At 35.1% G+C, this 72,089-nt stretch overlaps 1 long non-coding RNA gene across 1 annotated transcript; it reads left to right on the forward strand.

Moving 5' to 3' along the window:
* Positions 1-11,935: 11,935 nt before the first annotated feature.
* Positions 11,936-27,650, forward strand: LOC128625816 (uncharacterized). The gene is made up of 3 exons (XR_008389644.1): positions 11,936-11,978; positions 12,134-12,205; positions 27,504-27,650. It is a non-coding gene; the product is annotated as an uncharacterized LOC128625816 (long non-coding RNA).
* Positions 27,651-72,089: the final 44,439 nt, after the last annotated feature.

The raw sequence follows: 72,089 nt of genomic DNA on the forward strand, positions 1-72,089 counted from the left end.
TCAGCTACTTGAATATAGGCCTCCATCATTTCTGATGAGAAACCAGATATTAATTTTATTCTGATTCTTTTTTGTGTGCCAAGTAGCTTTTAATCTTGTTGTTTTAAAGATTCCTTTTGGATTTCAACAGTTTAACTATGATGTGTCTACATGCAAATCTTTGCATGTGTCCTATGGGGAGTTATATAGATGAACATTTTTCATCAAATTTGACATGTTTTCAGCCATTATTTCTTTAAAAACTCTTTTGTCTCTTTCTTTCTCTTATGTACTTCTGCGTGAGAACATAGACCAAGCACTATGAGGCAAATTTTGCCAGCAGTAATGAAGGAAGATTTTATTTAGAAGGTGATCATAATGTGTATTAATCAAAACTACATTATACTGAATACTTGAGCATACTTGCGAGAGTGATGAAGCTTACTATTAGAAATATAATAATTTATTTAGATGAACAAGTAAATAACACACATATTACAAAAATGCAAGGAAAGAAACAGATTGACAAGATAAATAGAATAAATCTTTAATGAGTCAGACTTTTAATAAGAATACCAATAAAATCCATGACATTAAAAAAATCCATGACACTTTGTGAATGTCAAACTTACTAAGTAAATGTCAATAAATATATATTCAGATTCATCATAAGCTTCACTGATACATTAAAAATGTTAAATCTAATGATAGATGTATAATTCAAACACACTACTTAGTTTCCAAATTGCCTTGTTGTAGATTAGACTATATCATAACCTAAACATTGACTTGCATACTCATGATCTATTTATACATATAAATATATTTTTAAAATTATATGAAATGAGCTCCCAGACTTCAATTGAAACACACAAATTAGGTCCTAAGAAAAGGATTAACATGTCTATTAAAAATAAGGGAGAAATCATTTTTGCACACATTAGAGGCACTTTTGCATAGTTATTTAGGCAACTAGATTCTTAATTTGAATTAAATTTAGCAGAATATTCTTCTTAATTTTTAGTTAGGATGAAATATAATTTGTTGCTTGGTTATTTGAAAAAATAGTTCTATTCATACTATAGAGATAATAAACTTTTCTTATTCTCTCCCAATGTAAATGCCATACTGTCCTATATAGAGACTAGAAAAACTGCCAAAAGAAAGATATTGGTTACAAAACAACAAATCCACTTTTTAAATGAGGTGATTGTCAAATATAGCCTTCAACTCTATGTTTAGTTTCATAAAATCATTATGGCCTCATTTTAACATCTTTCCATGCTTTTGAAACATAAAATAATACTTTCATGACCATGGTTATTCCAAGGTTAACTTGAGGACTTAAGTCAACATATCTTTATAAAATACTGATGATTCAAAATTAAAGTGACAAAGTAAAGATTTGAAATTAGTATCCCCCGTTCCAGCTTTAAATATAATAATCTTCCTAACACACTCTTTCTTTAAAATATATTTATTTTTTTATTTAAGAAATTAAGTAAAAATTCTTGTTGATAATTTTTATGTAGTCCACTGTAGATTTTCAGAATGATAAAATTGGACTCACCTTTGATATGGAATAACTTCACCACAATTATTATGATTAATCTCTGTCTCAAGAAAACAGTGCTGATCATAAATCAAGTTACATCTTAATGAAATAAACAGAGAAAGGGAGGCAGCTTCAGGTATACCATTTGAGCTAAATAACATTCTAGTTGACTAAACAGGAATGAAGGATGGCCTCAAACCTTCCAGAGAAAGATTGTTCAAATAAGGATTGAAAATGCACACAATGACAGTCCTAAGGCAAGTGGATGCTTTGAGCACTAATACTCATCAGTTCTACGGCGCAGATTAATTTGATTAGATGTTTATAGGTGTCAAAAACTTGTTCTTACTCCTAGGTCTTTTATGTATATCTTCAAGAGAAAGTCAGAGAAAGTATGTAGAAAATATTATCAGATCCATAATTTGCCATCAAATTTTTAGTACTTTGGAAGTGTTCCATCACCAATGGTACTGAAAACTACATGTAGTAGAAATTACATGTCTTCAATTAAGTTGATAGCCCTGTTATGAAAATTATGCTATATAATTAATAACCAAGATGTATAAGAGTTTGATGAAACCAAATTAATTATTATCAACAATAAATAAATCATTAGATCTACACTTAATTATAATCAACTCATTTTATAGATCTCATAAAAAATATAGTAGGTTTGCTAATGGGAACAAACTACTACATCTGCTAAGCAATTTTTGTGGCAGATATTCAGACTTAATTTTCCTATTTCTACACTTAATAGATACTCTAGCATATAATGAAACTGATAAACATTTATATAAATAATGAGAAAGTATATTTATTAAAATTTTAAACCACTTTGGTCAGTCGTAAATTAAAAATCCTTTAATAATATCAGAAGATAGGGCTATTACCAGAGACTCATAGAATTTAATTAGAATCATGTTATTAAATCATTTATTCATTCAATCAGATCTTGTTTAATATCTACCATGTGCCAGATTTTATGGTATTTGTGTGGAAATAAATTATGTTTTCCTCCTAAAGGCCATAAGTTGCCTATTTATACATCCCAGTTTAGTCAAATCTACATTATGTATCTATTTCCTGAGGACAAGGGAATTTATAAATTCAATTTTTTAATTTTCTTCTGATTCCAGTGAATAATTTAGCTAATATGATCCTATATTTTTGTGCTATTCAATAGTGGTTGTAAAAGATATAATCATATCAAATACAAAACAGTATCTTAGAAGCACAAAAGCCATACATACGGCCAAAGAAGAATTGCTTTCTGAGAACAATAGTTGCCGAAGTAGGCCAGGATTTCTGTCATACATGAACCTTATCTACAAATTTACATTGAATTTAGAAATGTTGAATCAAATCCAAATAAAGAAAAAGTTTGGTATAGATTTTCTGTATACAGCATTCCTCTATGTAGCGTGCATAATATGTGCCATATCTCACAAAGTCCTCAGTATCTGTTACCATCAGGACTTATTCAAAGCTAACATCTCAGAATTAAAACTATACTTCAGGAACTCTTCTAGGAATTTTACACTTACTATCTCTGAAATCCCATACTAATCCTGAAAAGCTAGATCTCCCCCCCCCCAATTTATAGATGAGAATTAGCATTCATTCATTAAAACTCGAATTCACAATGATCCCAAAGCCTACCTTTCCAAACTTTATGTATAAGGGAACACAGTCCTAACTATAACATGTCACATATTTAAAAAGCAAATAATAGCAACAGAAAAAGAAAAACTCACAAGGTAGCATGTAAAAAGTAACAAAATGAGTAGTAATAACTACTGTGGAAGAAATCAGTAAGGATAAAAATGCTCAGAGAAGGCTTCAAGGAATAAATAACGGAGAAGGTTTAGGTTATAGATAAGTGGTTAGACAGCTAATAAAATCTAAGCAGACATGATAATATGCGTGGCTTATTTGGGACATGATGGAGGCCATTTGGGGAGTTCAAAAGATGTGGGTATATATTTCTGGACAACTTTGCATGACAGGGTGTGGCCCCCCTGTTATACAAAGTTGACATAAGTATGACAGACTTATTCTTGTAGCTCGGGGGTGTCAAACTCATTTTCATGGGGGGCCACATCAGCCTCATGGTTGCCTTCTAAGGGCCGAATGTAATTTTAGGTCTGTATAAATGTAACTACTCCTTAACAATTAAGAAAGAGCTCGGCACTGCTGCCAGGTAGAAAGAAGGTGCAGGGCTGGATAAAACAAGGTGGAGGGCCAGAATTGGCCCCACGGGCCTTGTATCTGCCACCTGTGTTGTAGCTAAATGGATCCAATGGAGGTTATTGCACAGATAACTGCTACAAGTTTTGGAGGCATAACAAAACACTTATTTAAGTTTATAAAAACATGAGTCAGGCAGACCTTTTAGAAGATGATTGGAACATTCTAGGCAAGCAGTCTTGAAGTCATGCTGAGCACAGAGGAATAAGAAGGGGAGAAATATATCTGTGGAAGGGTCAGTGGTTCTTGGGGACTGGAGGTGAGATGGGAGGAGTGTGGTGGGGTTCAGATGAATTCTGATCTTTCAAAAGGATATTAAGTGCTTTTCCTCCCTAAATGGCTATGTTATCCTGCCATTGCTCCCCAGCTAGACAGAAAATCTGCCAAAATCCCTGTCTACTGAAGAAGCAGCCATGAATTTGCTCCAGGTGTTTTGAGAGGTGATTATATTCTTAGATTATATTCTAAGGTACTCAGACTTAGTAGAACAGTCCCCTGTGGGCTTGATGCAAGAGGAAGCTTTCCTCTCACTAGAGATGAAGTGAAATAGGAGATGGGCTTACCATTACATTAGCTAAGTGCAGGCCAAATGAATGTGCATCCGGTTTGTTAAAATATTATATAGCATATGTGCCCATTTATGGATTCTGTTGTTCAGTAGAATGGGTGTAAAAACAAATGAGACTACATATCCTTCTCCATGGTAGTGATAGTTACTCAGCTGTTCAGTTTGATTGATGTCTAAGGGGGAGATGCAAATGGGAACTAGATACACTGCTCATTTGGGTCATACCTTAGGGTACAATTCCCCTTTTCTCTAATCAGGACATAATATCCTGTTATGTGCTTTTAGCTATAAGTGCTCTTTCTCTTTCTGTGTGTGTGTGTGTGTGTGTGTGTGTGTTTGTGTTTAGTTTCTGTGTGTATAGACAGACACACAGAGAGACACTATAGAAAGTCTTAGTATTGTTGAGTCTAATAAAGACAAGATTCATGTTCTACCTAGCACATCATTCAGCATCCACTCTGGACCCAGAAGGTGGCTTGGTAGCTGTCATTACACACGGGATAGGCTACAGCAGGGTTCCTCAAGTTCTGACTACAACTCAGTCAATCACCTTGAATATTGAGATTGGCTATGAGTACCTCGAGAAATTTCTAGTGTTCAACAAAGGAAGGCCCCACCTCAGGTCATCTACACTCTTGTCTAAGAGTGTGGTCCACCGACCACTTATTTTTAAATCATCACATGGAAACTTACACAAATGCAGAATCTCAGGACCCACCCCAGAATTACTGAATTAAAACCTGCATTGGACAAGATCTCTGGTGATTCATGTGCATATTAGAAACTGAGAGGCATGGTATTCCTGAAGTCACTTTGATCATCATTTTTCAGCTCATATTTTCAACAAATACTCAGTGATATAAGTGCTGTTTCTAATTTAGTTCCTTCTCAGTCACTCGAGACACATTTTGAGGCAACGTAGGCACTTATTACAGATTTTATAACACCAGTGCTTGTAGTAATTCTGCTATCAAGGAAAATGCATTAATTGCTTTTCTTCACACCCCAAAAGATAGCTCAAGTCACTATGAAGAGGAGAACTAGACAAATATTGCATATGTTTTTCAAAAGACTTTATTTGCATGTCTTGATCTCATGGATGGTGAAAGTAGAAATTTATTTGACATAACTGCTAGTTTCAGTGAAGTCAGCCCAAAATATTTCCTCAGAAATGCATCTCAAAGGTGAAACATTTCATCTAAAAATATTCATGGAAAATTTATATTTTTGTGGGGCTAGATGGATATTGATTGTGACTAAATTAAGTCTATTAACTGCTGGAGGAAAAATACTTAAACATTGCTTGTGACATCACATTAACAATGAATAATTCAGCTGGATTCAATGTAAGAAAGATGTTAAATTTGAAGCACTTGCCATATGAAATAAAAATATAGTCAAGGAAGTCACTTTCAAAAGACTTTTCAAATACCAACATTATCTTTATCCCTATGTAAAAAAGTAGTGGAACTAGAAGACAATGGAATGAAATATAATCTTTAAATATATCAAATATTTAATTATATATACATCAATTGCACACATTCTCCCCAAATATCTTTTAAAACAAGTTGCATGGAAAATCTATGCTTAAAGAAGTAAGTAGGTCACAGAATGGCTAATTGGAGAGCAAGATTCCAAATCATAATACCCCACATTTCAAAACCGGCTGCTGGTAATTGGACCAGTTTATATTTCTTTGGCATCAGCAGCAGTTCTGCTAAGGCAAAGTAAATGTCATAAAATGTTTTGTTTTCCAGCAGCCACTGGCAAATAATTGGCATCTGTTTTCTGTTGTCTCGCTGAAGTTGTGTTTTTTGCAACAGAAGCTGCCATTCCTCATCTAATAACTTATTGGCTTAGGACCCTCCAGGGACCCCAAAAAATAGTTGAGGAGGAAAAAACCCCTAAAACCATGTGGTCTTCAGAAACTTGGATTGATTCATAAAACATTACATTATAAGACTGTGTGGACTCCTACACATCAGTATTTCCAAAAATAAATAAATAAGAGCAAATAATAAGTAACCTTTAGAAAAACTGAAAACAATGAAGTTTCTGTATTTTCTATATTGTAAAATTGAAAAGAAATAAAATATCCTTTGAAAATAAATTTTCTTCTCATTTGCCTTCAACTAAAGCCAAATGTGTTACTTACTTGTTATAAAGAAAAGGAAGGGTCCAAACCTCCAGAGTGGAGAAATCGGGTTTGCCTTGAATTTAAACATTTTTAAAAGCTTAGTTAAGTGGGGGATGTGATTATTTGTAGAGCAGGAAAGGTACTTACAAACGCAACTGTAGGAGGCTCTCTGTTTTTAATGTTTAAGAGCAGATAAAATGCCACTTTCACTGACTTCAGGCATTCTTCTGGCTGAGGACTAGGCCATTAATAGTCATTAACACTTTTTCAAATGTATTGCTGGAGTGGTAATGAAATCAACACCTTCTAATTTTTATACTGAAGCTCTGCCAAAGCGCATTTGGTCTTGTCACTACACAGCAATGTGTGATGTGCTTGCTACTTAAGATATCAACATAAACACTGAATAAAAACATAAATCTTTCATGACGTTTGGATATGTTGCTATTTTATTGTAAATCAATATAGATCAATTATTTAAACCCAGCCCATTGTTTGCTGGATAGAGAGAGGACGAGCCTGTGACGGAATAAACTGAGGTCTATGCTCCTGGTTTGACTTGACCACCAGTGTAGGTTTTCCAAACAAATTATCAGCTAAAATGCTGTCTTCAGAAATTTGATTCCAAGCCATGTTCCCACCATTTGTCTTTTAGGGAAATGTCAAATAATCAGTTAACACAGTGAGCATCATTTTCTCTTCCATAAAACAAGGCTTAACTTAATCATAATTGTTGATTGTCTGAAGTTTAAAGTGAATGGACAGACTTAGCAGTTGATAACATATTCCACCCTCCTTTATAATTATGTAATATGAATAATATTTGTTGAATGTGTTAGTATAGAACATTCTAACATAAGAGAAAACTATATTGACATGGGAATGGATAAAAGTGGGGAAGGAGGGAGGAAGGGAAGGAAGGAAGGAAGGAAGGAAGGAAGGAAGGAAGGAAGGAAGGAAGGAAGGAAGGAAGGAAGGAAGGAAGGAAGGAAACTTTCTTTTTAACCAACTTTATTTAAAATTTTGTATTTCTTTTTTCCCCCTGACTTTTCTTCATCATGAAACATATTTGTATGGTAGAAATAGACCTTCCCTTCACTCTGTTCCACACACAAGCTATAACTTGTGGAGAAAAGAAACAAGGCAGATTGGGACACCTGTGTCCATGCTGTCCCAACACAGGCCATAGCTGCTTACTCAGTACCATTCTGGGGCACTCCTGACCTTCCTAATCTCATTCCTTTCAGACCTCTTCTTCCTCCCAGCTCCACCAGTGATACTGGTCCACCTTCTTTTAGTAAGAAATGTTGGAGAGACTCAGTGTATTTGCATAGTTCTTGGAAGAGAAAGGGCATCTTATTTCTAATCCCTGTGTTTTCTCTGTGCTTTTAAAGACTAATCATTATGACTCAAAAGACCATTAAATTTCTTAAAAGAGGATGAAAGTTTAAAATAGAGGAGCTCTAGGGACGTGTAATAAGCGCTATCCTCCCATCTATTACCCACTGCAGCTACAAAATGACCTCAAAAGAATTGTTCACTCAATTTATAGGACAGTAAGATTGGAAGCTCTATATATTCATTCTGTTTTGCTTTAGAGAACTTTTCCACATGACACATTATTATTCAATTATTCCTGAGTTCTAAGCAGTATGATAGGCACTGCACACACCAACACTAGCAGGACATGCCCAATCTTTGTCCTGAGAATGCCATATACCAGAAGAAAAAGCAAATATGTTAATAAGCAATGGACTATAATATTTAAAATGAATTAATATGATATGTGGTAAAAATAAAATGTTACAGGAGCAGTAAGACAGAGGTAAAAGGCCACATTTGACCACAGGGCATTTAGCTGTGCTCTCACTGCCGCTCTACAGATCAATGCTTTATTGGCAGAATGAGTGCAGTTAAAGAACAGGCAGTTTAGTGTGGGAAGAACACTGGTGAATTGGAGAGCTAGAGCCAATATTTTAAGAAATGTCATTGAGTAAAGCAAAGAAACTGGTAAAGACTGAATCACAAGCATCACTTTGAAAATGTATACAAAGTCTCTGCCCTTGAAAGTTAGCAGCTGAGCCAAGAAGGAGTCAGAACTGAGAATCCAGGGAAGATGAGTTTTATGAATTACCACCACCTCTTTGGTACCAATTGGAGATGAGTATCAGTACTCACCCTGTTCCCTTACTTCATGGGAAGCCTATAGTCACTACTCTATGCTAAATGTCTTTAGGATTTATCAACTTGGAAACCAAGAGTGATTAAATTTTAAAAGGACTTCAAGATTCATGCTAAAAACTAATTTATTTTCAGATTGCATAAATATCCATAAGATTAATTATTACTATTGTGGCTGGCCAATAATTTTGAAAGATCTCATGGGAAAAAATTGTTCATTTAATAGTTTTCAAAGTATGTGTCCTTCTACCATATATAATATTTTTAACCTATTTTATATTGTCATTTTCAAGGGAAGAGCTCACATTTTCAGAAACTTCTAGTTCTAATACTAAAATATCTTCCATCTTTATTCTGTCTCTTATTAAAGTAAGATTACTTCCCCCTTCCCCCGAATTTTACTTCTTCTGTGTACAAGTGATATTCCATGTTTTGTTATAATTGCCAAAGAAAGAAAGAGGTAATATTAAGGCAAGACCCTGGGAAAAATAATTTAAGGCCTGCTGGGATATGAAATTTATAAGGGATATGCAGAAAAATATATAATGATTTATATTTATAATTTATGCAATTTTTATTGTTCTCCTATTAAATAGAATAGATTTGACCTAATAAGGCGTCCCACACACATTTATCCTGAGTTCATTCTTACCTTTCGATTCAAGTACACGCACTCTACCTTGGAGTTCTTCCGTTTCTTGAGCTAAGTGAACAAATTTCAAAGAAGAGAAGAGTCCTTCAGCATAATCTCAGAGAGTATCTACTTAAGTATGAAAAAAAGAAAAATAGTAAGTTGTATACTTCCTGTAATTATTAAAAAAATACTGAACACTAAAAAATTGGCATAATGATGGTCTCTCCCCAGACACAATAGTCTTGCATGACTATTGGGTAGATTGTACATTTATGTGTGTCTTAGACAGCTGTCTGTGGCAAGGGAGCATGTACATAATCATCATGAACTATGCACATGTCTATTTTTCTTAAACATCGCTTTATGGGTACATTTTTAACTTTATTTTCATTAAAACCTGTATGTTAACTTTACAAACATATCTGTCTTAGAGCTTGTAATCATAGTACAGGGGTCATTTTCAAGAAATACATTCATTTTCCATTTCTTATTCAAAGGAATGGTAGCTTTAGAAAACACACTTGGATTTTTAGTAATTCAATGTGAAAAACATTAAGTATTATTTAATATCTGTATAGCTAAACATGCCAATCACATCCCAGAAATTGATGTTGAATTTAGATATAATAGAATACAAAAAAATAACAATTTTTCTACAGTGTGACTAGGAAAATTATCCCAGTACCTGTGCCCAGGAGAACCCCTACCTTCATTTTGTAGTTGACAAAAATAAAGGACCAGGGAAGGCTACAGGATCCATGGCCTCACATACATTAATACCAAGGTCGTGTATCATTTTTATGTAAAATTATTTTTATTAGTCACTCATATTACAAGTAAAGTTTAAGAACTAGGTTGAGAATAATCTATATTAATAATATTTATCAAGAAAATATATAAATCTGCCCTGGCTGGTGTAGCTCAGTGGATTGAGCACAGGCCTGCGAACCAGAGGATCACGTTTCGATTCCCAGTCAGGGCACATGCCTGGGTTGCAGGCCAGTTCCCAGCAGGGGACTCATGAGAGGCAACCATACATTGATATTTCTCTCCCTCTCCTTCCCTTCCTCTCTAAAGATAAATAAATAAAATCTTTAAAAAAAGAAAATATATAAATATAGTAAAGCCAGTAGATATGATTTTATCCAATGTTTCTTGATTTTTATAGATCATCTAAACTTGAAAATTCTAAATCTTTATAGATTCCTTAAGTTGGTTTTAGTTTTTGTTGCAATTCAGTGACTTTTTTTATCATGGGATACAAGACTATTAGACTATTATGTTATTATAATAGTCTAAATAAAAATTGCAAGTATAATTTTAATAATGCATGAAACAGAAAAATTGTGGATATCTGTCAAATTTTGGTTCAAAAAAACAAAATGAAAGTTTTTATTTTATGGACAATTCACATATTCTATAGAGGTTCTGATAATTCTGCATATAAGTTAGTACTTTACCAAATAAAAAATATCTGCTTTTCAATAGTCGTATTTAAAAAAATTGAAAGGTAAGCCAGGAACTAAGAGAAAGTATTTGTGATTCAGGTATCCAACAAAAGATAATAGGATATATAAAAAACTACTATAATATTAACAATAACAACAACAACAACAACAACAAAGTGATAATAAGCTCAATTAAAAATGTGTAGGTACTTGAACAAAAGGTACAGAAATGACCAATAAGCATATCAAAATGCTCAACAATATCAATAAAAAATACCAGGGAAGTGCAAATTAAAACCACCATGTGATAAATGTTCATTCACTGAAATACCTAAGAAACAAACAAAGAAACAAACAAATAACATCATGAAATTTTGGTGAAAATGTAGAGAAACTGGAACTCTCCTATATTTCTGCTAAGAGAGCGCCGTGGTCCAAGCATTTTGAAAGAAAGGGTTAGCAATTTCTTACATAGTAAAACCTATACCTCTCATATGACTCAGTAATTGCACTCCTTGGTTTTTACCCAAGAAAAGAGTAAACATATTCATGCAAAGACTTGGACACAAATGTTGAAAGCAGTTTTATTTATGATAATCATGACTGAAAACAACCTGTATGTTCATTAATAGGTGAATGGATAGACGATAGAGTACTAATCAGCAATAAAAAGGAATGAACTATTGAAATAAGCAACAGTAGAAGGAATCTCAAAATTATAATGTACAAAAAATCACGCACAAAGAATAGTTCAAAAACATGTATACAAGGTGTGGCAAAAGTAGGTTTACAGTTGTTCATGTGGAAAATAATACAATAATCAAAGAATAATGATATAAGAATAAATTGTTTCACCAACTCACAAGAGTAAGTCTACTCTTGCTGCCCCCTACACCCTAAAAATGGTTTGGCGAGTGAAGACTTTTAAGATGATGCTACATATTCTATGGTCACCTATATTGCCATGTTGACTCCTGTGGACTTTACTCTGAGGCCTTTGGAAAAGTGTCGGTGGGTTCTAGTTTGAGACTAAGACGATTTGATGTGTGCTCAGAAATCTCTCTGCTGTCAGCTGTTGAAAGGAATTTATTGGGTCAAAACTGCAAGCTGACAGTGTGGGTGTAAGTCCAGGCAGCTCTCCAGGCCTACATAACAGTGACTTCAAACTATGACAGTAAGTAGAGTAGGAAGGACAGAAGGAAGATTTCATAAAGATTTTTTAGGTGACTTGTGTTTATCTCAAATACTTTATTTGAAAAAAGAGGATGCTGATATTATAAAGGTTCCTTGGCGTTGGTGATGACCAAGTGTCAATGTATAAACTGTTTCTCAGAAAGTACCCAGACCTCTTACTGGTATTGTTTTTTTTACATTTCAGTGTTGTAGAAAATTTACATACCAAAATTGAAAGATTCAGACTTTCATAGAAGAAAAATCCAGACGCTGAAACGTAAGTATTTTAGTTTTTTTATACCCAATGTTTCAATTTCATATTTTTATTTAATGTTAAATTCAAAGTTTCCATGGATGCTTCCTAAATTTTAGGAGAAAAATCATGAATCATTGGGTACATTGCCTCTGAAAAATAATGTTGCTTTGTTGTACAAGAAATGTTTTAATGTGGTCTTCTCAGTGTTGGAGGAATATATCTCTTCAAATGCAGTCCTGAGTCTACCCAATTTTGTATTTTAGGTTTTTTTGCATTGAAATGTCCCATTATATTTTACATTTTTGTTTCAGATTTTCTTTTACTTCAATATTGTTATTTCCCACATATTTCCAAAGTTTATAAACTTGAGAATTCATAATCTGTTCTTCAATACCAACTGAGCAAACATGCTTTTGCCAATTATGGAATTATTGTTAGTTGAATATAAGATGGACATATTGCTTTCTTAGCATTTTTTTCTTAGATAGGAATTTCAATGTTAATTTTAAATTGAATTTATTGGGGGGACATTCGTTAATAAAATTATATAAATATCAAGTGTACAATTCTGTAATACATCATCTATACATTGTATTAGGTATTCACCAAAGTCAAGTCTCCTCCCATCACCATTTATTCCTTTTTATCCTGTTCTACCTCTCCCCACCCCATTTCCTTCTGACAATCACCGTATTGTAATAAGTATTTTTTTGCTTAATCCCTTCACCTTTTTTTCACCCAGTTCCTCAACCTTTTCTATAACTGCTGTCAGTCTGTTCTCTTTAAGACTCTATTTCTATTTTGTTTTTTTTAGTTTATTTTCTTCATTAGATTCCACATGTAAGTGAAATCATATGGTAGTCTTTCTCTAAATGGCTGGACCTGGAGAATATTATGCTAAGAAAATTCAGTGTTTTATTTTAGCTAATTTATTTAACTAGATTTAAAGATGATTTAGAAATAACCTGTTGACTTTCCAGGGATTCAATAATAATCTATTTCTCAATATGTACATTTTAGTATGGACAATTCTCTATGCCAATACTTTAAAATGTAGATCAAATACTTTTTGCCTTACATTTTCCAAAGTATATACTGAATTATTTCTCATTTTCCTTTTGATTACACATAATTCATTTATGCCTTTGATACAAAACTAATTCACCAATTATTTTGTTTGCTACTCCAACAAATTGCTGGAGATCTATTTGTTAGGCACTGAAATAGGCATTTGATGTATAGTGCCGAGTAAAATAATGCTTCTGCTTTCAGACAGCTTACACTTACCTGTCGCATTACTGATATCTGTCACTGTTTCAGCAAATATTGATTTACTTTTTTGATTGGACTTGAAAGAAATTTCCATCTGCGAATTTGCGAGAGCAAAGTAATCATTGGAGGGTTTACATCCTATATAACAGAGCCTCAGTTTCCCGTTAGCTACGAGAAGGGGACCTACTGGCAACAATGCTCATGGTCCAAACCTCTAGGTATATAACTCAATTCCATTTATGTTTAGCAAAGAAGAATAATACCCTGGAGGAGATCTAACTGCCCTTCACTCCAAACTGGAAGTCTGTCTCTGATTGCCTTCACTTTATGTCTAGTGGTTGACCCAGCTTTGTGTTTAACTCTGACTTCCTCATGAGCTCTTCAACCCCCTGACTCCTTCCTTCATGGCAATACTGCGATTCCTCCCCAAGTCCCTGACATTTCCAGTGACGGTCACTGTATTTATTCAGTGCCAATAACTGAGGAATAAATTCTTACATGTTGGGTAGGATCTTCACTATTGTTTTGCAAATTAGCTGACTAAAACAAAATAGTGATAATGTGTTATTATGGTTAAGGTTAATAAGCTGCTGATTACCTCTAGAGGATACAATTGCAGACACATTATTTAAAAGGCCTATTTTTGTTGAACTAATTGAGGAAAAGCTAAACATGAGTTATGTGTTAACATGAGCATGAGATTTTGAGGCAGATAAAGCTAATTCAATTTCTTTTTCTCTCCTCTCTGCTTCCTCCCTAATGTCAGTTTTTATCTTGAGAGCTGGTCCCTGTGTTGCTATTATCCATGGAATATTCAGCAAGTTATTTTACGTCTTTGAACCTCAGGCAACCTAGTCACACAGTTGGATAGGGTCCACCTTATCACTGACCATAAGAGAGAGAGTTATTTAAAAGGCTTGTTCTCCATCTGGAATCACATGTGATAACCTTGGATACTTTCTCATGTACCATTTACAAAGGGTAATTTTAACTGCTTTTCACTAAAAACAAGGTTTATTAGTCTTAACCAAAATGATATCGTTGCCACCAAAATGCTGGTCCATGTGATTTAATCAAAGCATTCCTTGCAAGGTGTTGACTTCCTTGGAAGACCTATTTCTATGTCACACAGCCAGTCACTTATTTATCCTTAGGAATACAACACCATAATACATAGAGATGTGATCTCTACCAGGTGAAGAACACATTTTTCAGTTTCCCTCCAAAGTAATAACTTCGAATACTTTATAAATCCCATTATGTAGATACTGAAAAACTGACTGGACATATCCCTGTTCAAAATTGCCAGTAAAAAGAGATGTCTAATGAGTCAGAGATTGATGTAACTGTCAATTTGGGCTCCCCAAGGAGTGGGAAGATTCAGTAACCTAGGGAGATACTGGGATAAAATTTTACAACAAACTACTTGAGTTTCTTTCTTTTTTCCTGAGAGCAGATCATTTCTCCCGTGTAATAGATGTTGTTGAATGTCTGTAGAATGTGTTGTAGAATGTCTGTTGAATGTCTGTAGAAGCATCCCATGGCATGCTTCTCCAGGAGGTTTCCACAGGAAGAGAGAGAATGAACACTCCAGAATATTTTACAGCATTTTCTAAATAAATACAGTGATGGTATTCATTCAATAATCACATAATTCTGATAAGCATCTATGACATCAGTAGTTATGATCTTTATTGAAATCCTTATAAAAATAAATGATGACTTCATGGCCCACATTTTTCTAGCTGACCTGTAGCTCCTGATACAGCTGACATATTTTCATTTGCACAGTTTTACTGTTTAAAACAACAGTGGCAACATCTGGTTTAAGGCTTGACCTGGCTGATACACTCTGCAGAAAGATATAGGGATAATAAGATTTAGACAGTAATTTCAGCATAATAATCACCAATTTTGAAATCCTTGGGGGACTTCTCAATAGTATAATTTCCTCTTAGATTTATTATAGCACCATGTGCCCCTCTTTTTTAGTGTATGTGTTTAATTACAGAAATAATTGGTTAATGTCTATTTTGTTAACTAATTTTTTATTCCCCAAAGTTAAAGACCATTGTCTAGAAATACTTTTGACTTCCCAAATCCTAGCACAATGTATGGCATATGGTAGGCTTAACATATATTTGTGTAGAATGAACCAGGAAGAGGGAACACATATAGTGGACTAACAGATAGTCAAATGATAATTAATGCCAAAAAAAGAAAGTCAAGTGATATTTCCATACCCTGGATCCTGAGCCACTTGTGTTTAATAGTCACTGCAATAACTAAAAACATAAGGAAATAAACTTTAATTCACATTCTAGCTACAATTTGAAGGCAGTAAATACATTCTGTTAATGCACTTTAAAAAATTTCAAGCATAATTTCATGTGGATTTTGTTTTTCTTTTTCTAGTTCATGTGTAAATCACTTCAAATATTAGCTCCAGATGGTGTAGTCTCAAAGGTTTCATATTTACACACAGTTCAATATTCTTTTCCAAGTTAAATGTGAAATCAGCATTTCATACAAAAAAAACAGTTATGAAACTGAACAAAGGTATGACAGTCCTCAAACCTAGAGACTACTACGGACTTCTTTGGTTCCTTCAGGATGCAAACGGTCCCCTAATCCATGACTTTCTCATCAGTCCAATGAAAGTGTTCAGGTATTCCTTTCTGGCTCCTCTCCTCTCCCTCCCCATCACAAATCAAACTACATAATAGGTTAATTGGGAAACATTCTCTTATTCTAATTATTTATTCACCACATCCACTCTCACCTATACACATATTCTAAGAGGGAGAAAAGAGAGGAAAAGGTACAATGAGTTTTGACATGCAATTAGCAGTAATTGAAAAGTATTTCATTTCTCTCTGAATGAAAACTCGTTGCTTTTTCTTTGTATACTGAAAAATATTCTCATGGCGATGACTATCTGTGAGAGTGAGCAGCGCCCAGTGCTCACAACATCAGTTACTGCCCAGTGTCCCTAACAACATCAGTTAGTCTGCAGTGTACTAACACCAAAGAAGTTTGCTGTTGGATCAAGTGCAGTAGCTGTTTGCTTTGCCAGATCTTCTTGTGTGCAGCTCTGCTTCTTTAGGAAGTTCACAGATTTTGCTAAAAAAATTGTTGCCAATTCCTTTCAACCTGATGCCAGCTTCTTTCACTACTGCTCTCTGTCTGTCGATGCAGATTATCCTTACACTGCATGATTGGAAGCTGAATTGCAAAACATTCTTGTGGGGCTATATTTCACATTTGCTAGTAACTGTCATTACTATTATGTGAGGATTCTCAGCTCCAAATTCTGGTTTTTATATGAAATGTTGCTGTTACCTTCAATTCAAATGGTTTATTGGCATATTTCATAGGTTTTCCCATTACTCTTATGTTTTTAACTTTTTATTTCCATTTTTATGCTTCATTGTTGTTTCTTCTCTGTTCCCTCTATTTTAGTTTAAATTGAAAGAAACAGAGTCATTTTCTTCAAATAATGGAGAAACTTTATTAACACAAGATAAGAAAATCTGATATATTAAAGCTATAAAAAGAGTGTCAAGGTAAAAAAACATCCAAGCTATAGAGAATTTTTATGTGTGTATTTGAACCAAACTGATAACAGTGCTAGGAAGCAAAATGTCAAATGTTCGAGAGAATGACAGTTATTTAGCTTCTTTTATTCATGTGGAATTAAGGAGAGAATGTATGGAAGACTCCATGAAGGTGAGAGAAAGCAAATATTACAGAATAGTTGACAAGATTCTGTGCCCCCCTTGCTGCCTCCAAGGGGTCTGGAAAAGAGAGGTACTCTGGCATTTCAAAGGTGCGTTAGCCTAGATGCACAAGAGCAATGTACAGGGCTTTGCTAAAAACCTTCTACTAAAGAGGTTATAGGTCTGGGGCATGACTACTCACCCAGACCTGCTCCCGTTAGGACTGTGGGAGCAGATCACCCTGTGAGGTGACTTCCTGTGAGATTTATTACAGCGCCCCTTTATCCTTCGCAACAGGGTCCCTGCAGAGGGTCATTCCACACAGGTCAATCCTCAGAGTTCAGAATTGTGTGACTTTTCACTTTAGAGTTCCAATACCTATATAGTTAAATAAAATAATTTTTCACCTTTACCTTATATCTCCATAATAATCTCTTTATGTGTCAGTTTTTCTATTTCTACTTATCTTTTTACTTCCTGTGGGACTGACACCTTTTACTCTTAAAATAGGGATTTCGATTGACTCAACTAATTATTACTTGATCTGTGGATTGGCATTTTTTGGTCACAAATCATCATCCCTCAGCCCAAGTGCATAGGAAGGTCAGGGTCACATGTTTTTTTAGGTTGATTTCTCAGAGAGAATTGTAAAAATGGCTGTTTTCCCTGTTTCTCTTAGAATGAACTTTGGTATGATTGACAGATCTAGTACAATGGCGTTTTGACTCCTAGCATTGAACCCTGATATCCATGTATGCAATTGCCATCTGAAATAATCCAATTAACAAATGAAAACCCACAAATGTGAATATTCTGATTTGTTAAAGTTATAGGTTCAGTGGCTCTGACCCAAACTATTAGTGGCTTTAAAAAGTCGAAAGTTTACATCCCACTTAGGTAAACCTAATTTGCTACTGTTTCTCTTCTTGTATGTTCTTCCTTCATTTTCTCTTTTCTTTTATTGTACAGCATGATTGTTATTCATAGCCAATTTTAAGAAAATTCTGTGCTAGAAATATGACATTTAATTAAATCCAGGGATGATGATATTGACAGGGACAGGATTTTACAAAGAAGAAACATGCAGATTCACAACGATTCCCGATGACTGGGGGCCCAATATTATTGTGCTACTTCTATTAAACAGTAACACCATAGTGGGGACTAAGATTGATCAATATTTTCTGAAAAATATATGTTTTGGCTTTTTAAAATATTTATACAGAAACTTGAATGACTACATATGGTTTCTAAAAGTGTTTTTCTTTATGTTTAAAAATCATACTCTATTTGTTGAATTACAAATACCATGATGATTTTGTATTTACTGATTCTCTCTTATGCAAAAGCTGGAAAATAGTATTTTTTTATATCCTCCCACCTCTCATGCACTTTCTAGTTCTTTGTGATATTATGATATTATGGGTTAATAGAAGTATTATAAATGTTACTTTTTATTATGTGCTCTTAAAGATTTATTAAAAAGAAGAGAAGGCTATTGGAAACACAGTAGCCTGTTTAGAATGTATCTTCTGTTCCCATGTCTGATTGCTCATCTCCAATGAATGAGGTAGATCTGGTCAGTTGGGATATGGGATCATCCTGGGAAGTACCAGTGTGAGTACAGGGATTGCGAGACTTTTGTCTTTTAGGGGAAAGTTGAGAAATATGGTTATATAGAATAAGTTTCGTGATAGGACCTAAATATAGTATGAGAAGAGCTAGGTGCTGAAAGATTTGAGGACCATCAAATGTGAATGACCTTCTATCTCTCTCACACACAATGCATACCTTGGATGTATAATGGCTCTCCTTGAAAATGCATAGGCTCTCAAGAACTTAGGAGACTGAACAGGAGCTGGGTTTGTATGCTAAATCTCTCTATTCTGGATACTAGGAGAGCAGAAGAACATAGGGACCAAGCATGTTTTCTCTAGTTAGGGCGGACCGGGGAACAATGAAGATAAGCAGCTGCCAAAGGTACTTATCTTCCACCTCTGTCCAACATTCGAGGGATACCCCATCAAAGATATTCCTAGTTAGCAGAAAAAGGCATGGCAATGACAATATGGGAAGCAAATATAAGATAACTAAGGAGCTTAGTAGCTTGAGAGGAAGCTCATCCACAATAGAGGTTCAACTGGAGGGAAACTTGAACAGGGAATAAATAGACTAAAGCACCAAGGAAAACATAAAGCCACCATTCTGAATCTAAATGCTATAACTGTCGACTTTTTAAAAATTAGTGAATAAATTAAAGGAAAAGATGGCCATTCAAGAAGTCGAGTAAGTGTTGTGAGGAGGTACAAGTAGAAGAAATAGCTGAAAGCCTATATATCATTTAGACATTGGTCTCAATGGAAATAATAAATAGAAAAGTAGGAGGCTTAAGAGAAGTCCAAAAATAACTTGGTGTGTCTGTTTCCTTACCAATAAAATAACAATACTAGTAGCATCTTATATCATTATTAAAAAAATTACATAAAGTATTTATTATTTGTAAAGTGCTTAAAACTGTTCTTAGCATAGAATAAATGCTATATAAGTGTTTGTTCAATACATAAGGAACAAATAATGGCTAAATCCAAACACTGGTTATTTGAAAGGACCAATAAAAGAGACAAACACTTCTTGAGAGTGTTTTTTTTAAAAAGAAAAAGAGAGGAAAAACAAATTTTGGAAGGTACAAGGATTATGCTTGAACATTATTTGCAAACCTATGGCAATTTTACAACCACAATAAATACATTATTTTTCATTTAAGTGTAAATTATCAATATTGACCTGACAAGAAATTAAAAAGCTAAGTTGGATCTATTACCATAATACAGAGTGGGAAAGAGCACCAGTGTCATATAAATTCCTGGTTAAGTTTTACTGAAGCTGAAAGACAGACAATTTCAAAGTTATTGTAATTATTTCAGACAAAAACTGGAAAGCCTTCAAATTTATTTCATAAAAGCAACGTAACTTCAAAATCAGGAACTGATTAAAATAGAATAAAACAGAAAATAAAAGCAATCTCACTTTTGTTTTTATTCTTATTGAACTCCTCAAAGTGAAATGCTATCATTTCCAAATATAATTTATATTAGAATGATAATTAAGATATTTCTATCCTTTTCTTCTCTATGAGCCTTATAACACAGTGTGTTTCACAATTCAGAACATCTCAATTAGCCCTGGCTGGTGTAGCTCAGTGGATTGAGCACAGGCCTGCGAACCAGAGGATCACGTTTTGATTCCCAGTCAGGGCACATGCCTGGGTTGCAGGCCAGTTCCCAGCAGGGGACTCATGAGAGGCAACCATACACTGATATTTCTCTCTCTCTCCTTCCCTTCCCCCTAAAGATAAATAAATAAATAAATAAATAAATAAATAATCTTTAAAAAAAGAACATCTCAATTAAAAAGTTAAATTTAATCAGGTATAATTGATCTGTATCAAGAGTTCATAAGATTTATATTGTAAGAGGAGATTAACACAGTCAAGTTGTCAAAACATACCTTAAAATATTCCAGTGACTAAATCAAGTATCAGGTTTTAGAGTTGAATTACACTGGTTTGAAATAAATTTTTAAAGATCCTATTCAGTGTTGAATAGTGTCCCATTATACAGATGGGTCACCCTTTATATATCCACTTACTGTTTTACAAACTTTGGTGTCCATCTGGCTTTCAACAATTATGGTTATGAATAATTGTCTATATTATTCATAACCATATTAACCAATAACCAATTAACCAGATTCCAGATGGTTAATTCCTCTGGAAGGTTTCATCTTCCAGATGAAACTGGAAGAGTTGGCATTTGTGCTGCCTGTTAATATCAGAACCAGTAAGTAGAGATTGAATCTTTATGGCTGCTTTATTGAGATGCTGACAATCTGAGAAGATGGCAGGTCATGTACCTTAAAAATCATCTTTTAACATCTCAAACTGACCCTTTTAATAAGGAGAATAAAGGGGTAGGTAAGGGATTTGGAATTCAGGTAGAAAGGTTCATGAGATAAAGGCCGCAGTCCAGTGATTTGCCTAGCATTCTTTCATCTGCTGACTGGTGATTCTTTACCTGCATCCCAGTCAGTGGACATTTCTCCCTGGAGCACAATGGCTCAGATACCATTTTGATCACTTGCAGTCCTCCTAGGGTACAAAAACGGAATTGCTTACAGGCCTCCTAGAGTTAAGGTAGGACTGGTCATATATCCAGTTCCTGGAATAACTTCCTATATGTACGGTACTAATCACTAATCTTGTTAACTATAAGCTATAGCTAAAAAATGTTTAAGTCTCAATGTCTCCCCTTATTACCCACTGTTAGTCTTAACTATCCTATTCCTATTTCTGTCAAATTAGTTTCACATGGAGCTAATCATTTTGCTGTTGAGCATGTATCTTAGCATTAGAAAGTCTTGTAGGGGTTTTAGGAATACACTTAATTGCAGATCCACACAAGGGGGCACATTGCATGCAACAACAAGCTCTAATTCTGAAAATGATAAAAAGAATCAAAACAACAAATGCCTCTCTCAGATCAGTAATACTAGGCAGCCGGGAAGTTCCTCCTGCAAAACAAAAGTCACAGATATTTGGAACATATTTTGCTAAATATACCCAAATATTTTCATCTTGTGTGAAAGAAATAAGTTCTCCATAACCTGATTGAACAAAAAGTTATGATAAGAATATTATTTATCTTTCATTTCAAAAGATGACTTTAAGGTCTTGCAGTTTGGTGGTCTATTGTTCTCCCGGTTCTTACTTTACTCTGGTGTGATGAATCCAAAGTTTTATTCCTGCCAATTTTATTGTGGTTGAGGTGGTGAGAAGTATGTCCCAAGGTCCAGTCAACTTTTCTTCTTGTTGGCTTTCTGGGGATCCTGTCCTCTAAGTCTTGAGTAGCACCTTATCTCTAGGCTCAAAGGAATGTAGTGAACCTGTGGGAGAGTAATCTCTAATCCAAGTGAGGTAATTAATTATAGCTAAAGTATGAGCTATATGTTGTACATAGCTCTTCACCTTCACTTTCTGATCTATATACATATCTCCCACCCTAATCATAGCCTGAAATGATCACCCATACACAATCTACTATCAGGTACACTTTGAGAGATAAAAGTTATGTTCATTATTCTAATATTTTCAGGTCTAAATAAGTGTATTTTTGATTCGCACCTGACAAATTCTTTCAAGAAACTCAGAGGGGTCTTCTGCGGGCTTTTGTTATGCTGTCTGTGCCATATTTAGATTCTTCTGCTTCAGGACTTCTTTCTTCAGTCCCTCAAGGATGCATATCTTATAATGCTCTAAGAGAGGAAGGCCATGCTCATTAGGGTTCCAGTTGGACTCTGTAAAAATACTGCCCTAGTAAGGGTGGAAGCCTCATCTGCATTTTCTTCATGCAGTCTTTGAACCTCTTCATTTGCCTTATCCAATACCAACCTCCACTCATCCCCTGTAAGCAAAATATTCAGTAAGGCTTGTATGTCTACCCAGTTGGGATGGCGGATGGCAAAAATTGTTGTAATTAAGTCAGTTATTTTAGTAGGATAATCCCTATAAGAAGGATTTGTGTTTTTTTATAGTTTAACAGATCCAATGTAGAAAATTACTATAATATTCAGTGGGCTGGCCCTCTGGACCTACTTCCACTGGAAATCTTCACAAAGAGTATTTCCCTGGCCTGGTAGGGGCTTGTTCTCCACTAAATTTGGTTCCGTGATGGGTTCTGGACAGAGAGATAAATTCAGGGTCTTCTCCTGCAGCTCCCTCAGTGTAATAAGGAAGAAGATCCCCCAGGGCAGGAGGGGCTCTGGGAACCCTGACCCTGCTTGCAGCAGTAGAAACATCCTTATCTACCTGGCATCTGTCTTCTGAGCATCTGCTCTCTGCCACAGGCAAATTCCCTTTTCTCTGGACCATTAATCTATTTCTTTTTGATCCTGCATCTTTATTATGGAAGGTCATAAAGGTCTGTGGATAAGGTATTCCATTCCCCTGATCTTTGACAAAACAACTTTAATATCAGTATAGTACTATGAGTGATTTAAAGACCTGTTCAGTGGTCAGTGCTCTCCTGAATCTGGATTATACAGAAGCTAAGCAGTGTTACAATAAAAATCATTTTCTTTTTAGTCATAGGTCAACCAATTGGCTAAAATTCACCTCCAAAAGCTGTCTCCAAGAATAGATGCTCTCACCGCCGTTGTTCTACCAGATGGAACTCTGTAATACCACACAAACCAGAAGGCAGCTTAGTTCCTGATGACCATTCTAAATTGTAACCCAGGACTGCAACCCTAAACCAGAAAATGCTGCAATTCAGTCGAAAGTGAAGGCAACAGGAAGTGCTGAGAGTCAGAGAGTCCCCAAGTCAAGTCACTTGGCAGCTGCTAGGCAGTGTCTAAGTCTACACCCCAGGGCTCCCCACCAAATACCCAGATTTACCAGAGAGTTCCAAAGCAATCCTGGAAGGAGTCACTGTAATGGATGGTATAAACCTTCCCAGTGGTTGTTTTGTGAATATTAGTTTTGATTTCTCTAGACTAAATTATTTCAGAGGACAACCTCTATTTCGATGAAAATATTCAAAATGAAATGAAACACAATTCAACCAAAACACTGTGGCCAGTAGTTTTACTTCCTTGACTGACTGGGGTGATTCTAAATCAAGATACTAGAGTTACACCAATGTGAAGTAACTTGCTAAGGTTCTCCAGCTAGTGTGAGATTAAACACTTTGTATCCTTTCTAGTTAACTCATAATCATCATCATAAAAATAGTAATAATAATAGTAACAATGAAATGGCATTATTAAATAGCTAATTTTATTGAGAGAATTCTAACTGCTTCATTTTTTATTTTTTAGAAGTTAAAGGTTCATCTTATATTTTTGCCTTTAAACATTATAATGTGTGGACAAACAGAAATTGCCATATGAAAGGTAATACCATTTTTGAAATTAAATTGAAAATAAAATGTTTGCTTTTGATATAAAAAGAGTATGTGAGAAGAAATAGAACAAAAAAAGACAGACTTTAGATTTTAGCTTAACTAAAACTAGGTAGGATACTCATGATCTACTCTTAGCAAAAGTGATAGAGGAAAAAAAAGAACACAGGAAAAGGTTTCCCCAAAAGTCAAGGGCTAGGCTAAAGAGAAGCAGAAGTGGCAATGTTATCACTGTGGAAGATGAATGTAAGTGGCACTTCTCATTTACTTAGTATTCAGGATTTCAACCTTAATTAGGGTTCCTTTGTCACATCATTCATCAAATATACTTGAAGAAATGGAAATTAACCTCAAAGTTTCTGTTGCCTCAGGCATGCTGTTAATACTTTTACTCATTTCAGTGTATTGTGAAGTACTGTGAGCTGACTTGGAAATGTTTTAGTCAGAGTAAGTAACATCCAAATGAAGAAATCGTACATTAGAAGCAATTCTGGCAGAGATACCCCCAAAGCAACCATTTAAATGGTTACTAACTGGCGTTTTTTTCAGCCAATGCTAACAACAGTAAGTTTTTACTGTTCTTGCCAAAATATTCTGTTCTTGCCACCTGCAGGTTTGCAAAGGTCCTTTTAAAAAATCACTTTAAAAATGGTTCTTGCTTATGATATTCATACATTTACTTTGTCAATAATGTGACTGCATTTCCCAAGAAATGTGTCTATTGTGATTATAATTTACCAAGTCGGATATAGAAAACATAGGATTATTACTTCAATAAGCATGTTGCCGTGTGCAGAGCTATGCCAGCACCATGATAATTATTTTTCAACTTTCTCCAGTCTGGTGGAGCTCCCCCATTCCCCATAGAGGATAACGAGGTTTATTGTGCTATATGTAATGTTGTTACCTTGTCTTTGCCAAATGGGATGCCTTCTTTGATAACTGTGACCAGGAAAAAAACAATTACTCTCTTCACCTGTAACCCTTGGCACACATATATGAATCTTCCATGCACATAATGTATTTATTATAGCATACACATAGCATACACATCTCCATATAGAATATAAACATGAAAAAGGCAGGGCACGTGTTATATATATTTGTACCTCTAAAACTTAAATCTCAACAGGCATTTAATATATTAGTCATCTTTTGATTATACAAATTAATAAGTGAATAAATGAATAAAATTAAACTCAAGTTACAGTTCAAAAGTTATTACATATAATAATGCCATATATGTTTTATTGGGTGATTGTACCAGCAAGTGGTTTTTTAAATCTTTTAAAAGGGATATCGTGTGCAGTATTTTGGTGTTGGTTGGTCTCATCATGAAGTTTCTTGAATCCATACCCCAATAGCATGATTAATGCAATGGCTGCATTAGGATTAAAGACTATGTTTACAAATTTGTTTAAGCAAGTTCTCTTACCAGCTGTGGTGTGTGACCTTGGCCATGTTTTTAAACATTTTCTGTACTTGGTTTCCAAAGTATGCTATATTTCCCAGGGTTATTTATTAGCATTAAATAAGTTAAATAAGTAACATTCTTTAAAAAATTATTAGATACATAAGTAGTCAAAACCCACTAGTTAACTATTAGTAAGATTGTTTGGAATTTTAATAAAGAAAGTGGAGTTTTCCAGGAAGATCCCAATTTTTCACTTATATTTTAAAATAAGAGGTTATATTCTCTTTTTTCTTTGAAGATTTTAGTTATTTTTTTAGAGAAAGGGCAAGGGAGGGAGGAAGAGAGGGAGACAAAATTGATCGGCTCTCACATGCCCCCACCCAGGTAACTGGCTCACAACCCATACAGGTGCCTTGACTGGGAATCAAACCTGCAAATTTTTGGTTCACAGGCTGGCGCTCAACCCACTGATGACACCAGCCAGCTCAAGAGACTGTATCCTCAATGCCTGAATTATGCGAGTTTTTCATATTATTTTAGGTAGTGTTATGAACTCCTTTTCCAGAGCAAATCCTTGCATTTTACTCCAAAATACTAACATAATAATAAAGACAAGGAATTCCATTAATTTTTTGAAGGAGCCTAAGATTCTACACGGTACCTTCTAAATCAGAATAAAAGCTTCCTATATATGAATATCCACTGGGGAAATGCTTTGTGGTATGCATAAACCAGTTTTGAGTGTTGACTTAAGAAACCCTGGTAACACTCCTCTGAGAACCTTCTCCGTTTTATACTTCAGAGCTGTCACTCAGTATTTTTGATCATTAGCCATCTGTGATTATTTTAATTTTTGCCAGCAGGAGAAGGAACTCTTTTCCACCCAGGAGCTCTGCTATTACAATATAATTTATATGTAAAGAGCTCATTTCATCAGTGAGAGAAACTTTTACACAGTTTTTTTAAGGTTTGAAAGAAACTCATGGTATCATGTTTTTTTTGTTTTTTTTTTATTCTCCACCACTGTTTCTCTGTCATACTTCACATTTATCCTAGTATCTTTCCATACAAAAATCCTCAGCACCTACTCAACAATTTTAAGAACAGGATGCCGTTAAGCTGATTTCCATATGTTTTAAGTATAAAATCTCATATTTCTTTTAGCTGCTATTTTAAAATGTAAAACTCCTAGAGAAAAATGCTACTTTACTTTGCAATAATGTTTAGTACTGAAGAGGAAGTCTCTAGTGGAAATTTCCTTAATAGTTTATTAAAATGGCAAGATGACATTTGAGCTATAATTATGTAATAAGAGCAAGTTTTGAAGGAGGTAAAAAAAGAATTTAGAGGTAAAAACGTTGACATTTTCTAAGTAATATTGTGAGTTAGGGTTTAGGGTCATGGAATCATATTCATACCTCATCCACTTCTGACTCCGATTTCAGTTTGACCTTAAGCAAGTCAAAGACTCCCCTCAATCACTTTACCTATAATGTGGGATAATAATGTTTAACTGAATGTGATTATTGAGAAGATTAATGAATTATTGGTTCTAAAATGTAATCCATGTGTCAAAAGTCTCTGCATGGGGAGAAGACCGAATCCCAGGGTCATCACTGCGGAGTGGGTTTGTGAAATGAAGTGAATTACTGACCAACCACACACAGTTTTAGGTCTTGAACTTTATAAAGCAAGTTTCAAATCTCAGGATAGATGCCACTGGAAATTAGTACTTTTCGAGGTCCCACGTCATTTCTTGTAGAATCAGAAAATATATCGTTTCCTTTCCTGGTGAAAGGGCACATTACCTTCTCAGCAAAGTTGACTCCCGAGGAAACTACTAGTGATCCGAGCACACTCCTATATTTTTCTTCTTTCTTTTCCATTTACTTGCTTCTCCCCCATTTTCTAAACCTCATTCTATTTCTTTACTTCTCTTTCTCTGCTTCCTTTGAGAGAATGAACTTGGAGTCTGACTCACATGACTTGAATCGAGGAAGCAGACAATTTCAAGGAGCCAGGAAGAAAAACGAAGCAAAAGCAACAACACAGCACTTCCACTCTGGTCACTTAGATGCCAGGTTTTTTTAAAAAAAATAATTGAAAAGTGGCATCGTGTGTTCATTCAAACAATATTTAATTTTGAACTGATGTCAAGATTAAATGTCAAGATTTCCTTTGTCATTCACTTGTTTTTAGCTGGAACTGGGAGATGCGGGACAGAGAGGCTGGTGCGTAACACGTGCGCACGACGCACAAGGTGTGGGGACAGTCACTTCCTGAAACAGTGATCGGCTTGGTGAGGAAGCAGCAGTGTCTTCTGAGAAATAGCAGGGAAGGTAGCCAAGTACTCAAATAACCCTGAGTCACTAGGTCTGGTCCCACTGAAAACTAGCGTCATCTGTATCCAATTTAACATCTGAACTTAATATTCTTGGCTCTAATCAACCCAGAGCATCTCCCCATAGAAGCCTTGGGATTAATCATGATATCCAGAAATGTCAAGAGTAATGACAAATAATTGCTACATATACCTTCATACAACTTGCCTTTTTGAGGTGGTTTCTTAATTTTGAAAAGCTCCAAAACATGGAGGTTTGTAAGGCAGCAGAATCTATTTCTGTGACAGCATCCTTGTATGGACAATTTTGACCCAATAGAAAAACTAAAAGGGGCACTTCGGATTAAAAACAAACTATAGTAAACAATTAAACAAACAAGCAAAATGTAACTAAAGACACTGAAACAGAGAACAGGCTGACAGTGACCAGAGGGGAGAGGGGAGGGAATTTCAGGGGAAAAAGAGGTAGGGTTTACAGGAACAAGTATAAAGGACACATGGACAAGAACAGGGGGGAGGAGTGGAAATTGGGGAGGGAGGTGGGGAGAGCTGGGGTGGGGGGAAAGGCAGAAAACTGTACTTGAACCACAATTAAAATAAAATTAAAAAATAAATTTTAAAAAAGAAAAAAAAACTATAGTTTACACACTGTAGCTGCTGAAAGATTAAGATAGTTTTGCTCATTGTAACATGAGTTTTCATGACCTTGTCTGAGGTCATGCAAAAACTGTGTGACTCTCATATATTCTAGCCCAGGACATAATGTGAAACATCCCTGTCCCATTACAACTTGGGTTTATATGGCCTGGAAAGCAAACCCACCTACTACTGCTCAGAATCATAAGAACAACTCAGTTGGGTCTGCTTTCCTAGCCAGGGTGAGAGACAATCAGATCAAATAACAAATAACTGTAATTAAGCTTTGGGAAATTTAAAAAACAAATGAGTTAATGATTTTATTTCTATGCAAATAACAAATCGTTGGGACAGATCAAATGCATCTTTTACTTCCATATTGCCAAACTTTGATTTGATTGATTCTATATTTATCCCCATGTGGCAGCTGGAGCACTCACTTTAGAGGAAAACTTTCCTAATTCCAGTCTATCAAGGAAAATCTGCAAGTTAAAACTCACTTTTATCAGCAGGTATTCGGAGAATGGCAGGTGGCAAATAAAGCTTTTAGTGGATTATCCTAATTGCATTTTCTTCTACCTTCATAACTTAAAAAGTTGTGAGAAAAGGGAGAGGGCAATTTTCTATGGTATTGAAAGTTGTGTTTACATCTTTCTCTAGTAAAACCTGTGTTTGAAGTTTTCACAGACTTTAAGTGTGAAGCTAGTTTGGGTACCTATACCTTGCACAGTGGAGGTATAGAAAAAGGAACTAAGAATAATTGGATATATTAGATATATTAAAGCACTGATTAATATTATTCCAGATTATTTTATGCCTTTTTCTACTTTTATGATTTTATTTACTGATTTATTACTTTGTACTGCAGACAGAAAAGCAAGATAACATAATAAAACAAAATTAAGTTAAATAATAAAAATGAAGATGAAACAACAATAAGAAGTCTAAACTTTGGTATTAAATCTTCTCTTTAAAACAAAATATGTATCCTTACAAATCAAACTCTTCTAAATCTCAGTTTAAACTGTTACTCTGGGTTTTATGGAATCTATCTGAAATGAATTATCACAGATACATACTGGTTGATGAACATCTGAGTGTTTCTGAGAATGCAGTTTCAAAACAAGAAAATACTAAAAATTTTTAAACAATTAAAAAAATTTTAAGACAAGTGAAGCAAAGAAACTTGGTTCCATCTAGATGTCGGATTTTATCATGATCCTTAAAGTCTTATCTTTAATAAGATCCAGCAAATGTAGATCTTATTAAGGTTTCTGAAGCAAATATGTACATGTGATATATTCGGAAATATGGAAACACCACTATTAGGACAGGAGAAACAAATTAATAAAGTTAATGATTATTTTTTAATTTAGTAATTTGAGGCTAAGGCAGGGCTTCAAACCTGTATGATTTTGTGAACCCATGTCACCCTGATAGACTCAATTAAACAAAATACTGTAAACTAGATATCTTTTCACACTCTAAATTTAAGAAGCCAGAAATACAGTGGTAGTTTATACATGGTGAACCACATGGGCATGGAGAAGTTGAAATGAAAAGACTGACAAGAAGAGAAATAAAGCATTATCTGTGGCCTTGAAAATAGAGATTCAACACCTATTTAGTAAAATTGTTTGGTTAGGAGATCGGACCACACTTCATTAGCAGGATAATAAATTTTGTATCGAGCAAAGACAGAATGAGTTGCCTAAATATTATAACAACCTTAGTTTCTTCAGAAGCCAAATTTTATGTATGAACCAAAATTCTGTTGCTTAGTTTCAGGGGAGGGGAAGGGAAAACAATACAGGTGGTTGTTATTTCCATGCACATGATTTAAAAGATTGGTTTGATTTATGCCCATTCAAACGGACAAGCAATTACTTGAGGAGCACATTTTAAACCAGTATTCAGAAATATGCCGCTCAGAGGCCACTGCTTTCTTCTGAACTCAGAAGACAAACCCTGCCTGTAAATAAAGGCCCCTGAAGGGGGATCTGAAAGTGTTGGAAAACCACAAATGGAAACTAACGGCTGCTGCATATAGGAAGAGCTGCCACAGCAGGATGAAGCGCTGATAGAGAAATAAACTAAAGGAAATGTAGAAAATGGGAATAGTCAGCAGGTACAAAGGACCATATCCCTTCTCCCTGCGCTCGGTACCCAGGCTCTTTCTAGCACTCTGCATTGGCAGAGCCAAGCGAGGAGTCAGGTGCGCCAGGGGAAACGTGGTTTTCAGAGTTCGTCCTCCAGGAGCACACAGCCAAGTGTGGAAGGGTGAGTTTGGAGCTGGCAAATCATAACTTAATAAGTGAATATCTGCCAAAGATATAACTGTCTTCATACAAAGCCTGGAATTTTGACAGGTTTCTTTCAACTGATAATATCACAATGATGTAAGCATAATGTGCAAAAATCAACAGCATTCCGTGCCATAAGTGATATCCAACTAGAAGACAGAAGAAGTCAAGTCGTTTAATAAATGACTATGGACATAATCATAACAGTAATACATAATATAGAATATAAAATAATGGCATACAACACATAGTAGTTATAATATATATTACACATTTATATTTAATATACAATATATTACACACATATATGTAATATATAACCATTTATGTCTATATAAAGAGATATCAATATCATTTTTACATATTCTATGGTAGGAACTATATGTAATTAGAGCCCTATTAAAGGATGTAACTTAAACCTAAAATAGCAGGTCAAAAATTTACTAGCCTAAGAAAAATTTTGTAATTTTGAAGAAAGAAAACAAGATAGAAAAACTTACTCTTCCAAATATCAAAATATGTTTTAAGGCAGAATGATTAAGACATTGTGATATCAACATATGGGTAGACGAATAGACCAGAAATGAAATCTATAGTCAGTCCCATGCATATTTGGAAACTGGATCAAAGTCAGAGGCAGTGTTACAAGTGAATCAGGAAAAACCTACTGGATAGTAAATTCCATTAGGACACGTGGTTGTTCCTATGGAAAAAACCATTGAAATTGGATCACTATTTTATAGCATATACAGTGACTAATTTTAGGTGAAAATAAAAATGCTTTAATCTTTAAGAAGAAAATATAAAATATTTCCAGTGGCATCATATGAAGGGAAAACATAAATATATTTGATTATTTTGAAGTTGCAATTACCACAAATTACCATTAAAAAGAATTTTAGAAAATATTTACAAAACATATAATGGTAAAATGATTAATATCTTAAATATAAAAGAACCACAAAAGAAACTAATCATCCAATAGATAAGTGATTAAAATATACTAACAATAAATTCACAGAGGAAGAAATAAATCTCTAGTAAGCCTACGGAAAGATATTCAATAATTGAAATATAACCTTAAAAAATACAGTATTATATGTTGTTGAGCATGTAGGGTAATAAAAACTCTTATACACTCATAGTGAGTTAATGAATTGGTATATCAATTTTAAAGTAACTTTTAAACAAAAAATCAAATTCAAGATATTCATACCCCACACTCAGAATTTCCACTTTCAAGCATATAAGCTAGATAAAATCTTGCAAATGAGAACAAGGTGACATAATAAAATATTTTTTCCATACTGTTTCTTATCAAATATGTGTAAACAACTTAAATAAATATTTATCAATAGGAGGATGGGTAACTTCCCCTCTTCCTATTAAAAGCAGTAGGTCAGCTTAGATCAGCATGAATAAACCTTACCCGTTGTGTATATTGAATTAAAAGTGCAGAATGACAACATAGAATTGTATATTTTTTGAAATATACTTATGTATAAAATGTTTTTTAAAAATCATCAGATAAAGACAGATTCAGAAAAGTCATTACCTCCCAGGGAATAGGATTGTGGAGGAAAATATTGGCCTCAATTTAATCTGTAAAATGCATATCTTTAGTAAATAAAAACTCTGAAATGATATTTTCCAGTCATGCTGCGGGAGACCTCCTGTACTCTGAGTCCCCATACATAGTGATTTTTCATTAATTGAGGGAGAAAAACTATATTTTGAATGCTTGAAATCTGGTGAAAGTATTAGGGTTATAAGAAAACCTTCAGAAGAAAAACAGAAAGAAAAATTATGTAATACTCCATGTGATTCATTTGTCTTCATTCTACACTGTTTCTAAAGCACAGGTTTCCATGAGCCCTAGCTCCAGTGTTTTTAAGCAACCATCACAAAAGCCTGTATACTTTTGGGAGGTGTGGGTGAAAGCAAAGGAAAGTATGGTACCTAATGAAGGCCTCAAACTAAGCAAGCTGTGTAGCAAATGAACACTAAATGTTAATGAATGAGTGATATATTGCCTCCAGACTTTTCTGTTTATATTATTTGATAAAGTTAATTAAAAGTAGCTATAATATGATAATGAATTTCAAAAAAGAACACTGTGATATTTCTTGGAAACATTACTTTTTATTTATTTTTTTAAACAAACACTGCTTTTGATAGACAGTCAAGCATCTTTCTGAAACGAAAGAGATTATTTCTTCATATGCAAACCTAAGGGGAATTTGGAATAATTTTCTTGCTCTGTAGGAGGATGTTCCTTTGAGAAAGCATTTTTAATAGAGGAAATATGTTGATTTCAGTAATCACAGATGTTTATTCCAGTCTATTTATATTTGATTCTACATTTTTATAATATATAAATAAATTTCATAAAATTTGGTGCTAATGAGAGTATGTGATGCTGGTAATCTTGACTACAGTTAGAAAGTGTGCATATAGATATTCTCTAGATGGTTCACACATTTATATCCATACATCTTCATCCCAAACCTGAAGCACCCCTGCTAGTCAATCTCTGGTGTCCAGTGTGCAGAGACTGCAACCTTACTAAAATTGTATAGTATGCTGGGAAGAAAGACAAATTTTTATCAAGGGATAGGAGTAGCTTGAGATAGCTGTGATTAAAACCTATTACAGAATTGTTTTCTTTCTTTAAGAAGGTAAAATGTGTCAGTAGTAAGCAATGGTTGCATTTCAATATTGATCTGCATCAGATTTATAACAGATAGTATTGCAGATTAGTGGGGAAATGATAGTATTTTTCAGTATAGGTTACTTTGGATATTCATATGGAAAATAAAAAACATGCTATTTATTGTCTTCATATCATAGAAAGTTAATTCTAGTAACTTCATGATAGAGTGAAGGAATAGGAAACCTCTTGAAGAGATAAAAATCTTCACAAGTTTTTGTAATGTTCAAAACCTAACTTCAAAATACTAAATCTAATGATTATAAATTATTTTATTAACATCAGGAATTATTATTCACGAGACACCATTAAAACAATGAAAAGGCAAATAGCAAACAGAGTTATCATATTCTCAAAACATATACCTAAAAAAGGGTTCCTACCAAAAATATATAAAGATCATCTACATATTAATAAGAAAAAGAGATTAGTCAATAGAAAAATGGCAAAGAACTTAATCAAGCACTTCATAAAATGGGACCCCAATATGAACAATAAACATATGAAGAAGGAGACATGACTTTGGGTAGTACACACAATACAATATACAGATGATGTATTATAGAATTATATACTTGAAACCTATATGAGTATTTTAATTTTTGTAACTTTTCCCATTACCATTTATCCCCTTAATACCTCCCCCTCCCACAATCACTATACTGTTGTCCATGATCACGAGTCTTTTTTTCCCTTTTTGCTCAATCCTTTCATTCCCTAACTGACCCCATAGCTGTCTTCCTGCTTTCCATCTATGAGTCTGTCCCCATTTTCCTTATTGAATTTGTTCATTAGATTCCACATATGAGTGAAATCATATGGTATTTGTCTTTCTCTGACTGCCTTATTTCACTTTGCAAACAATCCAATTAAAAAATGGGCAAAGGAACTGAATAGGCACTTCTCCAAAGAGGACATACAGATGGCCTCTTTGTCTATGACCATAGACACATGAAAAGATGCTTAATGTCACTAATATCAGAAAAATTCAAATTAAAACCACAATGAGATGCCATCTCACACCTGTCAGAATGGCCATCATCAATAAATCAACAAACAAGTGCTGGGGGGGGGAATGGGAGGGAGGGGGGAGACCGGGTGGGGGGGGAAGAGAAAAAAAAATGTACTTGAAAAGTAACTAAATAAAATTAAAAAAAAAAACTCACAGACACAGATTACTAGAGGGGAAGGGTTGGAGGAGGTAGAAGAGGGTAAAGAGGAGACACATGGTGATGGAAGGAGACCTGACTTGGGGTGGTGAACACACAATACAATATACAGATCATGTATTATAGAATTGTATACCTGAAACCTATATAATTTGATTAACCAATGTCACCCCAATAAATTCAATTAAAAATTGAAAAAACAAACAAACAAACAAGTGCTGATGAGGATGTGGAGAAGGGGGACACTTGCACACTTTTGGTGAGAATGGAGATTTGTATAGCTACCATGAAAAACAGTATGGAGATACTTCAAAAAATTAAAAATGGATCTACCTTTAGACCCAGTGACCCCACTTCAGGTACTATATCTGAAGGGACCCAAAACACTAATTTGAAAGAACACAAGCACCGCTATATTCACTGCATTATTTACAATCACCAATATATAGAAGCAGTCCAAGTGTCCATCAGAAGAAGGGTGGATAAAACAACTATGGGACATATATACAGTGGAATATGACTCAACTATAAAAAAAAAAGAAAATTTTATCCTTTGTGACAACATGGATAGACCTGGAGAAACCTATATAATTTTATTAACCAGTGTCACCCCAATATATTTAAATTTTAAAAAATCTTATAAATATTATTTGAAAAAAGCCATATGAAAAGGTCTTCGATGCAGGATGAAGGCTATAGTGAAATTTGACAACATAACCAACTGAACAGTTAAATGTTCACAGGCCCACACTCAATCCATTGAACTACACCAGCCAGGGTGAGTACTTATTTCTAAAATAATAAAATTTAGAGGCTAAGAAGTAAAATATAAATTAAAAATACCTTTTGAAAATATGATGAAATAAAATTTTAAATGGCCTCTAAGTGTCAGCTATGAACATTAAAAGAGAATCGCAAAAAATATCTTGTGTTTATTGGAAAGAAAAGAAAGATATAGCATCCAGATAATAACTTCACATACAAATTATAAGAACTAAAAAATAAAACTAATTAGTTTTCATAAGAAAATTATATTAGCTGTTTTCTTCCCAATATATAAATATTGGGATATGTTGAGTGAAATAGTAAATTTTGCAAGTTTAATATAAAACAATGAAGATGTTTCATATTGTACCAATCAGATTCAAAAAGCAAAGTTATATCAATTATTACAAGCATAAATAATTATAAGTTATCAAAGTAGAAAAATATAGTTTTGATTTCTATGTAGCCAAATATTTCATTTCCCACTACTGCCACTACCAGAGGCAGTTAAAAAATCATGATTGATTTACCAACTTTAGTAATTTTGTATGGGACTAGTTGTGGGGGCAACTTTTCCCGCAAGTCCTCTGACCCACCACGGACGAAAGTAAACAATACCAATACATGATCTGCTTAAGGAGGAGAGGTGGCTAATTTCTCAGAATAAAACGGCCTTGAGCCCCTTCCTTCAGGGGCTTTTATTGGGTTGTAATACACAGGAATAGTGGGTGGCAAGGATCAAACAGTAGATAACATTTCAAAGAAATCTGAGGACTAAGTCTGAGTCAGTGTCTGTCAGGAAGGGGATTTTGCAGAAACTTTAGGGTTTCCTGCTGGGACCCTTAGCATATGAATGAAAACACTCTTAGCAGAGCAGGTTTCACAGGTTTTTTAGGAATTCTTTGTGATGACAGATTTTCCCCCAATAATCTGCTCTGGCAAGGCAAGGAGCTGCACCCTGCCCCATCAGGTATTCAGGCTTAAAAGAATTAGAGCCAGGGAGTGCTTCTCCCAGGTGGAAATGGGGACTCTGGCCATGTCACATAGCCGGGGGGCAAGGGTTCATGACTCCCTCTTTGTTGCAGCCCCAGAGTCCTTCCCTGATGGCTTCCCAAGTGATCGAGTCTGACTTAGGTTGCTCCTCACTGTGGGGAGACTTACCTGTCATGGACTTCCGACCACACTTTGGGGGCAGGGAGGAAACTGAAGTAGCGTTTGCTACTAGAGACAAGCTTTGTCTCCTGTGGCTCACATCCCAGAGGTCACTCGCTCATCCTTAGCCACGGGGGGGTAGTTACAATTCCTGAAACCAGCCAGAGTGGTCCACAACAACTAGTTATCCTAAACAATGCTCTTCAATCAGTAGCATGTTTCAAGAGAGTGTCATTCACAAATTGTTATTTGGTACTTACCGCCACTCAATACTGGGTAGTTTCCAGAGAATTCTCTCTGCTACAAACTTGAATTTCCTTTGTTTTAAATCTTAAAACAGAAAATTAACCTGCCATTAAATTATATAATGTAATACCTACAGAGTCTCTGTGGGCCTACCATGTAAATATTAAAGCATGATACTGGGATTAGATGAAGCATAATTATGTACCAATTAGCACTGATATTTTAAGGGAACACTCATCCTCCTGGATGAGTGTCCTCCTTCTTTAGTAAGCCCCGAAGAAAAAATGAAATTGAAATTATTGTTAAAAGAAGATAAAAGAAAACCTTCCTTAAAAAGCAGTACTTAAGAACTTATCTTTAAGGTATTTGTCATATTGTGCAATAGCAAAAATGTTTACAGCATAAACTCTGTCAAATTTCCCTTTATCTTGTGTTCTCAACAAGACAACAGCTCAACAGTGTTTGTGTATTTTTCTGTTTTATTTGTTTTTTGGTTTGTGTTTTGTTTTTTCTCTTAATAGAGTTCTACCTTGCCAGGCTGGACAAATGTCATGTCTCCAGGCCCTTTCCAACACGTAATGAAAATAGACCTATTTCCAGGTTTACCTTGCTCACTACTTCCTACCTGCTGTTCAGGATAATTTGTTCAGTATAAATAAAGACTTCAGCAGTTCTGGGGAAAAAACATACAAAGATACTATTGTGCAGCATCTACACACAGCTGTTGATATAAAAAACAGTTCTGACTGAGCCAATGTATCTGAAGTCTATATGAGATGTTCAGGGTTTCAGAATTCTAATTCAAACAGCCATCATAATAATTGCTACAATCTAGAAAATCAACCATATCTGACAAATTAAAATGAATTTGCCTGATTTTGTGCAAATACATTTTCACGTGCTTCTTTCACTTTATCAAGGAATCTGGGAAAACACTCTTGAAATTTAATGCATGTGTTTTAAAAAATAATTCCTAAAACTAGTCTAACTTAAATGATAAGGGGGATCATTGAGCTGACAAAACCTTGAAAATTTCTGAAAAAGAAGCAAAGTGATTATAAGCTTTTAAAGCAGTAAACAGCATAATATTATTTTGCAGATTTCAGGAGATCCCCTTATCTGAGCAAAATATGTCCCAAGAGCCCCAGCTGATGCTTGAAACCATAGATAGGACCCAAATCTGTATATGCTACAATTTTCTATACACAGATACCTATAAAAAAGTTTAACTTATAAATTAGGCACAGTATAAAATGAACAGCAATAACCTAACAAAATAGGATAATTCTTATACTGCAATAAACGTTATGTGAATGTGGTCTTTCTCTCACAATACCTTATTGTGCTAACTCGCATTTCTTCTTGTGATGATGTGAGATGATAAAATGCCAAACCCATTCCTGAATCCATGCAACCATTCCTTAGTTGGCAGTCAATGGATGGTAGTCATTTGTTTCAGGGATTTTCTTGCAAAAGTTTTTGTATAGGCTTTCTGGCACAACACATTGTCATCAGGTGGGGCATGTTTTCTGTTCAGGTCTTCCACCTGCAAGCTGAATGTCTTGTTCATGCTAACTAAGCACTTGTGCCCTCTGGCTATAGCTCTTATGCTTTGAAGTGTGATGCAAAACTAGCACAATTTTTTCCTTCTTCATTGTACTCTTTAGAGAATATTCGTAATTTCAATCTGGCTTTGATTTTAATAATGATATTATTTACTATATCTGGAAAAATTCAAACCAACTTATTTAGAAAGATCACTTTTAAAAGGTCAAAGTAATCAGAAAGGTCAAAAACAAAGACCATCTGACTTAAGTGAAAGATCTAAAGAGAGAATTTGTAGATTCTATATAAAATGTGCTATAATATTTGTGACCCAGTAATAAGAATTAATGGATCAAAAAACTATGGTACATATACACAATGGAACTCTATGCAGCAGAAAGAAAGAAGGAGCTCCTACCCTTTGCCATGGCATGGATGGAACTGGAGAGCATTATGCTGAGTGAAATAAGCCAGGTGGTGAAAGACAAATACCATATGATCTCACCTTTAACAGCAAGCTAAACAACAAAACAAACAAGCAAGTAAAATATAACCAAAGACACTGAAATAGAGAACAGGCTGACAGGAACCAGAGGAGAGGGGAGGGAATTTCAGGGGAAAAAGAGGAAAGATTCACCGGAACAAGTATAAAGGACACATGGACAACAACTAAGGGGGGTGGAAATGGAAGGGAGGTGGGGAGCACGGGGGGGGGGGGGGGGCTGGGATGGGAGTAAAAAACAGAAAACTGTACTTGAACAATAATTAAATAAATTAAAAGGAAAAAAAAAGACTGACACATTCTTAACCTAAGTCCACTAATACCCATAGTCAGCTTAAAGGTACAGGGGCTTCCCTTTCATTTACACATACTAAGTTTCCTACTTAATTTTCAATGTACATAATTTTATGTGGCTATATATATATATATATATACACACACACATACTTTTTACCAGTGGAATTGAGGACTACATATATTTTTTTACACTAAAATATTTTTCTGATAAGAATTAAACTTTGTCTATGCAATGCATCAATAGGAACATAATTATGTTATTTGTAATAGTCTTTGACTGTATTTTTAAGTCATCATCAAATGACTCATTCCCTCCCAGATTCCTGGTCTGGTCATTCTCCTAATTATTTAGATACATAGCTCAATTTCAAGATAATTAAGAGTTTTTAGAAAAAAGTGTCACCTTGTTGCCTAGCATTACTTGGAATAATGTAAGTCTAATAATATCATAAAACCCAAAATTCACTCAATTTAAAACTAAAAGAAATGGGACCTAGTATTTATCTATTTCTAGGGTAGTAAACTTCATTCCTATTGACAGGAAATTTCTAAAGACCATTTTTTATCTACACACGTTTTTTCATTTATATATGCTTGCTATTGATGGTGTTGTTTTATTGTGATTTTGAATGCCTGCAGGGTTCTCCCCATAACAGGCCTCAGAGATTAAATAAACTGTCCAAAGCCACACAGGTAGTGACAATGGCAGAAAAATGTAGGTGGACTTACTTTCCCATCAATGTATGTGACATATAATAGAGAAGGAAAGAGAGTGGAGGCAGGCACACAGTGTCAGTGGTGAGGGGGGATGAACAAGGGGTTCCTCCTCAAAAGTCACTGCATCACCACTGTCTTCCCAGTGCTCTTGGCTGATTCACTTCAGTCTCTGCATCCATGTCTTCTTTCTCTCCTTCAAAAGAAGAGACCAATTAAGTCTAAATTTACGTTAGGATGATATTAGTTCAACCATTTTTAATTTGGAGAAAATGGGGATGCAAATTTGAAATGGTATTTTAAAGAACTATTGACTAATAGAAAAGTGCTTTTCTAATTCTTGGCACTTTTAATACCATACTGGAGGAAAAGAAAATAAAAAAGGGTAAGTGGTTAACTGGTATGTATGAAAAAGAAAAGGACATGACAAAATATAGAGTTGCCTTATCCCATGGCAAGAATTCACCAATGAGCCTTACTGGGCTGCTCAGTGTGGTAGCCACTGGCCAGCTATATGTGACTTTTTAAATTTTAAATAACAAAAAATTTTAAATATTTAAGGTTTAATTTCTTAAACACACTAGCCACATTTTAAAAACTCAATAGCTACATGTAGCTAGGTGCCATATTAGACAAAGCTTAAATAATGAAACAATGTATTTCAGTGAGAAAAAAAATGTACTTGTTTTTGTTTAGCACTATTAATGCAGTTTACCAACCACTTTCTTAACTTCACATATACTATAAGAGGTTGAAAGTAAACGACTATTAGTAAAGCCTTCTATTAGCCATGGTTTTTTTTGGATTTGTGACATGCACAACATACTCAGATGGAGACAAAGAAAGTAATTCAGATTTCAGAGAGGCTTCCCTTAGGGCTATTCTAAAGTCTTGGGGTATTCTGCAGTGCTGAAAATCAGGGAGACCCTCTGGTGGTCCGTTGTCACTAACTGATGCTGAAATATCTGTTGTCCCAATCCAGTGTTACAGTGACAATGTGCCCTACCTGAGTCGTAGACTCTAACATCATCTAGGGTTTAATGTTCTTGGTTCATCCCAACAAGTGATGCCAATCGTCTGACACTCTGAAAAAGAGTAAGACTTTTTAACCCTTTAACCCCAATAGAACCCAATCTCTGAAAACATTCTCTTGCCTCCTTTTCCAAGGCATATTTTCTCATTACACACTTTCTGAATTCCCATATGCACAACAGGTATATTTTTTTTCAACAAGTTTAAGCTTTTACAAAGTTAATGTATCTCCTTGTGAAACAGGACTTGCAAAAAAAATCCACAAGTCAAAGGAATGCAGGACAAAGCTATCCAGAAAAAAACATATTCAAATCAGTCTGTGTGATATCATCCATGGAGACAAGTGTCAGGAAAGAATGGAGAGTCCCATCCTGCACAGTAGCAACTGACCTTTCTTCCCCAAAGAAAATGTAGCAGCACAGAAATAAGCTATATAATAAAGACATAAAAGTAGAAGTATGAAAAATCACCATGGACAGCTAGAATCAATTCTGTTCCCCAAGTGTATTTAGATTATATTGGCTTTATAGCTTGTCCTGGGAATTTAGGTCCAGAGAAGAGTGCGGCTGTGCATTTCACATAGCTGTTTTACAAACAGATGACTAGAACACATCTAGTTTGTAACAATGGCAGTGCTAGTCTACACATGGGTGGGTGAACAACATGGACACAAAATCTTATTTATTTTTTGTGTTTGTAAAGCTGTTTCAGCTAAGAAATATGTTGTTCAAAATGTCATAATTCCTATGGAGGGTGATACCTTATTTAAATACTTAGATTATGAAGTTTGCTTGTAAACCCAGAACAAGAAAAAGAGAGAGGGAGAGAGGGTAACAAAGGAAGGAAGAAAGAAAGCAACTAAAACACAAATAATTTTTAGAAAAATTTACCAAACTGTTTCTGTAAATATGAGTGACATTTTAACATAATGTCTAAAAAATATCAGAGTTTCAAAAGGAGGATAATAAACTTAGGAAAAAGAGTAATCAAGAAAACCATGTAAAGATAAATTACTAAATTCATTTTGTACTCAATTTAAACAGACTAAATATTGTGATAAATATAATCTGTGATATCAGGATTAGAAGACCATTGAGTAAAAATGTCACTAAAACAAAAAGAAATTAATCATAAGTTAAAAAATAACCATTTACATGTTTTTATAGTTTCTTCCTTTTCAGTGTCCATAGTTTAAAATAAATAGAAATAATAAAATGACACCACAAGTATAAAAACCTAAACCCTCTTTGTCATTTTGTTTCTTTATGAGCTAAATTCTGGTTTTGGATGAGCTTTAAATATTCCACTGAAAGTCAGTAGGGGTGGTGAATGCCCAGCCAAAGACTTTCTTGGCCTTCTGATTCTCGGGGGAAGCAGATGTCCATGTCAGCATTCAAGAAAAATGATTATATTTGTAGAAAATATTGTAAAAGTTACAAAAATCATATGGATAGACATACTGGAAAAATGTGTAGGCATAAAAGTTATGTCTGATGTGTTTATTGTAGAAGCATACTATGCCTATTTATAAATAATGAGAAACAAATAATAGCAGAAAAGAAAAAAAATCTAAGACTCATAGGTTAGTTACATATGTGTAAAATCTTACTGGAAGCCAAGATAATGAAATCAGTTGATATTAAAATACTAACAGCAAATATTTTGTACAATTAAATATTTAGCTACAATTGAAAATATATTTAAAATAATATTTCTAAACATGCATTATTTTATGCCATAAGTTCCTACAAGAGTAAAAATGCTATGTTAATGGTTAGAGAAGCAAATAAACTAAAAAAAAAAGGTTTTAATGATATCTTAAAGATATACAACCCACTTCATAAATTAATCTCTTCCAAAATCTAATTACCATATAGTGAAACATATAGTTCATCCACCCATCTCTCCTTATTCTGTCATTGTCACAAAGAGAGCAATGGATTACTATGCACTGATTTATACTTAAATTAATTTAACATTTAAGTCCTTAAATTTAAGCACTTAAATGTTCAATTATCTTATGTTATACATGTTAAAATATGATTTAATATTATAATTAATGTATAGTAGGAACTTATTAGTGTAACTCAATTTTTCTAAGTATAGAAATATTTCTAAGTATAGAAAAATGGAGGACTTACTTGATATAAAGTCAAATTAGTAAAAAGAATTATTAAATTAATAAAAGACATAAATAGGACATTGATAGAAGAAAAATATAAATAGTGAAAAATATGAAGAAAGTCTTCACAGTTATACAAATCAAGTAAAAGTAAATTAAAGAGTTACCCTTTAGTGTATATCACATGTGTCAAATGCCTTCCCCTTTGTATCAGTCTCAACTGGCCTGTGTCTATTGGAACAAATGCTTCTATAATTTGCTGATAGGAAGAAGAAATTATAAAACTCTTTTTTAATTCAATATAATATAATTTATCAAGATACCAAAATTTTTTCACTACCATTAATCCAATAATTCTTTTTCCAGCACCTATTCAAAAGGAACTATCCTGTGCAGGGGCTCCACCCACAGGGCCCCCTCCCACCCCAACCACCAAGAATAAGTGAAAATAAGTCTACCAAGACATGATCTGCTTGGGGAGGAAAGGTAGCTGATCTGTCAAAGGAGAAGGGCCAAGAGCCTTTTCCTCAATGGGCTTTTATTAGGTTCAGTTTGAACTGGAGTACAGGTAAAGCTCATTAGTCATTGTCAGGCAGTAAGGATCAAGCAATAGATAACATACAAAGAACTCTGAGGGCCTATTCTGAGTCAGGGTCTGTTAACTAAAGGGCAATAAAACTTTGGGAAACAAACTGACTTCCTGCTCAGACCCTTATCATTTAATTGAGAGCATTATAAATAAAGCAGGTTTCACAGGATTTTATATATTCTTTCTTCGGTCTGATTGCCCTGGGGAACCCACCTTTTCCAGCACAAGGCTGAACTGCCCTCTGTCATTGTTTCAGGCTTAAGTCAGGCAGGAGAAGTAAGGCAGCCAAGAGATTAGGAGACTTCTGGCAGACAGAATGAGCACTCAAGCTATGTCAAAGCTGAGGGGTGAGTGTCCATCACCCCCTTTTGCTATAGCCCCACAAGTCTTTTCCTGGAGCCTCCCCATGATTGTGCCTGTCTTAGGTCATTCCCCCCTTGGGGAATCTTACTCATCATTGACTAACCTGATCAAGCATTGTGGGCCAGGCAGGGTAAAGGAAAAGGAGCAGAAGTAGTGCCCCTACCAGGGAGATAAGCTTTGTCTTCTTAGTGGTTTAGGGTCCAAAGGTAGCTCACTCAGCCTTAGCCATGGGGGGGTTTGCCACTTCTGAAACCAGTCAGGGCAGTACCCAACACTATCCTTTAAAAATAAACAAATTAAAAAAAACATTTTGCAGAATTTTTGAGGTCTCACTCCTGGAATCTAATATACAGCTGGCTCTACAGATAATTCAATGAGTAATAGGGGATCTATATCTGCTCCTGTTTCTGTTCTCATGAGTTTCCTCCAGTAAATGCCATTTCCGATGACTAAGGGAGTGTTCTCAAATTATCTGAACCTTGACAGTTGATGCAGCTAGCAGAGCAGCTAGACGATCACTAAACAGGGTCTTATAAAAGGGAACAAAACACAGAACTAAAGTAATGGAAGAAAGAACTCAGTGAATTCTCTCTAAAAGGCAACAATTAAATAAAATGTCACAACAATTTCAAGATTCTAGATATTGATCATATGTAGAACAAGCTGAGAAGCACTTCTTTAAGAACATCTACTCTGTTTTTTGTAACGACAATGGGATGTTAGCACAGGACAGCCCTAATTTTCTCCTATTCATCCTAGCTTTGCTGGGTACAACAAGATGCCCTAACCAGCACTAAGCAAGACATGAAAACTAGACCTCACCTCTGGAGGGGACTGAAATGGCTTTGAGTCCAACATGGAGAAAACCTATATTCTTGGGTGTTGTCAGAAATAGTAGTGATCTCCATGGCAAACCAACAGAGAAGTCCAACATCATAGCTAGCTGACACTGAAAATATAGATAGAGCAAAGAACAAATTGGTAAACTAGCCAGAATTGAACAAGATTATTTGGGAAATAAGACCAATGAAGTGGAACTTGGTAACCTCCCAAATACCTTATTGCTAGTGGTCTGAAAGGCTATATGCCATACCTAGTAGAATAAAGAGTGAACTCTAGATATCCATACATCCCTGGCTAAATGTGAGGTCAGCCTTCATTATGTGCATGAGTTATGAAAAGGTCTGGTAAAAAGTAAAAGCTTGAGAAGACTTGCAAATTTCTTTTATTATGATTGTGTTTCTCAGCTCACACACAGAACCATCAAGAAAGAGTGGATGCCTTAATGGCTCCAGATATTTTAACACAATGTTAGGCCAGTTGTAATCCATAAAGTCAACACTAAGCTATGTTGACAGGAAAAAAAACCTTTGAATATAGGCTTAGAAATTAAAATGAGATTAAAAGGAATATAGCAATGGAGACTTTAGTTGCTGCTCACCACAAGAGATATCGGCTCCACAGAATTAGTTCAGGCAATTTACAATAAACAAACACTAAAGCAAACAAAAACAGCAGCAACAACCCCTATAAGTAATGAGAATTTAGAGTTGCTGCCATGTATTACATAAAATTTCCAGTTTTCAACAAAATATTATGTCTATTACCCATATTAAGAAAAAAACAAACACAAAAACTGACTCTGACTGGACTCTGGCAAAAGATTTCAATATAGCTTTTATAAATAGTTGAAGAACCAAAAAGGTAAATTTAAAGAATTAGATGGATTTATAACAATAATAATTTAAAATCTCAATAAAATTGACATTATAAAAGAGAGTCAAATGGAACATTTGGAGTTGAACAATACTGAAACATAATTTACTATGGAGGGTTAAATATTCTTAAAATGGCAGATGGTATTTAAAGATATTTTAATAGAAATCTCAAGGATGTTTCCATAGACATGATATAATCTGAAGAAAAGAAGGAACAATGAACCAAGCTATAGAGAACTGTGAGGCATCCTCAGCATGCCAATATATGAAAATGAGAATTCTTCCTAGAAAGGAAGAAGAAGGGGAAGAAGTATAGAATATACTTGAAGATATAATATTGAAAATTCACCAAATTTTATGAAAAACATTAACCTATACATTCTAGAAGCAATACATTTTAAGTAGAATAAACATAAAGACATCTACAACTAAATATGTCATAGTCAAACTACTGAAAGAAAAAACAGACAAACTTTCAAAGCAGTAAGAAAGCTTGTCGAACTTCTTGCCTAATGCCGTAACGGCCCAAATGCAAGGGTATTACAAAATCTTCCATTGAGTCACAACCATTTCTTTATAATGTGCATGGTACAATCACAGTCTTGAGGCACAGCCCTTTCCCTTTCATACCTCTCATTTTCCTTTCCTCTCCGCCAACTTGCTTTGGACATCTGAAGGTCCAGAATATACTCTGTCAAGTATGGGGATATAAACCTGGAGTCACTGCTCGCTGTGGCTAAATTTACTTTTTCTAACACTAGTGACAATGAACTTCTGTATCCAGATGACATGACAGAATAGTATTGTAGATCCTAAACTTAAAAGGGGAGGCAATAAATGCACTCAGCTGCCTAGGACCATGGAGGTGGGGAGAGTATAGAGGGATAGAACAACTCCAGAGTCATTGCCAAGAAGATAGATCAGGGCATGGGCCAGGTATTCTGACTATTTCTGTAAGAAGGTAAAGAGGGTCTTTCTTTGTACTCTGGCAACACCTGAAACTACTAGAGGTATAAGATGGGTGTACATTACTGTCTCGATATTAGATCCAGAAAGAAGTCTCATCGCCCATGATTCTCTGAATTTGTCTGAATGTTAACAGACATTCTCTGACTTTCTGTCTAAATGTTACAGACAGAAAGTTGTTAACCATCCGGGTATGTGCTGTGGTACCGCCCTGCTCATGTTGCCTCTGGGCCTTCAGATATACTCTATTGAGCAACCCCTCCATGTACCTGCTGATGAAAATAACTGTCATCAATGGACTTTAGGACTTGTGACTGGGTGAGCCCCATAGGACCTCTCCTCCTCTTTCCCTGGGCTTTCTCATCCTCAGAGTCTCTGGTCACTGAAACACGTTTGAGAACAGTGCTGAATGTTCTGATTAGACTTTACTTCATCCCTGTTCCAGAGTTGTGCTGCCAGTTGTGGTTAACCCCATGTGATGCTTATGTTTACCAGTTCAGAGAATAAACACTGGACAGAATATTCCTCCCAGGCTGCTTTTCCTGCAAGGACAAGACAACTTCCCCTGTTTGCCTCAGATGAACAAGAGCACATCCAGAGTAGGTCACCTGACAACTTATCACTTTGTTCCAGTGCCTTCTGCTTCTTTGTTAGGGATTTCCCTCATACCTAAGGGTACTTTCTAACACGGAGGCATGTGAGATTTTGGAGGCCTTCCTTTGATATAAGAGTCATCAACTAACAAGTAACAATTAACTGTATCTCACTCATCTGCCTCCTAGAAAAGAAGCTAGCCTCCTATGGAATTGGATGACAACCAGCTCCAATCTGGTGTTCACGGCAAATGATCCTGGTAGAATGTTTAGGCAACAATTACATTTATAGATCTGCCGTGTCATATAAATTACAGCTACAAGGCTTGGGCCCCAATCCTCTGGTATTCCCACAAACAAAATGTTGAGGTGGCAGAAAAGACTGTGGCCTGATTTTTGCCACATTCCATTGCTGTATCTGTAGGATCAGATCTCTGTCCCCTAATAAAGCCAGGAGAGGCACTCTTCTCAGAAGTAGACATTGAGGTGGAAAAATAAGTCAGGGGTTAGGACGCAGTGGGACACAAAGGATGTATTTATTCCTCCTCATTTCCCTTCTCCAATGAGAGCAGAATAAGAAGATGTGGTTTGTGTCTTTTTGTGTAAACTTTTTGTATAAATCTTACGTTAAGAAAACAAGGTACAGTATTAGACATGCAGTATTTGTTATCACTGTCCACGTCTCTCTAGCTATTGTGCTTTTGAGGTAGTAAACACTGAATATCAAGACCTTTGTTCATCGGAATCAAAGGACAGTTTATTTATTTGCCACAGGATTCTGGAATATTTCAGACTAAGGCCTTCTCAGAGAATTCACAAAGATTATATAAATTCCCACATTGAAATAGCATCCCAAGTACCTTCTGAGCTGTTTCATTTTAATATACATCAGCCACTTTAACTCACATGAAAAACAGAGGGTTTAGGTAAAGAAACATTGTAAGGACCGTTATCAATATTCCTCTTCTGTTCTTGGGTGTCTCAGACCCCATCTAGTCCTGTGAGTGTTTGGTATTTTACAGTTTTCAAACTGTGCACTTTAATTCTAAATTGAAATAGTCTAAAATTATAGAGGAACCAAAAACAAATTTTCCACTTTTCCATCAATAAGACTTATTTATATGGTGATTTATTGTAGTCTCCTTCTAAAAAGCTGCCAATCAAAAATAATTTTATTCCATTAGAAAAAGTAAAACTATTATCCAAATATACTTCAGCAATAAATGGAGGAGACAGAAAGCTTTTAATTTTATCTGTACCCTCTGAGCTTTCTGCTAAACATAGTTAGGATTTGAGCTCTGTATGATTAAAATAATATAATGATAATAAAATATGACTTTGAGTGGTCACAATATAACTATGTAAATATATTACAAGACAAATACATTTCATTGATAATAATTAAAAGTAATGAATGGATTTAACACAAAAAATGTTAACAGTAATTGCCTTTGGGTGGTCAGAGAATGCACTTTATTTTCTTTGTTGTATGTTTCTGAATTTTCTGGAGCACATATATCATAATATTGATAAATATTTTTTGAACCTTAGAAACTGTATTTTTCAAATTATTATAGACACATATATTGTTCTCTGCAAGCAGAATCAGTCTAGAATGTTTGGCAAATAATAAAAGCTGCAGAAGAGTCACTTTGCAGATCTTAATCTGTATATATGGTTCTCAATACATTTATCATATTTATAAAATAGCATTTGGACTTTTAACTTTTTAATCATTTTACTCTGATCCCAGCATTTTTTCCTTTTCTATTTTAAGTACTTGCTTTTGGCAGACATCTCACACCATGGTATTTTTGGAGTATAGTTACTGTTACCAACCTCTACTTACCCTGCATTTAATTCTATCGTGTTTATGATTTCTCTGGAAGGCATGATTTTATTTTTAGAGGGAAAATAATTCTATTGCAGAGAGATAAGGAGAAAAAGAGAGAAGAGAGATGGAGATAATAAGAATATGTACAGTGACAAAATAAAAAAAAAACAAATAGCTTTTTGGGAGGATACATGAGTTCTGCTCGCTGGAGAATTCCCAGATTACATTAGAGGCAGTATCAGAACAGTAGGGCTGGCACTTCCGACTAGGTTAGTGATATGAGGGTTTTATCCTTATTGTTATAAATAGTTACATTTTACTTTTTCACCTAGAGCAAAGATTCATCATGTGCTTTGGATTTAGAGTGGCAGTGAGCCCAGAATAGTGCCTCGCATGGAAGGAGCTCAGTGAATATTGGGAGTGATGGAATGGGGTCCAGAAGTAAGGTGATAAACCTCAGTGACAGAATTGAGAATTTTGTAATTCGAAAGTAAAGCTCCAATTCTAATTGAGAAGCTCAATAAAAACATTACTGTATGCTAAATGCTATAAAAAGGCACATCAGCTATAATGTGAGAGAAGTATATGTGGAATGCTACAGAAATACATTGAAACTAATTTGGCACCTTCTATAACACCATGCAGCAATGCACCACCAAACCTTAAGGAGAAGCCATGATTACCTTGGGAGCAGGGGGAGAAAGAAGACCAATGCAAAGGGAATAACTGATGCAGACACCAACCTGCAGTGTCTCCAGCATTATGGATGAAACATGAGACAAATCCACAGGGACTACTGAGTCCTGTGGAGGAAAAGGGATGGCAGGGCTACTCCCTCAAGCGGGGAGCACCTCAGAGCACCTGGCAACTCTCTCAAGGGGAGAGCGCACTGACCCTTGCCCAAACAGGCTTTTATTGGGTTTCAATTTGCTCAGGAGTACAAGTAAAGATCATTAATCATTGTCAGGCAGTAAGGGTCAAACAATAGATAGTATACAAAGAACTATGAGGGCTTATTCTAAGTCAGGGTCTATCAGCTAAAGGGCTACAAAACTTTGGGAAACAAACTCATTTCCTGCTGGAACCCTTATCATTTAATTAAGAGCATTCTTAGCAAAGAAGGTTTCACAGGATTTTATACATTCTTTCTCAGGCCTGATGTCTCGGGGAGCCTGCCCTTTCCAGCACAGGGCACCCTCTGCCATTGTTTCAGGCTTAAGTCAGGCAGAGGAAGCAAGATAGCCAAAAAATTAGGAGCCTTCTGGCAGACAGAATGACTCAGACTTTGTCAAAGCCGAGGGGCAAGGGTCCATCACCCACTTTTGCTGTAGCCCCCCAAGTCCTTCCCTGGGGTCTCCACATGATCTTGCCTGTCTTAGGTCGTTCCCCTCTTGGGGAATCTTACCCATTATTGGCTAACTGATCAAGCATGGGGGGCCAGTTATGAAAAAAGGAACAGAAGTGGTGGTCCTGCCAGGGAGATAAGCTTTGTCTCTTTAGTGGTTTATGGTCCAAAGGTCACTCACCCAGCCTTAGCCATGTGGGGGGAGGGGTTACAGCTCCTGAAACCAGGCAGGGCGGTTCCCAACAAATAACATGTAGAAAGAACCCTACTTTGATGTTCAAAACTCCAAAACTCTAATCTTACAATAACAAAATTACATTTATACCAAATTCCATTTCTTCAGGGCCACTGACTCTGCTACAAGGGAACCATTCGAGGTTAGATATGAAATAATGACAATTGAGCTTTACCATCCCCTCCACATCCTGAGGTCAAAATGTTTAATCCAATTTCACAGGTGATGAAACCAAAATTAGAAAAGGTAGGTCACAAGACACTTATTAATATAAGTTCCCTGTTGGAATTTTCCCTAGACCATTGATGTATACTTTTACAATATTTGTACTGACAAAATCTATACTTGTATTTATTTTCAAATTTTAATTTTCTTGAAAATTATTTAAATTTATTTTAAAGAGTATTTCTTATACTCAATTTGATAATTTTAGAATCACATGAAGTAGTAAATTTTAGTCCAAAAATTATTAAATTAAAAGTTTGTAACAAAGGGTGGTATTCAGTCATGCGCTAGATAATGATACTTTGGTCAACCATAGACCACATAGGTGATGGTTGTCTCACAAGGCTGCAATGAAGCTGAAAAATTTTAATTGCTTTGTGACCTCAAAGCCATTCTAACATCATAGTGCAGCATATTACTTGTGTGCCTGGGGTGATTCTGGTGTCCATAAACCTGCTGCACAACCAGCGGTATAAGAGTATAGCACCTACAACTACCGTAGTAGGTTATACCACCTTCTAGGTTTGTGTAAGTTCATATTATGATATTCACAACAAAAATCATCTCATGACATATTTCTCAGAACAATGCTCATTGTTAAGTGGCACACAGGTATACAGTGCTGAGAAGAAACAAGAGAATTTTGAAATGTTTAATATGTATAAAATGAAAAATACATTTTCAACTAGTTTTAGGTACCTCTGTCCAAAAAATACATTCTCACTATAAAGCAGCCGTGCACTGAGACTAACCTACATGTTAGCTGCAGATACTTTATTTTATATATATATAAATATATTATATATATATATATATATACACATACATAAATATATGTATATGTACACACACAGAAAAATTACTATACATATATATATACATAACATTAGGGAGCTATTTAGTCCAGGAGGTAAATGGAAGAGGACTCACCCTTTGGCTCCTGGAAGTTTTTAAGTGTCTTCTAAACTTAATATTAAGTGACTGCTATGGTCAAGGGGAGTAAAAGAGCAACTTTAAAATCTTAGAAAGTAAAACTAATGTGTCCTGGAAATTACCATTAAATACTTTTGAGATCGTGTGCTCTATGTTAAACCTGATGTGACTTTGGCATTTTCTGGTACGGGCTTTGGAGATGGACACAGTGAGGAGGAGCAGGCTCTTCTATTTGAATGTACATTGTCTCAGAAAATATTCAAAATCATAAGTATGTGAGATTAACCCAGATTTTAATTCCTCCTCAAATGAGTCTCCTCTTTGCCCAAGTGACATTTTGGCCCAGTTTCCTCAGTACATTCCTGTTGTCCCCACACAATTATTAACACCCCTTTTAACTCTCCAGTTTGCCACAGTGTGGACAGTCCTCATCCCTGGACTCAGCTGAGGAGGAAGGACTTCTTCTGGGGAAGAAGGTTCAGGGTAGATCTCCAGAACTGTAATGACAAAGTTGTCCTGCTACATTTTCATCACCATCATATAAACACCAAGAGCTCACTGGTTGCTCCAAAGGGATAAAGGTAGATACTCCTCATGGTATCAAGGGAGGTCACACCAAATGCTCAAAGGTCTGGTCATGTCCAAATTCTAATTTTTTCCCCAGGTATTATCAATGTTTCCAGTTTTTCTCTATTTATTTAGTTATTGTTCAAGTACCGTTTTCTGTCTTTTACTCCCATCCCAGCCCACCCACCCAGTGCTCTCTACCTTCCTCCCATTTCCACCCCTGCTTTTGTCCATATACTTGTTCCTGTGAATCCTTCCCCCTTTCCCCTAAAATCCCTTCCCCTCTCCCCTCTTAAAGGTGAGATCATATGGTATATGTCTTTTGCCGTCTGGCTTATTTCAGCACAATGCTTTACAGTTCCATCCATGCTGTTGCAAAAGGTAGGAGCTCCTTCTTTCTTTCTGCTGCACAGAATTCCATCACATAAATGTACTACAGTTTTTGGATCCATTCATTTATTGCTGGGCACCTAGGTTGCTTTCAAATCTTGGCTATTGTAAATTGTGCTGCTATGAACATTGTGGTGCATAGGTTCTTTTGGATTGGTGTTTTAGGGTTCTTAGAATATAATCATAGCAGTGAATTTGCTGGGTCAAAAGGCATATTCATTTTTAGTTTTTTTTAGAAAATTCCATACTGTTATCCATAATGGTTGTACCAGTCTACAACCCCACCAACAGTGAGCTAGGGTCCCCTTTTTCCCACAACCTCTCCAACATTTGTTGTTTGTTGCTTTGTTTATGATAGCCATTCTGACCGGTGTAAAGTAGTATCTCATTGTGGTTTTAATTTGCATCTCTCTGATAGCTAACGATATTGAGCATCTTTTCATGTGTCTCTGGATCCTCTGTATGTGCTCCTTGGAGAAGTGTCTGTTCAAGTCCTTTTCCCACTTTTTAATTTGGTTGCTTGTCTTCTTAGAGTGGAATTGTGTAAGTTCTTTGTATATTTTGGAGATTAAACCCTTGTCTGAGGTATCATTAGCAACTATGTTTTCCCATATGGTTGGCTTTCTTTTTATTTTAATACTATTTTTGTTAGCCATGCAGAAGCTTTTTATTTTGATGAGATCCCATTTGTTTCTTTCCTTTATGTCCCTTGCTCTAGGGGACATATCAGTAAAAAATGTTGCTGCATGAAATATTTGAGATTTTGCTGCCAGTGTTCTCCTCTAGCTGGCTTCTTGGGTTTATGGTGTGAACTTCTGTGGTATAATACCTGTGAGCTTTGGTGGTGTAGTCTCCTCGATCTCCCAAGCTCACTTGTCTTGGGCTATTGTTTAAGTTGTCTCTGTGTTTGTCTTTGGGTTTTGGTTGTTTGGGGGTCTTTCTTTTGGGGGTCCTTCCCACCAGCTGGTCCCTCTGTCTACCACCTGTTTTAATTTGTTTTATTGCTGAGGGCAGGTTGTGTTGAAGCTAGTTCTTCCATTTGTACAAGGTTTTAAGGATTCTCTTTTGCTCTTGTTCAGTTGTTTGTACTGGGTAGGTTTCTCCACTATTTAGTTGTATTTCCAGATAGGTCTTGGATTGAGGTTTGTGTGGTTTTTCCACTCCCTCCTTCACTCTCTTTTGTTGTTATCTGTTGGTGGTTTCTTTGTTGTTGGGTTTCCTCTTCCAGTGGGTATCCTGGTGTTCTCTGCTTCCACCTACTCTTTTTTTATTTTTTGTGATCAGTTGGAGGGGGAGGCAAAATGGCTTATGACAGCAGGAGAGTATTTCATGATATTTACAGTCACAGCCAGTAGAGAAGAAATAGGCGACCTTTAGGCTATGTATAGTGTTAACCGTAATCTTCAACCCAACTAGCCACTTTTAAGAAAGGATGGATAGAAGAAAAGACTTGTTGTGGATGGAAGGCTTGTGAGTTGGATAAGTATGCAACAACTTGTGGCTTCTTTGCTATAGCAAATTGAAATTTGTCTCTCTGTCTCTACTGTTGGGGTGCCCCCTCTTTGGGTCCAACTCTGGTCTTTTCTCCGTTCCAAGTTGTTTGTGTCATTTGTGGGTAAAAGAAAAAAAAAGGCAGGAGAAGGGAGGGAGAAGTGACAAATTTGGAAAGAAAGGAAGAAGGAATAAAACAACAAAGAATAGAGGGAAAAGGTATTGAAAGATAAAACAATAATAAAATTTAAAAGATACAAGATTACTTAAAAAAAAACAGAAAAAAAATCTCTTCTTGGTTTCAAACTGGATAAACTGGTTTTTCTGGTCTCCCTGACTGCAGCAGGCTGAGGAGCGGTTGGTATGGTTTTTCTGCAAGCGCTCTCCCAAGAGCTAACCTGGCGCCTCTCCCTAGCGCCCCATGAAGGGGATCTAGGTTTTTTTCAGAGCACTCTTTCCCCGGGGATCATGGCCCTGGGCTGGGGTGTGGGTGTGCAGGCACCAGCTAGGTTCCCTGGGTCCCTTGGGTTTGGGAGCGGACACTTCTCAGTTCTGTGGGGGAACTCAAGGGCTTCCACCCAATCTCTGGTTTGCTGCCAGGCTGGGTGGGGAGCAGGCCAAGCGGCTGTCACAGGAGAATCCTTCAGTTTACTTTCCAAAAACTTTCTCCTTAAGAAAGCCTGCCTCTCAGCAGAGCCTAATCCCCCCAGCCAGACTGGTGACAATTGGAGTTGGAGCCCAACATTGTGTCTCTCAATTCTCCCAAGCTGGCGACCACAGACACTGTTGTTGATCATGGCCCTTTGTCCTTATTACCCTCTCTGCAAACTCAAGCAAACAGGTCTCTCCCCTACCCAACCTTGCTTGCCTGGGTAGAGTGAGAGCTGTTGACCTAGCTCTCTCCCAAGCATCACGTGGCAGGCCAGGGGCTCCCAAAGAGTCCATGGTAGACCCATTGGGTGCCAGGCGCTGGCTGAGACTGCCGCTGCTCCTGTCTCCATTCTGGTACCTGAGACCCTGCTGTCCTGCAGCTGTCTCCTTACTGTCTGTTTTTTCAGAGTCCGCTAAATTTTTGGTCTCTTATTTTCATATGTGCTGGGGAACTGTTGGCTGTTTGCGCAGTTCCTCCATAGATCTGCCAGGATTTTCTCCCATGTGTACAGGGGAAATGGAATCCACTCCTTCCTACTCCATCACCATCTTCCGAACCCAAAATTCTCATTTCTTAAGAACAACTATAGTTTGAGGTCATATTCACCATATATTTAAATAGAGAAATTAAAAAAAAACAGCATAGAACAGAGTTAGTTTATTATGAATTGACACAGGGCTGTCTCAGCCATGGAGAAAACTTTGATTTTATTGCTTATTTATTATGCATAAATTGAAAACAGGGTGAGGATTTATTTACATGGTGCCTAGTCACAGGGATAAGAATATAGCATTTGATGGTGGTATTTCACTAATCCACTGTAGGCATCATATCTATGGTACTTTTAATACGAAATAGTATTTTAATCATTACCAGGTAACTTACCAATAAATTTCATTTTGTGATATTCCAGGATATACCCCACATTTACACTGTGGAGCTATATATGTCTCAACACAATATCATATGTCCCTGGGGATATATGTATCCCAGGTTTACACTACTTATTTTTAAAATATTTAAACATTGATTGATGTTAATGCCACTGGGCTGCTTTAATCCGGTTCCTATATTAGGCTTTCTTTCTCAATCAAAATGAGTCTTAATTACTTTTCTTCTGGGAAGCTGATAGGATCCTCTCCAGAAACACTACTACTGCTTTAGTGTAAGCCAAGACATTAATATGAAACAATCCCCCAACCCCAGAATATGAGAATAGCTAGGAACTGAAGGTAAATAGATACACATCTGGTTAACTTATGCTTTTTTAACAGTGGAACCAATTTGTTAAAATATTGATTCCATTTTCACTGTCAAATTGAACAACATTTCCCATACGATTTGACTTTTGATTCATGTTACTGGCCTGTTAAGTTGAGCATCTTGTAGCACATTGATTGTCTTTCCTTTCTTTTCAGTGGAAGCCTTTTGTTGTGTCCGAGGTGGAAGGGTTTTGGGGTATTGTTTGAGGACATTGCCAAGGCCCAGACACAGTTCGTGGGGTTTCAGTGTCAACCAAGTCTCTGAAAACATTAAAAATTTATAAAAGGAGTCAATTTTGTGTTTTTTCTTGGCAGAATATAGCTCCATTGGGTGAGAAGCAGAAAGAAATAGGAATAGGAGATGCTTCAATGAGTAAACATGGACAGAGTTAACACAAAAAAGATAAAGTAGCATGTGAAACCCTCTAATTCTGGAGCCCAGGACAGGGGAATGGTTCAGTTGTTGAGTATGGTGGGAAAGAAAGGAATTGTAAGCACATTTAATGGACTGTCTTTCTGTTTTGGGTCATGTTGTATTATTTTTAATAACTGAAATTCTCAAGAGTCCTTGCTTGTTCTAAGAAATGGGGCACCTAATGACAGTCACACCTAGCATGACTTCATATGTTCTCCATGTCCAGACATTTAAAAGAAGGAAGACGTTTCTGTCATTGTCCTTATTTTTTTAAGTGACCTGAACATGACCTGAAAATTTTAAATAAGAAACCTATTAAAAACTTTAGGGAGGGGACAAAGGAGGAAAATTAGGACAATTGTAATGGCATAAACAATAAAATATAATTAAAGATCATTGACTATTAAAATATATTTCTAGGAGTATGATAAACTCAACACAAAGAACCTTAAAGGAACTCTGAAATCAAGAGGTTTTTTTTTCTTACTCTATTTGCAAGTAGATTTTGAACAAGTGTTAAATACAAGCTAGTGTTTTAAATCCAAAAGAGAGAGGTGGGAGATGAAAAAGGTGATGGACTTGCCTTCTAAGGAGAAGTGGAGTGTTAAAATATTTCAAAAAATGAAAAATCTCTATACACATATGACTTTTTTCCTATTAATAATAGATCCACTAATTTGTTGTATATGTGAAATCTCAACAGAGAAAATAAATGTGCAAAAGTAAATTCAATACAAACTAATAAGTAGAAAATGCTACTAAAGTTATAAAACATCAGGGGAAATTGGAGGAGATCATAAAATTAGCAAAAGGAAAATATTGATGAGGAGGAAGAATGGAAAGTTACAAGAAAAAACATTTGAGAACATCTAAGTTATAAAAGTATAGAGTATATGAAAATAGTCTTGGATGTAAGTAAAGAAATGAGATATTATACTACATTTTGAGAAGAGAAGCTTTCAATGAAAATAAAAGGGTACTCATGTCAAGCTTCAAATAGACTTTGGAGGATAATGGCAATAGATTCATTCATTCTTGTATTTGAGAATTACAAGGGTACAGGACTTTGAGAAGAGTGTATTCAATAGTTAGTTTGGCTATATGAGACTGCAAAGCATTAAAGAATGAATACATAGTGACTAAATAAACATAGGGAATACAGACATCTTTTTAGAGAAATTTGTGAATTAAAAAGTAAGCCTTGAAATAATGATATCCAGTTAAAAGATTTGCAAGTCAAATGGGCCAGATCTGAACATTTTTCATTTTGTTCTGACAATGCTGAACAATTCTAACACATTTCATATTACTAGCAGCAATGACATTGACTTCAACACAAGTTAAAAAATAGACCACAGGTTTCCCCATTCACATTCCTGGGATCATTTTAAAATATGATTTTCAAAGGATTTTTATCTTGACACATGTATATTAACTCATGCTAGTTTGCATTAATTTGCATCATATTTACAATAGGCAATTCCTTCCTCGTTTTTTATTTCACAAATATTTTTAAACTAAAGATATTGTTTCACAGAAAATGCTGTGGACTGTTTGACAGGGATGAAATGTGGTACACTTCTGTTACATCTGAAACAAGACATGTCAAATATTGTGAATTTAACCTTGCATAATGCACCATTTTTTCTTCCATGCAGCACCAGAAACAACACATCACGAGTCATGCCTAGCACTCATTTAAATGAGACCTCAGAGTCACACTGCATGTTACAAATATCTGGGAGCTGTGTGATTAGTTAACATCTTGTGCATAACCCTTAAAATTATAGCAAGTTCTCAGGAAATAATTAGCTTACTCTGTTTCTATAATAAAATGAACTATGTTTTAGCAATGACTCTTAGGAATTGTGGCAGGAAAACGCCTTCAAATCAGATAAAGTGAAGAATCGCAAAAGATAAAAATGAAAGAAAAAATATTGTAATGAATATTTTCTTTATCTGAGACAATTGGACTCTAAGGCAGCAGAGAAGCAAGGTGTTGAATATAAAGTGTGCCACTCACTGTCATTAATCCATATTTGACTCCACTACAGTACCTTTTGCTCCAGGATAAGACTAAGAAATATACAAGAACTTAAATTCATTTCCTTATAGAATTCAGCAAATGTTAGACTTCTGCATGGAACAGAACCCTCCAAACTGAGTGGTGCTTTCAGTTCACAAAAGAGTCTGATTCGGATTAGAATGAAGTAGGATTTCCAGATACAGTGTGCTTCAGGTTGCACTCCATTGCTACATCTTGAGAGCAAGACAGAGATAGTGTCATAAGAATTGAAACAACACCTGAAAGGGGAAAGAAGACAGTGGACTACTCACCTGTCACTCTTCTTACCAACATCTTTCATTGTTAGTTGGGGACTTCAGAATCTCATGAGCCCAGAATGTACCCATAGCAGCAGCAGCAGTAATACAAACCCAGTAAACAAAAGCAAAGGTGGAGAAGATCTTTGGGCACATTACATAGATAGATATCAGAGACAAATGAGGATCAGGGGAAATGTTCGAGCAAATCTTCTTGAGTCTCATCTGTCTAGAAAAACCTGCGACTTTTTCCTAATCCAGGGGAGATCCTTTAAAGAAAGACAGGGTTTGACCAAAAAAAAAAAAAAGTATGAATTAAAGGCTCAGTATTATGCTTCCTAGTTTGGTTTCTCATTTTTAAGTAATCAAGAATTCATCGAAGCATCTTTTACTATTAGAAGGTGAATAAAATTTACACCTAATGGCTTAACACACTTAATAGTGTGAGATTTTTTTCCACAACAAACATGAGAGTAGACAACACTAACCTAAGGGTTCAAGTTACATCAGAAGTCTAATTGCAAAACTCTCACTCAGAGGACAAATTAATTGCTAAACATACAGGGCACTTAACTTCTAATAAAAACCATGCTATGTATTTATTGACCTTCCTTAGCCTTCCAGAAATGATTTCATACCACCTTATTATTAAATATATATCAAAATCTTAAAAAGAGAAGAGTTATTACTAAATACCTAAGGAAAAGAAAATAAAAGTGCCCCAAAATCAGACCTAGGAAAATTCTCAACTTGCAAATAAATTAATTTTAAACTTTGTAAAAATAAAGCCTCAAACTGATATTTGCCATATGAGAAAAAATACATTCCATTTCATTATTTTCTAACCCTGAGAAAAATATAATATGATAAAATTTGAAGAATGTTGACCACCATAGTAGAAATTATGCTTGATAGTAATTGTATATAATATACATGATCCTCTATTCATCAATAAAAAACAAATAATTAAGGTAAGTTTAGTTAATATGATTACATAGCTGGCCAGAGTAATACATTCATATGCATTGTTTCCTGGTAATGAGGTTTATTAGAAAGAAAGCTGTCCAAGAATTTTGATCAATGACCTACCATATCTCTCGGTCTAATGGTTTTCCAAAGCTGGTGAAGAACTCTGTATTTGTGATAATATTTTGATTGCCTACATCCTTTGGAAAAAACATACAATTAACACTTACTCATAGATGTAGTTTGTTTAATGTAAGATGATATTTTACTTTGAGACTATTACCTAAGCAATTCACATTAAAAAGTCTTTTGTATTTTGGTGATAGCATATCACAATTTTATTTTTTGCTTGTTTTATTTGTCTTTTTAAATGTCCTTTCTTGGAAAAAATTTAAAGAACTCTTATGACACGTAACTATCCTCTGTTCCAGAATTATATTTTCAAAGGTCATAATTGCAGAAATCCCATACACTAGGAAAGTTGCTTTAGTGTGTTTCTAAGGACACTAAACATGTGAACCAGGCTTGGAGTAAACAATAGCTAGTCAGAGAGCAGATACTTTATGCTGTTTAACAAAAGACAGTTTGTATACTGTGTATTTAGAATTTTAGACAGTAATAAAATTCTTTTAAAACTGAGCAGCTTGATTTGTATTATTTCTTTAACTAGCAGGCCACCACTTTTACAAAAAGAAGCATCTTGCATGACCTAATTTTTTGTGTGACTAAAGAGTCTCTTTAGTTCTGTTGACGTGTTGTAATTAGTTCTCCGCTAAAATTCCAGAATTCAGTTTTATATAATACAAAAGTAATCTTTATCTTGATAGTTATAAAGGCTTTAAAAGAATGACTAAAATTTTTTAGTGACATGGTTGCTATAATATTCAACTTTGGACATAACTATAAAATAAATAATATTAAATTGTCCAAATTTAGAGACTAATTTAAGTCTTACACAACTAAATGTAAGAACTTGTTGAATAAGTTTTAGTATATTTCATCTGCATAGTAGAATTTATTTTTCTAGATGTGATATTTATAGCTTTAATGAAAGTTTTAGTTTTTACTTAATGTTTGCTTCTCCTTTTAATAATAATCGGCAGATATGTTCCAGTACTTCCTAAGACTAGGTCTGGATGATTAGGACCATATGAGAAAATAGTTGCTCCCTATTCCTAAATGAATAGTTGTTATCCATATATTATGGATATGTATGCAAATAATTGTTTAAAGATGTACAACTATTGTTTAAGCAATACAGAGAAGGAACTAACAGAAGAAAATGTCTGACCATCATAATTCTTAGGGCAATAATGTAATAACAATCCTAAATGAGTGTTCGAAGATGCATATAAATATCAAAGTTCACAATGAGCATAAGTAAAACTCCTAGTTCAAACACAAGATCAATTCAACAAATATGGCATGTTGTCAAATCCTTGAGCACCCTTTATATGGCACAGACAACAAAAGAGGAGAAGGATGGTTGGATCTAAGATCTTATTCCTCATGTAGAATACCTGAAAGAAATTATATGAGATTTAATTTATATGAATGAAGTTGGTGCTGAGTTTTGAAAAAGTCTGGTTAAAGATTACTGCTTCTCTAATTTAAAGTTACCGAGAGCTATTATTTTGGCAAACAGGCTAAACAATTGGTTTCTATGTTGTTAACCTCTAAGGAACTTGCAAGTAAAAAAAGTGATTTTGAAACAACTGTATTTAAGCTTGGTAAATGTAGGGGTTACTGTCACCCATACTAATGTCAAAATTCCTTTTTCATCCAAATGCCTTTGTTGTCCTCAATGATTAAATCTATTTTTACAGACTAGAAAGACTGTTTCCTAGTATTATGGAGGATTAGAGAATGTTAAACACCCCTGAATCATTATTTATAACAAATAATATATTTCCTCTAAGAGAAACTTTTCAACTTCTTAAACTACTTGTGATATACACAGGAAAAAGTAAGGCAGGTATAATCCCTCATAAGAAGGGCACTAAATAGTCTCTACTTCAAAACAAGTGTGTTTTTTTTTTTTTCAGTAGAAAAGGAGACAATAAATAATTTCACAGTACAACAGGCAAAAATCAGGACATTCCCAATCAAACTGAAAAGGTGGCTCACTGTATTTATACTCATTTTTAGATTAGTGAGATGGTAAGCATAGATTAGTTAGATTAGTCAGTACATTATAGCTAATTATTAAATAATAAATCACTCAATATTAATTGCTTAAAAATTAGTGCCAGTAAATTTACATTAATTAAGTGGGTCTTTTTCTATGAATATGTTGCTTTTTTCAGTTTTATCTTATACTGGTTTTAGGTGTACAGTTTAGTGGTTAGACAATCATACACTTTATATAGTGTTCCCCTCAACATTTCTAGTACCCCAATTGGAACATAGTTATCACAATATTATTGACTGTATTTCCTGTGCTTTACTTACATCTGCATAACTACTTTGTAACTTCCAGTTTTTTGAATCTTAATCCCTTCACATCTTTTACCCAGTGCCCGACATACTCTCCCCTCTGGCAACCACCGGTTTGCTCTCTGTGTCTACAAGTCTTCAAATTTTGTGGGTTTTTTTGTTTGTTTATTTTGTTCTTTAGATTCCACATATAAGTGAAATCACATGGTGTTTGTCTTTTACTGACTGACTTCTTTCACCTAGCACAACACACTCTAGGTCTATCCATGCTTCACAAATGGTTAAAAGTTCATTCTTTTTTATGGCCAAGTAATGTCCCATTGTGTGTATGTGTCACTTCCTTTTTATCCACGTGTCTATTGATGGGCGCCTGGATTGCTTCCATAGCTTGACTGTTGTAAATGATGCTTCAATGAACACAGGAGTCCATATGAATATATTTTAAGGTGATTATTTTAAGACATACATTTCCTTAATAAATAATCCCCCTCCAAAAAAATGTTACATAGCCTTTTAACAATTCTTGCCAAATCCTAGCATTTAGGACACCTGAACTGTAAGCATTAGTCATAAAGTGTGCTGAATAATGTATAACAGCCCACAAATTCAGAAAACCAATATTAGCAATTTTATTTTGTATGAAGTTGCTTAAATGTTCCTTAAAATGGCATATCTAACTTGCCTAAACTTTTTTTCCCTCATTGCGGAATAGGTAGTGAATATGGATGAGGAAGGGTAGAATGTCAAAACATTAACCCCTTTGCCCTTCATTACTGCTTAATGATTTTCTATTTAAGAAGCTGAACCAAGAAATACACACTGTGTCACTGAAAGACGGTTAGAGCTTAGAAGGCCACAAGTACTTCTGATGGTCAATAGCCTAGACCCCCAGGTACTATTCTAAATAATGGGAATATGGGGTGACTTAGACCAGCCTCGATAAAACCTAATCAGAATGGCTGGAGAATAAAATAGTATTTTTAGTATAGAAAAAGTAATTCTGTGAATAAATATGGGCTTGGATCCTACCTATGCTATGATAGGGATATGAGACAAAAAAACAAACAAACAAAACAAAGTAGAAATCGATCTTAATGGCAAAATGATTTGCACTCTAATTTCCTGAGGAAAGCCCAGAAATGGTCAGGACACCAGAGTAGCAGAGGCGACCTGGTATACACGGACAGATGGGCCTGAGACAGCCTCACAGAGTCTGCCATGTCCTGCACAGGGCATGTGAGCCATGGAGCCACGCCCATGACTCGAATACCGTGTGGCCCACATGCTGCAGGACCAAGCTGCCATCAATGCAGCAACACACAGGAAACCATCTATTTGACTCGGATAAGAAGTAGGCACAAACTGAGAGGGCCTTAGATCTAAAAGTGTTCAAAGTCTGATGTAATCTGGACTCCTGAGTAGAACCCAGGAGTTCTTGTAGAACCCAGGAATGCCTGACTGGAACAGAGATTTTGATCAGGACCAGCAGTCATAGGTGACAGACTTAGGCCAGACACTCCCACTCCACCCCCCAGTAGCATGACATTAAGTTACTTTTTACCTATCTGACAGTGACCACTGGAAGAGAAGTGGAGGACCTCTAAGTTTACTGAAGGTCAACTTCAGCCACTTGCAAGTTATGATGATGAAAATTAGTGTCAATTATAGAAAACCATTGTTATATTTTTATTATACAAGGTTCATCTCTACTGTAGAAGTGATTTAAAATAACAGTGCATATACAGAGAATGCTATAGTGTGCTTCCCAACTAATGGCCATATTTTACAATCAAGTGGGAAAGAGGAAAATAACCTCCTGGTAAATAAAACAAAAACCTCTCGTAATGCATCAGATATGGGAAACAGCAATACTGGTTATCAGCAAAGAATAAGGTATTAGAAGTTTGGTATTTTTATTTTTCAACTACAAAATTTTAGTGCTAAAAAGACTAAAAGTCAACTATTGATTTTATTCTTGTTTATTTGATTACAGTTTATAAAACTAAAATTATATTCTTGGTTTGATCACAGATGAGGTTTCTGACCTTTTATATATCTTACTATCTTTTAAAATTTATTTTATTACAGTTTTCCCAATGTTTACCCCTTTGCCCTCCTCCACCCAGCCCCCTCCCCCACTCCCACAGTCAATCCCCACACTATTGTCCATGTCTATGGATCATTCATACATCTTTTTTGACTAGTCCCTTCCTCTCTGTTCACCATCCCTCCCCCTCCTCTCTGGAAACTGCCGGTCTGTTTCATGTTTCCATGTCTCTGATTTTGTTTTGCTTGTTAGTTTATTTTGGTCATTAGATCCTCTTGTAAGTGTGATCATATGGTATTTGTCTTTTGCTGACTGGCTTATTTCACTTAGCATAATATTCTTCAGTTCCATCCATGCTGTCACAAAAAGTAGGAATTCCTTCTTTCTTTCTGCTGCATAATATTCTATTGTGTTAATGTATCACATTTAATCCATTCATCTACTGATGGGCACTTGGGCTGTTTTTAGCACTTGGCTATTGGAAATAGCACTGCTGTGAACATAGGGGTGCATAAATTCTTTTAGATTGGTGTTTCAGTATTCTTAGGATATAATCCCAGCAATGGAATAGCTGGGTCAAAAGGCAGTTACAGTTTTAACTTTTTGAGGAAATTCCATACTGTTTTCCACAGTGTATTCCCACCAACAGTGCCCTAGAGTTCCCTTTTCTCCATATCTTCACCAGCACTTGTTTGCTGCTTTGTTTATGATGGTCATTCTAACAGGTATTGGGTGATATACCATTGTGGTTTTGCATCTCTCTGATGGCTAGCAATGCTAAGCATCTTTTCATGTCTATGGGCTAAGCATCTTTTCATGTTATATTAGTCATTAACTGGACTAAATTTAGCAACATTTATAGTCATTGTCTGAAATGAAAATTCATCTCTAGTAAGGAAGAAACACTACAAGTTACACCCATACTAGTTTACAGAGACTTGGATTTAATCTGGTTTATGCCATTTACCATCAGTGTGGATGTCTCTGTATCTTAACTCTCTTATTTCCAGCTCAGGAATAGTTTGCATGTATCTTATTACTGTCATTCTAAGAATAGTGGAAGAATCCCCTAATTGAATGTTTTATTATATATGGACATTCAGTGTCTTTAATATTACACCTTATAACATTGCCTTAAAACTTAATTGATAATCAATCATTTTTATTGATGTTAGGCTAATTGATCATTACCTTTCCCCAAACATGATCCATGGTTTGACGAATGAGGCCTATGTAGTTCCACTCTGTGTTAAGATATAAGTATGTTGAAATATATCTGAAATTCTATAAAAATAGAAACAGTAACATATAAAAGAAGAAATATAATCAGTCTTAATAGTTGGCCTCTCCATAGCATTTGAAGTCTTTAAGTTCAAGTCTGATATATAACCTATTAAAATATCTGGCTTACCTAGTTTAGAGTACATTGCTATATTATTATCTCATTTATGATTTTACAGAAATAAAAATATTCTACACATCAACATATATTCATTGTATTAATATTCTTATAAATGAATATTCTTATAAAACTAATTTTTTGACAAAACAATTCATGTGTTTGACCTATATATTTGTTAAAAAATGCATATTGCTAATTTCTGTTTTATTACTATTTGTATACATGGAGTTAATAAAAGCAGGTTTATATTTATTAATATGTAAAATAATACAATAATAAATAATAATACAAGAATAAACTGTTTTTGCATACTCACAACTGAAAACCTCCTTTTGCCCACCCCATTCAAAACCAGCATTTTTAAAACCAGATACAAAGTTCATACTCTTGGGGATTTGTTCTCTTCTCAGAACTCACACTTCATAGAACAGTGCTTTAATCTGTTTTTTAAACATAGTTTTAAAATGATACTCATGAAAAATATTTACCTGTTTTTTATATTATTTTATTGAATTACATATTTAATAGACAACTGTGTTAAAATATTAGTAGGTTTAAAATATAAATAAATGTCATTGGAAAACAATGAAAAGTGAATAGAGTTACTTTATTTACAAAAACAGACCAAACACCTATAAGGAAATATTCCTGTTTCATTTGCATTTCTCATTTCCTCAAAGAATTGAGTTGACAATTAATTAGAATGAAAGACTCAGTCAATTTTTTATTTAAAGGGAAGCTCCAATTTTTACACAGTTGAGTAAAATCGAGGAGTCTTTCTTCCCCGCTCCCTTAGCAGTATCAATATGGATATCAAGCCTTCATTCTCAGGCACTCCAATAGTTAATATTAGCGTAGCTTATCATTTCCTATTTAGGCTTTAGAAAGACATTTGGCAGAGTTTACCTTTGAGCCAAAAAATTCTGCTTTGTGTTTTTGGCAGATCAAAAAAATTTTTAGTAAATCATTTTACCTGGCTGGTGTAGCTCAGTGGATTGAACGCGGGCCTGCGAACCAGACAATCGCGGTTCGATTCCCAGTCAGGGCACATGCCTGGGTTGCAGGCCGGTTCCCTGCAGGCCAGTTCCCAGCAGGGGACGCATGAAAGGCAACCATACATTGATGTTTCTCTCCCTTTCTCCTTCCCTTCCCCTCTAAAGATAAATAAATAAAATATTTAAAAAAATAAATCATTTTATTGTTATTCTATTACAGTTCCAAATTTCTCCCTTTGCCCCTCCCCCCGGCCCATCCCATCCTGCCCCACAGTAAATTGCCACACTGATGTCCATGTTTGTACAGAAAAAAACAACCTGAGACTGCTTCCATGCTAGACTTCAAATTTTCCCTACCCCAAAATTGTAGAGGGCTTTCAATTACAATATGGTGGAAGAGGTGGAGATTTCCCTAACTGCTGGAGTAAAGATTGTATCTGGAATGCAGCCCAAAAGTTAAAAGCACCCAGTCACTGGGGAGGAGAGGAATTAAGGTGGGAAGTGGTAGCATTCTTCCTAGTTCTAAATTTGACTCATTTTCACTGGAGTAAGAAGGTCTTATAGAAGTCTACCCCACAGGGCACAGAATGTACCCTGTTCCCAAAGTCTCTGCTTTATTCAGAATCTGTGCTGAAATATTCATATGTTCGATTTCATGGTGAAAAGATTACTAGTGTGGTTCACCAGGCAGAAAATGAACCAAAAGAAGGATAGCTTTTCTCAAAAAGAAAATCACAGATCTTCCTGAATGTCCAAGGACAAGGTGTTAAGTTTCTGGGTCACATATGTAAAATTTTTCATTTTTCTCCCCTTAAACCTCCCACTTTCCCAATCATCAATTTTTCCCAAGTGAATTATCAAACTCCTAGACAGACTTCATTCCCTAAAGCTACTGTTACACATTATTTGGAAGCATTTCCATATGATTTCCATCACTGAGCCACTTACACAAACCCCAGGACAAATGTATCATTTTTCCATCTCTAAGTGGCCATAAGAAGAAGCACAGATGGACTAAGTCTATTATAACCCGGAATAGCACCAGACAGAAGTAGAAACAGAGACATTACTCCTTTTTGTTAAAAAACCAAATCAAATTCATTAAGGAAAATAATATAAGAAAAGTACATGCTCATGAGTAATATATTCATATGCAAACATTATGCAGATGATTTGCCAGTAAACAATGTCCAGTTCTATCACTGATCGTGTTTATATTTCTTTCCTGTGATTCTTGTCTGGGAAATGAATTTGCATTCAGATTCATTATGTCTTTGAATGCATTCCACCCTATAATCATCTTCAATGAAGAAAGGAGAAGAATTTGCCCTTTTGTCAGTTTTCGTCTTGACCATATGACATTTCTTTACTAAAAGGCCCTTGCTGAAGAAAGGACTGGGCAACCCTGTGTAATTAGAATCCTACTACATGCCTAAAACAAAGTAGAGCTGATATGGAGGAAATATCGATATGTGATATTCCTGGGGAGGGATGAAAATGCATCAACTTGTTTTCAAATACATCTTGGTATAATTGTGGTCAAACCCACCTGGAGAAGCACCACTGACCTTGACTTTCTAGATCTATCAAATCAGTCCAATGTCTTCTCATCACTCATTCTTTTGCCTGCACTGAGGAAGTTGTTTAATTTTTGTCTTTTGTTTTTTACCATGCATTATGTGGTTATCTCCCAACTCCATTCTTCTTATTAAAAATTTTAAATGAAGTTTTTGTCTTCCTGACTAGGCACATTTTTTGGTGTAGTAAGAAAATAGACTTTTAGAAGGATTGGGAAACTTAACCAAATCTGTCAATATAATCCTGAAGCATTCAGAAAAAAAATATTATTGTCATATCTTATGGTTTAGTACATGTCTAGCTAAAAATATATAGGTAATTGATTTTTAAATGTTTGTTAGTAGAGAGTTGGTTGTATAGTTGTCTAGATTAATATAAAAATTATGTATGTTAATCTTTTGCCTTCCAAATTGTTCACATAATCAACTAAATTTATACCAGTGATTGACTTTTATTAAATTATTAAAGAAAACAGGCCCAGAGATTTTATTCAGTAGGTGACAGCAACAACAATAAACACTAGGCCTTTCCTGAGTATTTTCTATACTTCAGACTGTGTGCTAAGAACTTTCTTGAACTCTGCCTTTCATTTTATGTTAGTAATAAGTAAATTAAGTTGTATTATTTTCTCATTTCTCCAGAGGGAAAAAAAAAAAGTTCACAGCTGTAAAATAATCTGTTCAAATTCATTTTGGTATAATCATTGTAGTGGTTAAAGATTTTTAAGTGTACTGGAAGAAAATTTCTGAAAAGTAGACTTTGTAGAATAAAATGGAAATAATATAATATATATTGCAATTAAAATATTACAGGGAAAGAAGCCAAAATTTACACAAACATGCCTAACACACAGAAGAGAATTACATGGATGGTTGGTACAAACACTTTAGAAAACAATGTAGCATTATTTCTTAAAGTTGGACATTTATCTGCATGATGATTCAGCAAATCAATCCACTTGTAGATTTGAGAGTATTGTACCTTAGAGAAATTGCGTTTGTGCATGAGAATGCGTACATAATGTTCACAGCTGGTCAAGATAAAATAAATCATTAAAAGTATCTCAAATTCCCACCAAAAAGAATGGAAAAATAAACTGAGCTACATTCCCACAATGAAATGATATAGAGTGGCATCAGTGAATAAACTCTAAATGCAGTCACAAAGAGTTATAGATACATCATGTTGATAGAAAATAATAAGCCCAAGAAGACTAATAAATTATGATACAATTTAAAATATACCCCAACTGGTTATGTATCATTATGTATATTATACACCAAATAAATGGAATGATAAATAGAAAGGTCAAAATAGTGGTTACCTCTTAGCTGAAAGCAGAGTGAGTGGATATGGGAAAACAGTGTTCAGAGATACAGAGATGCATTCTTATCTGTAACTGTATAGCTTTTAGATGAATCTTAAATTCAGGGTAACTGCTATAATTTTCTGATTCATAGCACTACATCTATTCGCATTGTGAATCAAATATGGTATTGTAGGGCAAGGTAGGTTTGGGCCAGGATGCAAAAATTCTGTAATTTCTATGGGGGAAATGTCAAGAAGCTCTTGGGAGAAAAGAGAGGAAGGATAAAGAACAAGAGACTTGTCCTGCTGTGTATTAAAATATATCTTAAAGCTTCTGAAATTGAAAGTTAAATATATTAACAAAGAAATAACAAATAGATGAAAGAAACAGAATAGAGAGTTCAGAAGCAGATGAACATACATGGGGATTTAATATGTAATTATATTTGCAAGTAAACCTATTGATTTGGGATAAATGATGTTAAAAATTATCTATTTAAAAGTATAACTGAGATCACTATCTCTCATATGTTTTGAAAAATTTCTAATTATCAAACCTATAAATATCAAAATGAGACTTATACAGAAGGCTTGCAGTTAAACCAATTAATATCTTTATAACCTTGTGGAGAAGTTCTAATAAAGGTATAAATTCCCATGTGGAAAAGTTCTAAGAATGGTAGAAATTCAGCAGCTATTAAAGAAACTAAAAGAATTAATTACACAAGCATTTTAAAAAATACATCTATTAACAAAAGAGAAGGTAGAGATGAAGTAAAAAGAATTTAAACAAAAAAATTGTTTTGGACACTAAACAAGTGGCAGTAAGTCTTAGGATTTTAATTTTTCTATTAATACATGCATACATATATTGATCTTGTTAAATAAAAATAATTTTAATTCAAAAATAAAGCATTTTGAGTATCAAGAGGGTATTTTTTAAATGTGAGATGTGCCATTTTTATTTATTACAATGTAGTTAGCTGAGCTTTCATAGATTTAATCAAGTGAAATGTTCAAGTAGTTGTTAAAATGTATAATGTACAAAATATCCCTAACTTGGCACCCACTGGGTATTCTCAACAAACAGCCCCTATGGAGAATGGGTTGCTAAAGAATGAGTCAGTCATAAAAGAGACCAATTTCTAGTTGGCAGAAAAGGGGGAGAGTTATCTCAGATGAGAACTACAAAAATGAAAGTTTTCAACCAAAAATTACTACTTGATTTCCAAGAAGCAGCATAAAAATGACTAGTGTAGACAATGGTTCCATCAGTTCAAGCTGTGCTCTTACGAGGAATACCCAAATTTCTAACACCTTCTCTGTCACAAGTCAGCTGTTAAAGCATTAGAATCGAAGTGTTTTACTTACAATGATTTTGCTGTTGTAAATTAATGATCAAAGTGATTTATTATTCAGTTGTTCAACTGCTGCTTTATTTCTGTTGATCTTTGTTTTTCTGCTTAATTTCTATAAATTACTGTATAGTTTCCCATAAGGTATAATTAAGCAGAATTGCTTAAGTTTTAATTATTGTGTATTATAGATGTTGAAAGCAACATTAGCACTTGGCTTTTAAAAATGTGATCGTATATTTATAAGAGAGCATTTATAAACACATTTACATATAGTTAAGAAGAAAAAGGTATTTGAATTGCAGTCATTAGCATTTCTTCCAACATATGGCAGAGCAGCGGAGGCCATGGGCCATGCCTTCATTAACTGAACACTGTTTCATCAGTGTCTCAGCTTCCTGCTGTGCCACCCTGTGGCGTACCCTTCTGTCCCCGAGGTTTCAGTGACAAGAGACAATATGTCCCCAAGGTGAAAATCTGGAAAATATAGCAGATTAGCCCTTAGAGAAGTTCTTATGATTATTTAATCATACTCAGAGCAGGAACACACCGCAGTATTAAACTGGTTGCAGCGTTTTCCTGTCAGTCTCCATTTCTCAGTTGCAGTGGTCCAGGCCTTCTGCAATGCACCGTGAACTCAGGGAAGGGAGGCCATGCTTTTGCGGCCATCCTGTCTCACCTGCTTCAAATTCACCAGAATAATGGTCAAAGCTGACGTGGCTACTCACGAGTATCATTGGTTAGTTAGAATCTTCTGAGATGATGTATTTCAGATGATACATCAAGATAAAACTTTCCTTGAGTGTCACATGACAATTTCACTTTACTCCCTATTAAAAAAAAACTAGAAAATAAAAACTTGTCCTATAAATGTCATGATTGTCTTTTAAAGGTGTGTTTCTCAGATACACAAAGAACCCTAAATCTGAGTGACCAATTCAACTGTCTCAAGGTATTAACCACGTTTATGTTGCATCTGTTGAATACCTTACTTTAATATAGTGTTAGAACCTGTAATATTTC

Source organism: Artibeus jamaicensis, unplaced genomic scaffold (genome assembly GCF_021234435.1).
Source record: "Artibeus jamaicensis isolate MK-2021 breed Jamaican fruit bat unplaced genomic scaffold, CSHL_Jam_final contig_923, whole genome shotgun sequence".
NCBI lineage: Eukaryota > Metazoa > Chordata > Mammalia > Chiroptera > Phyllostomidae > Artibeus > Artibeus jamaicensis.